Source organism: Rattus rattus, chromosome X (assembly GCF_011064425.1).
Source record: "Rattus rattus isolate New Zealand chromosome X, Rrattus_CSIRO_v1, whole genome shotgun sequence".
Lineage (NCBI taxonomy): Eukaryota > Metazoa > Chordata > Mammalia > Rodentia > Muridae > Rattus > Rattus rattus.
This window is the reverse complement of record NC_046172.1, coordinates 119077387-119138334: the sequence shown is the minus strand read 5'-3', so window position 1 is coordinate 119138334 and position 60948 is coordinate 119077387. Positions and strand designations below refer to the sequence as shown.

Here is a 60948-nt window from a genome sequence, read left to right as displayed (position 1 = left end):
AACAAAAATATTCATAGGAGGAGATATGGAGTCAAAGTTTGGACAGACTGAAGGAATGACTATTGAGAACTTAGGGGGATCCAGCTGATACAACCACCAAACCCAGGTAATATTGGCTATAAGCTGACAGGGCCTGATATAGCCTCCTAGGAGGCTCTGCCAAGAACAAAGTACAATAATGCACACAGCCAATCGATGAACTGAGAACAGGGTCCCCATTGGACTAGCCTGAAGGGGCTTTGCCAAGAACAACAATACCAACCAATGAGCTCCCATGGACCAGGAGTATACATGGACAGACCCATGGCTCCAGCTGCATATGTATCAGAGGGTGGCCTTGTTGGACACCAATGGGAGGAGAAGCCTTTGGTCCTGCCATGGCTGCCCCACCCCCCAGTGTAGGGGAATGTCAGGGTGGGGAGGTTCGGGAAGGGGTGGGTGGATGGGTAGGGGAGCAACCTCATAGAAGAAGGGGAGGCAGAGGGGATAGTGGGTTTATGGATGGGAAACTAGATAACATGGAATGTAAATTAAAATATCCAATAAAAAAAGGAAAAAAAATAAAAAAATGAGTCTCTTAAAAAATTTGTCAGGATTTTTAGCCTTAAACACATATAGACATGAACCATTAAATGGATCCAACAGGATATATATATATGTGTGTGTGTGTGTGTGTGTGTGTGTGTGTGTGTGTAAAACCATAATTAAAAAGAGATCATGAATCTGATTGGAAGTGTGTGGCTGGATATGGGAGGGGCTGAGGGGAAGAGACTGAGGTTTTAGAAATGTAAATGAAGTATTTGTGAATGAAATTTTCCAAACAAATATTTTAAAAAAATCTGACTTTTAGAAGCAAATTAGAACAACCAGTGCAAATAGCAATCTAATGAATTTGCTAGAAAATGCATATAGTATCATAATTCAAAAGGAAAATCTCAAAGTTTATCTGGTTTCTATTTACTGTTGACATTTGCATTCAACATTAAGAAGATTTAGTGTATTTTTATGAGTCTTACAGTCATCATTTTAAATATAGATGTCCTGTTACTTAATTCAGGAGAAAATTAATTACTTTATTTTTAGCTGACTAATGAAGGACATATACAATTAAATATTTGATTAGCTTTAATTGGAAAGGACTCCATTATGGTAGCCCCAGTGGACTCGGGACTTATTAAACCACTTTGACTACTAGACGGCAAAACAACTACCTCAACCTGCTCTGAGCCTGTGCTTATCTGGAAGTGTGTCGAGCTAACTCTCTGTATTCACATAGAAGGTGGGTTTTTTTTTTTTGTTGTTTTGTGGGGTGGGGGGAGCACATTACTTTCTAATTACTTTTCTTTGTCTTTTGTCATTTTTCTAAGAATAGCAGTGTTCTTTTTCACCACATCAGGTTTCGCATTGCTCTTGAGAGTTGAAGTAAGATTTACAATGTCATCAACTATCTAAGTGTTTATTTTATTTACCTCAGTGCTGCATGTATAGAGAAGGTGATAAGTTCTGCATTGCCCAGAATTTTTTTTTTTACTTTACATCTTAATGAAATATCCATTACTAAGGGGAGAACTCAGCTGTTTTGAAGTTTTCAAAATTTAATTACGTTGTAAATGTATTTACAAACTTGAAATGTAGTGCATTAATTTTACATTAGAATATCTAACCATAATTCCTTATATTTCAGGTTAGTATGAAATCGTTTGTACATCAGAATCTTCTCCCTAATGGGAACTGTCTTGCCCCAAAGCACTTGCTGCTCTTACACAGGACCAAGGTTAGTTCCCTGCACCCACAGGGGTTTCACAGCCATCTGTAGCTCCAGTCCCACAAGATCAGAGCGCTTTTAGCCGCCATGGGCAGCAGGCACCCACATGGTACATTTACATACATTTAGGTGAAACACTCAAACACATAAAATAAAAATAAATGTTTAAAATATTTAAATAATATGTCTGTATGCACAGAATGTTATAGAGTGGTATTACAGACTTTAATAATTTAAGACAATACCAAGTTGTGCAAATTCAAATGTACTTATGACCTTGAATGTTACAATCAATGTTCACAAAATGCTGTATTTGAGTTTGTTTATAAATGTAACAGCAATATATTAATTTTATTAGGCCATGAATGTATATTAGTATAAAACAAAGCAGCAATTTCCCTTGAAGTCTTCAAATTTTAATTGCATTGTAAATGTACTTACAATGCAAATGCAGTTGCATTAATTCTACATTAATATATCTAAATTTAATCATTAGCATATATTTTTCAGGTTAGGATGATATCATTTTTAGTTAAAAATCCCCTTTCTCTCTCTAAGTGGAACTGTCTATTTTATGTCATCTTGACAGAAGCTACAGTCATTTGGGAAAAGGAATGTCCAACTGAGAAAATGCCTCCATAAGAAGTCTGTGGGACATGTGGCCCATACATATACAGCCACCCAATTAGACAAGATGGATGAAGCAAAGAAGTGCAGGCTGATAGGAGCTGGATGTAGATCTCTCCTGAGACACACAGCCAGAATACAGCAAATACAGAGGTGAATGCCAGCAGCAAACCACTGAACTGAGAATAGGACCCCCATTGAAGGAATCAGAGAAAGAACTGGAAGAGCTTGAAGGGGCTCGAGACCCCATATGTACAACAATGCCAAGCAACCAGAGCTTCCAGGGACTAAGCCACTACCCAAAGAATATACATGAACTCACCCTGAGCTCCAACCTCATAGGTAGCAATGAATATCCTAGTAAGAGCACCGGTGGAAGGGGAAGCCCTTGGTCCTGCTAAGACTGAACCCCCTGTGAACGTGATTGTTGGGGGGAGGGGGGGAAGGGGGGGAGGATGGGGAGGGGAACACCCATAAAGAAGGGAAGGGGGAGGGGTTAGTGGGATGTTGGCCCAGAAACCGGGAAAGGGAATAACACTCAAAATGTAAATAAGAAATACTTAAGTTAATAAAAAAAAAGTAATAAAAAAAGAAAACACAATAAATAACATTTTAAAACATCTCATTCACAAAAAAAAAAAGAATAAGGAAAGGCAGGGAAGAGTAGGGAAGGGGCTTTGTAGCTTGAGAAGCAGAAAACTGCTTGTTACATAACTCATTTCCTCCTGTGTGAAATAAATGATGTAAATGACAACTTCAAATTATTTCTTTAATAAAATTAAATAGTATAAGAAAATAAAGAATACTATCATATCTGCAAAAAAAAAAAGAAGTCTGTGGGAGCATTTTCTTTTTTTTTTTTCTTTTTTTTTTTCAAGATTTTATTTATTTATTTTAGATGGGTACACTTTTGCTTTTTTCAGACGTGCCGGAAGGGGGCATCAGACCCCTTTACAGATGGTTGTGAGCTACCATGTGGTTGCTGGGAATTGAACTCAGGACCTCTCTGGAAGAGCAGTCAGTGCTCTTAACCGCTGAGCCATCTCTCCAGCCCCGGGAGCATTTTTTTAATTAAGGATTGATGGCTGTGGCCAAGCTCATTGTGAGTGATGCCATCCCTGGGTTGGTGGTCCTGGGTTCTATAATTAAGCAGTCTGAGCAAGAAATGGAGAACAAGCCAGTAAGCAATGTGCTTCCATGGCCTCTGTATGAGCTCCTACCTCCAGGTTCCGTCCCTGACTTCCTTCAGTGGTGGAATGTGACCTGGAAGTGTTAAAGATCCAAGAAAGTTTCTTCCCCAAGTTGATTTTTGTTATGGTGGTCAATCACAACAGTAAAATCCCCTAAGAGGTTCGGAAGTATTTTCACTTACATGTTTAGCTTCAGTTTTGCTTCATGATTGTATGTGTGAAACAGAGAGGGTGGGGTGGGTCTGATTAGAACCAAATGTAAAAAATGTTGGTTAAGTGTTGGAAAAGTCTTTGTTCAAATCTGACTGATTTGCAATTAAAGCAGTTTCTGGCCTTGGGTAGTCAAAGAAAAAGTCCATTTCCATAATAAGTCTGGAAAGCACCTAGCTACTTACATGTGTTAGATTTATCACTTGCTTTTGGGCCAGTTGGGAATGGCTGACTTGACAATCTCTTTGTATTTCACCTAACAGGTAGAATTTGCATCTTAAGGTACAGGGTGGAACAACGGCTGATAACATTGGCTTGATTAAAATTTCCATTTTGAAACATTTTGTTTGTGATCCATCACAATGTAAATACCTTTTTGTTGCCTTTATTTTGAGCTCCTGAGGAAGTACCATCAGTGAATTAGTAAATTCGTATTTAATTCATCTCCAGATATTATTTCCTAAGAAATAAAATGTGTATTCAAGTTATTTTGGGTTGGCTGAGGAGTAAATGTTATTGTTGAGATTTCCAAAACAATGCATTCTTCTTACAATATAGAATACATAAATGTTAGAGAGGGAACTAACTGGGTGGTAATATTCTACTAGAAGCAAAGACATTCAGAGTTAATTTTGAAAAAGGTGAGTGAGAAGAAATACTCCACTTGAAGAGAAATTAGGTCTGTGGTTTTTGTCAGGGTTTAGGAAGAAATCAATCCTGTATGTCATGAATCTCTGGGGAAAGTGCCTATTACTAGTAAGTACAAAAATACAGAAGCCTTCTTCCTTCAGGGCAGCGAACTCTACAGTCAAGTGAGCAACCACACAGCAAACAAGTCATTTTTATTATATGCCAGTGACTTCTTTCTCGAGAATGTTTTGGGACAGTCACCTTGGAAGGGGTCTTATGGGATAAAATATGTAGAAAACAAACAGTATTAAAGCCAAAATTTAACTTATTTATAGTGTCTAAAAGTAAATCGATAGAACTAGCAGACAACCAGATGTTTTACTTTTCTTTTAAAAATGTTAACACATTTTAGGTGTCAGAGTGTAGGTCAGCAGTACAAGAACCAAGGTTTAATCTCTAGCTCCAGTGTGGGAAAATAAAAAGAAAACAATTTGTTCCTTTCTAATTCAAAATTCATTTTGTTTGTTAAGTCACATAGATTACTCAAAGCTCCCATTTCCCTACCTGCTGCTGTTTGAGCCCTTGATTTCTCACATGTATAAATAAACACATTAAATGCTGAGGCAATATTTTTACCTTATTTCTACTGAATAGGACTCATGATGTACACCGAGCAGCCATGATGGACTTTGCAAAGATAAGCTCCTTAAGCTAACAGGAAGATGCCTGAAACCCAGAGCAGCTGGAAGCCTCAGAGCACAGTAGGAAGAGAACAATTCAGAGCCTGGAAGAACACAGGAGTCTGGGTTCCCGGGTTAGTAGCTTGTAGCACAGTCTGAATGCCATCTTTCAGATGGCAAGTTACGAGGTATCAAATTATAAGTAGGAAAGAAACTTACTAGGCTGTGCTTTTACAGACATAATAGACGTGACTTAGAAACAAAACAGAAAAGTCCCAATGATATCTAATAATGTCTTTCTTGAATATCGAAAAGATATGAATAGACCTGTATATATACAGCTACAGTGGTTTCAAAACACCTGGATCTGATACAAAATAGATGTTTTATCTATCAGTAGCCAAAAATATGTGTGTATTCTTTAAAATACCAAGTGTTGTGAAGGGCATGAAGACAGCTCTGTGTCATCCTGCCATTGGGAGCATGAGTTGGTATGAGTCTTTAGTGAGTTGTTTGCTCGTCTCAAGTGGCACTAAAGGGTGTGCACTAAGGCTTAGTGAGTTCTCTTGTGGACATGTACCCACACGGTTACCAGCATAGCTTTATTAACATTGCTTGGTAGATTTAAAAACCATTGGAAATAACAAAAAACAAGCTGGTAATCAGATAACTATATTATGGAATATGATACAATAAAATCTCTACAGAAATGAAAACAGACAACCTAGGGCCACACGTGGTATCACTGATTAATAACATCTTGCATGAAAAATGTAAAGTAGAAACAATATGATTGCATTTGTATAACATTATGAAATATAAACTATGCAAATGCTATTTGAATGCATAACTTCGAGTAAAAGGATGTGATTCAGGATAATGAACAGAAAATTAAAGAATTTTTAAGCAGAATGGTAAAGGGAAAGAGGCAGACACTAGTACCAGAGTTCGCATTCCTCTCTGTACAGTTTTATGTCACTAATACTTTCCTATGAGAAATCCTCTGCTCTCTTCTAGTACTAGCGAGGTGCAATAAAACATCTCCTCCCATGATGAATGAAATTGCATGTAGCTTACCTCCCATATGTCCCTGTGGGTTTTATTTATTTATTCATTTATTTATCTATTTTTTGTTGTTGATATCTTACCTACTCACTGAAAATTGGACAAGATCTTTGTCTCACAGTTTTATACTATAAACAAATATATTTGCATGGAGGAAAGTTAGCATAAAATAAATCTTTTTTTTTTCATGAAATTCTCAGGCAAATGGATGGAGCTTGAAAATAACATCCTGAGTGAGGTAACCCAGTCACAAAAGAACACACATGGTATGTACTCACTGATAAGTGGATATTAGGCAAAAAGCTTGGAATACCCATGATACAATCCACAGACCACAGGAAACCCAAGAAGAAAGATCACACCAAATGTAGATTCTATAGTCCTACTCAGACGTGGAAGAAAATAATCTCAGGAAGTAGAGGAGAGGGAGAACGGGAGGGAGAGAGGAGGGGGGAGGGTAAATGGGGGCAGTTTAGGTATAGGAAGATGTGGGAGAAGGCAGAGGGTCAAGAATTTGAAGGTAAGTGTAGCAATGGAGGAGAGGAAGTGGGTAGCCACTAGAAAGTCCCAGATGCCAGGGACCCAAGAGGTCCCAGGACCCAACAGGGAGGACATTACCAAAATATCAACAAAGGGGGAGATAGAACCTATAGAGACCATATATCCAGTGGATGGGCATGGCCCTGGGTTGACAGGTGGGGCTTTCCCACCCACCCACCCAAAAATAATAATTCAAAATCCTCCTGTGAAAAAGAAATGCAAGGACAAAGAGCAGAGACTGAAGGAAAGGTCATCCAGAGACTGCCCCACCTAAGGTTCCATCCCATCTGCAGACACCAAACCCAGACACTATTGCTGATGCCAAGAAGTGCTTGCTGACAGGAGTCTGGTATAACTGTCCTCTGAGAGGCTCTGCCAGAACCTAACCACTACAGATGTTGATGTACACAGTCAAACATTGGACTGACGTGGGAACCCTAATGGGGAAGTTAAGGCAAGGACTGTAGGAGCTAGGGTTTGCAAACCTCATAGGAAGAACAAATATATCAACCAAACTGGACCCCCCACCCCAAAAGCTCTCAGGGACTAAAACCACCAACCAAAGAGTACACATACACATGGGGTACCCATGACTCCAGCAGGATATGTAGCAGAGGATTGCCTCATCTGGCATCACTGGGAGTGGAGCCCCTTGGACCTGTGAAGGCTTTATGACCCAGGATAGGGGAATGCTAGGCCAGTGAGGCAGGATCAGTGAGTGGGGGGTGGGGGGAGCCACCTCAGAGGCAGGGAAGGGAGGGAGAAATAGGGGGCTTGTGGAGGGAAACTGGGAAGACTTGGAAGGGGTAACATTTGAATATAAATAAATAAAGTAACCAATAAAAATGTGAAAAAAGTGAGAGTCTAAACAAGAATGCAGTAGCCTATGAAACCAAGTGCACTTTTTGCTAGATAAAATAAACTAATGTTAGGCATGAAATGGAAGGAAAAGCAAAGATTATCAACCACACTCCTGTGTAAAATTCCCAAGTATCTAAAGTAGGAACGATATATTTATGTTAAACACAAAAGACAATAAATAAGCCAGGAACTGGAGAGAGGGTTATGAACACAGGCTGCAGGGACAGCCCCAGTGTTGAGAGGGGAAAATGGACACTGGCTCCCATCCACGACCCAGAAACTAGCACCAATTGCTAGCCACTCACAAAGGAGAGTTCCTTTGAGTATACAAATGAGATGTAAGGGCAGTCATGCCAGGCGGTAGATGGGCACACAATGAGCTAAATGGCTTTGTTTTCAACTCTACTCTTTTGTGTTTATTTGTACATTATGGCTTCTGCTCTTGTATTTTTTGTGTTTTTGTTTTGTTTTGTGTGTGTATGTGTGTGTGTGTGTGTGTGTTTCATTCATTTTCTTATGGTTTGTTTTTAAATTTTCATTTGACTGTATTACACAGAGAGAGGGGGAGGGCATGGAGTTGGGTGGGTGGAGAGGTGGAGAGGGTTTTGGAGGAGATGGGGGAGAGGAAGCCATGATCCGACTATACACTGGCTGCTCTTTCAGAGGACCTGAGCTTGGTCTCCAGCACCTACATGGCAGCTTATGATTGGGCATTACTCCACTTGTAGGGGATCTGAGTCCTCTTCTTGTCTCCACACACTAGGCAAATAAACAGTACACATACGGGAAGGCAAAACACTCGTATACATGAAATAAATAAGCAGATCTAAAGGAGACAATATATCTATATAGATGAGGCAAAACAATTACCTACATAAAATAAAATAAGTCTAAAAAAAATAAAGAACAACACCAACACCAACTCCACTGTGCTGTAGATAGGGAGACAGATACAGTAGCTGACTTTCTTCATCCATCTCTTGATGGACCTAAGGTGTTATCACTGGGCGCATAGGTAATGTGAAACAATTAGCAGAGAGGACTAGTTAGAGCCCTTGCCTCTTGTTTGCTGTTGCCATGGCTTACTTTCTGGACATTCAAGTTCCACAGCCCTCTCTCAGCAGTGCTTCCTCCCCTCAGTGGGTGGCTCTTCACTAGTCCAGCTTAGGCTTTTGGATCCAGGGCTTCAGAGCTTAGTTTTCTTCCCAACTTTGTCTTTCCTAGAATATGTACTCAAAAGACCGAATAATGAATTAACATTTTCAGACAAGCTGTTATTCTTCGACACAAGGATTTCATTTGAGCCGACAGGCCTCCTTTCTGTTTTCATGTCTGCGTTGTCTTCTTTATGCTCTGTTTTCAGACCTAGATGACTAAGCTTAAAATTAGAACCTCTGGGGCTGGGAAGGATGGCCCAGTGGCTATGTTCACCACCCTCACCTCACATGCCATATGTAGCTCATTCTAGAATATCTGATGCTTTCTTCTAGCCTCCAAAGAAACCAGTCATGCACTGCATGCACATGGTACATGAACATAGGTTAAAACACCTATATATATAAAATAAAAATAAATAAATCTTTGAACCTTTAATAAATTGTTAAATCTTGAACTCTTGATTATTTGATTCATAAAAATGTAAAAATTGAGGAACAGATATTGCTCTAGTATAGGGGATCTGGTGCCCTCTTCTGACCTCCACAGGTACCAGACATACATGCAGACATAATGTAGTCACACACACACACACACACACACACACACACACACACACACACAGAGAGAGAGAGAGAGAATAAAACAAATACAATAACTTTAAAAAACGGAACATTTTAGACAAAAATAAATTTAACACCATTTATTTGAGTGATGAACATCTGCAGAATGGGGTCTTGCTTAGACCCAGCATCATTTCTTTGAGAGCTATACAGCACTATGAGCAATGAGCCATGATAACTGAACAAATGGTCTATAAATAACTTTAAATGTACAGAAGTGGTGGCTCTGATTGCACCATCTCTAGTTTTCTTCCTGTTCACATTAGGCTTTAGGCACCAATGAGGAAACCTCAATCTTAGTAGCTTCCCAAGTATTTTAAAACAATTTTTAATTAATTTTTCGAGAGTTTCATCCAATGTATTTTGATCATATTTGTCCACCTTGCCTAACTCCTCCCAAAATCCATCCCTACCTCTCTCTCATCCAACCTCCTGTGTTTCTTTCTGGTGTTGGTGCTGCAGAAAATGTGTTGGGTTTTGAGTCTGCCCTTTGAGAAAGGGGGTCCAAGCTATCAGGTGGTCTTATCCCCAGAGAAACCTACTTTCTGTCTCCTAGAAAGTATCAGTTGCCAGTAGGTCCTTTGCCAGGGGTGGGTTTTGTGCCCTCCTCCCCCTCTCCATGCCACAGTTTTTGTCTGACTGGAGCTTGTATAGGTCTTGTGTGTGCTCATACACTCTTTGTGAGTTCTTATGTACAACACCTTGCTCTGTTGGGCCTGCTCACCAGGGAGCAGCACTGCTGGGCACATTGACTATTTCCCTTCATAGAAGAAAGGAGTGGGGAGGATCATGGGACCTTCAACTGAGTATCCAGTTAGTCTTTCCAACAAGCTGTGGGCAATTCTGCATGAACTGTGGTGGCCTCAGGGTCTTGGGGAATACACACACACACACACACACACACTCACACACACATACTTGGGGATGGCTGAGAGGAGGGGATTCATCTACACATCTCTGGGGAAGCCATTATCTCTGATGAGTGCACATGTTCCAAAGTGACTGTATTAAGATCACCTAATCTCTTGCCCATAGCTCCTCACTCATTGCTCTCTGTAAGCAAACCAAATAACCTCACTGGTTCCTCTGGGTGAACTTTTGTTTCAAAACTTACTTCTTGTCAGGACGTTAGGAGGTTTAACTGCCATTATTTCTCTCCTTTCAGGGAGGAATTTTCATAGTAAAATCAAGCCTCTGTCTTAGTCAGGTTCCTTCCTGCACAAACATCATGACCAAGAAGCAAGTTGGGAGGAAAAGGGTTTATTCAGCTTACCTTCCATTGCTGTTTCATCACAAATAGTCAGGACTGGAAACTAAAGCAGGTCAGGAAGCAGGAGCTGATGCAGAGGCCATGGAGGATGTTTCTTACCTTGCTTCCCCCTGGCTTTCAGCTTGCTTTCTTTAGAACCCAAGGCCACCAGCCCAGGGACAGAACCACCCACCATGGGCTGGGCTCCCTTAACCACTAGTTTAGAAAATGCCTTACAGCTGGATCTCACGGAGGCATTTCCTCAAGGGAGGCTCCTTTCTCTGTGATAGCTACAGCTTGTGTCAAGTAGACACACAGAACCAGCCAGTACAGCCTCATAAAAATGTGTGTTTAATTTTTTAATAGAGTTCAAGAAGAAAATACTTTTATATACAGAGGGATGTTTATTAAAATGTGTGCTAAGTGTGGGTCTTTTTTTTTTTTTAATCCTAATGAGTTCAGCAAGCAAATTATATCAAAGGGACAGATCTGCCATCACTCTAAAAGTTTAAGATTGACTATAAATTCACATGACTTTATAGATTGGGAAATTTAAGTTTCACATTGCACTGAAGCTCCTTTAATTTTTCAAAATTATGTTTATTTGGGAAGATTTGTGTTCATGCCATGGTGTGTGTGTAGAGGTTGAATTGTGGGAGTTGGCCCTCTCCTTCCGCCATGTTGGTTCTGGGGATGGAATTCTGGTGGTCAGGCTGGGCAGCAGTTGCCTTTATTCAGTGAGCCATCTTGCTGCCAGTGAAGCAACTTTTTGAATACAATTGTTTAGAAGCAGGAATGTCCTATTCTGTCACCCACCTCTCACCAAAAGGGTTGCTTTGAACTACAGTGAGCCAATTGGGCCAGATTTAAAGAGCTCTACCTTAGTCTGTGAGGTGTAGAGAAAGTATCTTGACCCCATTTCAGTTACTGTTGTTTCTTTGTAGATTTTAGAACGAATGAGTCTGCCCCCTTTACCTTTATTAGAAGTCATGATTAACTAAAACCTCCAAAGGACAGGATGAAAAAAGTCTGCTTGAAACTGTGGGAGGAAAGGAGGAGACAGATCTATGGATGTGGAATGGTTGGAAAGAATGTGTTCCCAGGGTTCCCACAGTCTTTTTTCCCCTGCTACAAATCCTTCAACAGCCTCTAAGGTTTACAGAGCACTTTAGATGTTTGTGGCTATAACTGAGATTTGTACATGGCATAAACCTCACATTGAAAAAGAGCGCACTCTCATTTCTGATTGCTTTCCCCAGACAGGCCTGTCAGCAGCCGTAATGTTTTCCTGGCGTGCAGACTTGTGCCACATGGTTAGACTCCTAGTTCCCGTGGGCCTTTGAAGACCTCCTTAAGCCCTACAACAGCTACTGCAGTAGCCTGCATTCTGCTGGTGGTGCACAGGTCTTCCCCAGCACGGTTGCAAAGAAGAAAATATGATGCTGCTGGAGTGGTTGAGTGCCAGATGACACCGAGCAGCATCCTTTACAAGTCAAATGTCACATCTGGAAGGCCTGGTGCTCACAGTTGGGATAAAGGCCAGACACTAGTACTGAGGGTTTATTATCCATGTGTTTACTGAGTGCCTGCTAGGAGCCACACACTCCTGCTCCAGTTTATTTGGCTGCCACTCTGCCTTCCAGGCTACCTGCAGCTCTTGATTTTATCATGTGTTTTCCACTCAAAGGACTATTCATCAGAATGCGGCAGCTTTCACTCCCAGACATTTGAATAGATTTCCGTCAATGCAGACAGCCCTGGCTGCTGTAAAAAGATGGACAGTGGCAAGGGCACACTCTAGTTGAAAGTGCTGTGCTCACAGTGTAGGGTTGGAGATCTCAACTTCCTTCTGAGTTCTGCCATTGTGTTACCTGGGCCAGGCTTCTCTTGACCTCTGCATCCTAATTTGTAAAAGGGCAGTGGACTGGATGGTGTTTAATGGGCCTTGCATCTTTGATAATCTTAGGCTAAAATTATGAAGAGTTTATAAGGAGGCTATTTGTAAATGGTTGTGTTCAGGAGAGTACCCTTTCTTTTCCCCTTGGCAGAGAAAATCAGACCACTCTCTGACACCATAAAGCGACTACTATTCCAAAGAACTAAAAGCACTCAGATTTCAACATCAAGGTATTATTACACTTTCCTTCACTCAGCAAGAATTCTATTTTAATCTGTCACTTCCAGTATTATACCAGCATATTTCAGCCCGTTTAGGTTAAGTAGCTACAACAATTTAGAATGTACTAATGGCTAATGCATTCAGTGACTGCAAGCGCAGTAGGCAAAATCCAGTGAGGCCTTGGCTCTGATACTACTGGCTCATAGGTGTGCTTAAAGGCCTCCATGTTTGCTAGTGGCAACATGTCACAGATGGCTCAGAATGGATTCAGTCATTTTTGAACTCATAGGAGAAAGGGTAATTATGGCTCAGAGGCTGAGAAGCTTAGAAGTTTCTCTCTGTGCCGCAGGGAAGGCTAATGGTTTGAGGGGTGAGGGCAGTTCGCCATTGCTGCTTTTGTAAGAGGTTGTCTCCATGACAACATGATCAGTGACTTTTTTTTTCCAACCGAGCACTGGGGTCATAGAGCTTTAGTTATTCAGATTTGAAGTAACAGGCTTCATGCATGAACTAGCATTCTCCTTAAATGCAGACTTGTCACTTAGAGTGGCTCATCTCTCTTCATCTCCTTTTGCCAAAGATAACAGAACTTATTGCTCTGGTTTGTTTCTGAGGCTTCAATTTCAGGAACATTTTTAAATGTAAGTATGGTCCCTTTTCAGGATGCTCAATTGCTATTCTGAAACAAACATGAACTCCAATTCACCTAACCTAAAAAATAAGTATTTTTATTCGTGTGTGTGTGTGTGTGTGTGTGTGTGTGTGTGTGTGTGTGTGTGTCCCTGCTTGACTGTATGTGCACCACCTCATGCGCAGAAATGGAGGTCAGATGGGAGCATCAAAACTCCTGCAGTTACAAATGGCTGTGAGCCTGTTGATATGGAGCTGGAAATTGGACCTGGGTCATTGACAAGAAGCAAGTGCTACAGCCAATGCTTTTAACTGCTGAGCCATCTTTCTAGTTCCAGCTAACATTTATTGAGCAATTGCTATTTCATAGTGTAGTAGGCTCTGATGATATACAGACATTTTTGTAAAATTTTCCAAATCAAAACATATGTACTCAGCATTTTTTGGTGGCATTACACAGGGGACCTCTCTGAGTATTTGTTGAAAGGGGGAATGAAGAATAAAAACCTCTGTATTCTTAACATCTCAAAGGTCTTCCAATAGTGTCTCCTTAGAATCTCTCATTATACAAATGGAGATGCTAATTCCTCAAATGGGTTGTGAGTTATCCAAGGCCATAAGCACAGTCAGAGCAGTGAAGATTTGGGGCATTGCTCCCTGCATGGCGTTTTGGGACATAAGAGTATAAATCCAGAGTTACAGCTCGTCAGACACATTCTTTTCAGGGCTTTGTTAATTGTCTTCTTCAGGATCCCCTCCAAATGATCTAACCAGAAACAGGTGGAGCAATCTGGACAGATGTTTATTGATACTTTTTGCAAGACAAAAGAGGCAGTAAGTAGTGGAATGCTAATAGAGTCAGCAGTAATAAAGTAGGATATTGTATGATGGGGACAGGGGACAGTGACAAGGGGTTCAAACCATTTATACATCATTAAGTGTGAGGTGACTGGGTCAATTCCAAACAAGTTCATACAAAGATCCAGAAAAGTATTAAAATGCCAGTTCATCAAATCACAGATGAAAAATGGGTCAGATGGTCAGCACCCCTCTAGAAAATTCAGCATAGCAATGTTAATTATGATAACACAGTTCACTGGGGAGCAGAAAACCAGAACTGGGCAATTCAGTTCGCCATTTACAATGACTCTTGCATCCTCGGGCCTGCTGTGAGAGACATGACTTAGGGTGGTTGGCACTGGAGAAGGCCGAAGATAAACCGTTGAAGTATTTCTAGAAAGCTCAGCTGGTTCGAGGTTCAAAACTGGCTGAAACAGTTTTAAAAGTATTTTTGCATATGTTTTCCCAACTCCTTTTCCAGTAACTTTATGTTAATAGCCTGAAATCTATCAAGGTAAAGGTATTTACTTCAGAGAAATAAGTGGTTGTTACAAGTAAGATTAGTGGGTATATATATATATATATATGTCTATATATATTGGTATATATATATATCTCAATATATTAAATTAATCATTCTTTCTCTCTTCCTTCCTTCTTCCTTCCTTCCTTCCTTCCTTCCTTCCTTCCTTCCTTCCTTCCTTCCTTCCGTCCTTCCTCCTTGCCCCTCTCTTTCTTTTTTCTTTCAAGACAAGATTTCTCTGTAGTCCTGACTGTCCTGGAACTCACACCTCTTCCTCTTTCAAAGCTGATGGAGAACTAGAGGGTGAGAATGATGAACGGGACAGTGATTTGTGGATTGGGAGTTGAAAAAGATACAGGATTCTGGAAAATCAAGAGAGGAAGTCATGCTTTTGATGAGTTTTAATGTATCAGTTGTTTCTGTTTTCTTCTGGCCTTAAATGAGCTAAAGATTCTGGACAGAAAACCAATAAATTTGAGAAAGGTGAGGAAGATCTAAAATATGAATTGATACCAAGGAAGGAGAATTGGGTACATCTCTACATCAAGAACCATCATGTCTTATGGGCAACATGGGGAGCTACAGTTTCTAATTTTAATAAGGACTGGGCTTGCAGAAATGGTTAATCTCTTACTAAAGTATTTCTTTAGTGATTATATTTGCTAACCTACTTAATCTAGTACAATATAGATCCTAGATGGGCTTGTCCCCTGCACAGAGAAAAATCAGTATTTATAGAGCATATGTATTTAAGTTTAACAAACAGTGGAAACACTAGTTAAAAGGAATCATCCATTTTCAATCCCAGCGAATTGCCATTGAAATTGGTTTTCATTAAGTTAGCTTTTTGTTTTTTCCTTAATCCAGTTGACATACCTGGAAACCTTAGTATATATTCCATATTTGCCTTTCATTGCACATTCTTCACCCCAGCTAATAATGCCAGTTAAGAAACTTGTCCCTTCTACTTCAGTAACGTGGGGTCCTCCACTATCTCCTTCACATGAATCTTTGCCTCCTTCACGGTAACCTGCACAGAACATGTTGTTATAGATGCTGAATTTTGTGGACCTAAGGCATGTGGCTCGGTCAACCAGTGGAACTCTAAGGTACTGAAGAATGGAAGCCTGTCTCCCTTTGTTGAAGACTTTCCCCCAGCCACTCACATAGCCAGAACCAAACTTGAGGAAGATATTTGTATATTCCTTATTGGCAACACAGATAGGTGTTACATAGCTGTTTAGTATTAAAGGTTTATCCAGTTCCAGCAAGGCAATGTCATGACTATACTTATTAATAGTTGCATTGTACTGGTGATGAGGGATAGTTCGAATCACATTTCTCCTTTGTTCTGTGTCTTCCTTCTCATCAATATTATGTTCACCTGTTGAAAACAAATCTTGTAGTTTATAGTCTGTTACATAAATGCATTTCACATGGTTCCCAGTCTGTTTGGCTTCGCTGATCATTAGCAACCAAGTCTCAATGATTTAATATAGTGGGTGGGGAAGTTGATACACAAAATAAATCATTTTACTATGCTTTATGTGTTCACAAGAAGAATTATGGGGCTTGGAAGGTGGAATAAGTTAGGATTTGGAATTATTTCCCCTCTCCCATTTGCCCACTTTTCTCAGTAACAATCCTGTTGGACATTTATACAATACGATATGTCCACCATTCATCAAATGTTGCCAATGATTATGTATTTTTTACTTACCAGCAACAACCTCAATTTTATCACCAGGTTTAAGACAGTGGGCAGCAGTTACAATCCATTTTTCATTAATGATGGCGCCTCCACAGAATGCCTCAATTTCACCATTTAGAATGACCTGTGGAAATCAAGTTAAGAAGATCACAGCATACAGTATTTGATCCAGAGAAAAATGGCTCTACATGCAATTTACAGGGGTGGGGAAAAGTTGACTTCTAGGTGCTGGACAGAAATAAAGGATTTCTGGACAGTGTCAGCACTGCAGATGAATTAGTGTTCCTGGAGCACAAACTGAATTGTTGTTTCTGTAATGATCTGGAAGTGAATACAGAATGAGAGGCGGCGTGGTGGAGATGGTGCTCCAGTCGAGGTGAAACTGAGGAGTGGGGTTTTTGGGTGTGTGATGCGGGACCCTTGCATTCCTTTCCCATGAGCTCTAGAGTCTGCTGACATAAGTTATTGAGGGAGATACCGTGGATGTGGGAGGAAATACTAACTACCAAGGATGAGTGATTACTATGAAGTCTCTGGCCCTGTATGAGGACATCTCTTTGCTACTTGCCACTTGAAAGAGAAAAATGACCATTTTTTCCCCACTGTTTCAAGCCCTATGCAAATTAGAATATTATGAAATGAGGCCTAAGGACTCCACAGGAGCTGGGTTTATTAGTACCTATGTGCCTATCACAGCAGGACCCACATATCCATCTCCCCTAACTATAGCCAGCTTCCTAAGGCTGGAAGTGTAAGATATCCTTGCTCTAAGAAGGCTGCTTTGCTGTACTTGATTTTTATACAATGTGGACAAGAGTATTTGGTGTGTGGCATTAAACATGAACATTATAGATAGGAGGATAATTTATTTTTTGTCTATATTTACATCATAATCAAAGAAGACTATCAGCATTTTTACTAAATCATCTCAGGAGAATTTCAGTTTTGATATAAACATAGATCTTCTTGATCCATATTTTCCGAGATAAAGCTGAGAAATGTGGACACTAGAGGGCACACTCAGCATTCAGTAAACTGCAATAGCCCACTAACCTCTGAGCTGATGCTGTTCGCCTGAGTTGTAAGTAACCCGCTCCTAAACGAGACAAAGGGGGCTGTTGGTCCCTTTGAGTATGGGGCAGAGATGGTCCTTTTGAAGGTTGCTCTGGGCCTGAATTCAACTTACTGAGCAGCTCCTCTGTCCTGGACACTGAAGCACAAGTTTTGTAAGTAGAGTCCTAAGGGACTCACCCAGTTGTTACAGGTCTTTTGCCTTCTTTCCCACACTTAGTCTCTCGCGTTCTTTTTAGATATTGTTTTATATTTCAAAAAATGGCAAACATACAGAAAAATTAAGGTTTAAAGAGACATACCCACTCATGCTACTGAGCTGGCACAGAGGGTTAAAGTGCTCACTACCAAGCCCCATGACCTTCTCTGGGACTCACAGAGAAGAAAGAGAGAACTGATTCCTGCATGTTGGCCTCTCCAAAGTACATGTGTGCTGTGACACATGGTGGGACACACACACACACACACACACACACACACACACACACACACACACACACACACACACACACACACACTGTCTTCCTGGCTCCAGTACTTATGCTCCTGAACATTCAGAATCTCTCACAGATGGCCTGACAACCAACTGTGGTAGAATGGTCTGAGTTTTTATAAAAACAGATTTGGGGGTTCATAGAGACTTGATGAGAATATTTTGTGGGTAGGACTAGCAAAAAATGGAACTTCAGAATATTTTTATTGTTTTCACAATTATGTTTGAGAAGTGTTACATGGCTAGTGAATCCAAATTCTCATGGCTGGGTAATCTTTATGTTTTAAAAATGTCTACTCCAGGTGGAAACATACTTTATAGGTTCAATGGGAAATAATATCTGAGGCCCCTTGCTCTAAAAGCCAGGATATAAGTGGTGTTGAAGATACTGAAAGAGAAAACATTCTGCTTTCTTCTAGGGCAGCTTTCAAGTTCCAACATTTTAAACTCCTCTGGTGCTATCTGCACTCTTTCTGGCATGGGGATGTTTGCTGGCTGACTGCAAGCCTTCACATGTGCCCAGGGGTTGTAGTCTGCAGCTCAGCAAGATAGTCTTGGTATCCCACTGCTGGCTCCAGACACACCTCCCCATACACTTTGCACCATCCCTAATTGGAGGGTGCATCACTCTTTCCTTGGTGGAGTACCACAGCCATCAAGGTGGAAAGGTGTTTCCAAAACCAATGCACTTCCATGTGAACATGTATGGGACCTGGAATCCCCTCCTTTTCTGCATGTGCAGAAGGAGCAATATTCTTGGTTCAGAGATGCTATGTGATTACGTTCCACCAACTGCTGCAGAGTACATGCACTTGATCTCAATCTTTCCTCTGCCTGTGCCAACCCCGGAAGAAGGGAGAGCAGTACTGGCATTTGCGTTGGAGTGATGAGAGGAAGTTTTCCTGCGTACCATGGATTGGGGGATGGCAGTGGTCACTGGGCAAGTGTGGGGAGAGGTAGGTATTACAAAGTACCATAGGTAAGGGAGTGGGAGGTGGTAAAAAATGTGACTACAATAATCTAAGGTTCCGTGTCCTCAGCATATGTTCTATTGTTTCATTAGACTTCCATTACAAGTACAAATACAAAATACTTCATCTTTGATATACTATCCTTTTCCTTCTCAGCATACAGCACTGTCCAAGTGTACTGATCGAAAGATGAGGTGGGTCATCCTGATGCCAAATGATTTTTACCATCAAGTGAATTTGGGCAATATGATTCTAATACCACATGGTCCAGAATCCCACAATCCAACACACCTGTCTCTGGAAGTAAAATTAACATCCCACAGTGCAATGTTATTTCTCTTTTGGCTACTGTTATGGGATTACTGAACAGCTCCCAGCTTAGTGAGGGAGTTAGGTCAAGCTGAATGGCATCTACAGCCCCTGGGCACATAGACTAAAATGTATTCTACATGACTCTGCCAAAGGTTTGCTGCCTGGAGATTCTGCCGCTTTCCAGTAGATGACTGTGTCTTTTTAAGCCTGAAGAACATTCTTTGCCAATCCCTAATTGATGTTAGAAATTTTATCAAACACCTTTGCCAAGAAACAAGGACTAAGATATATTTGCAATTAAAATATTACAAATGCGTGGTTTTGGAGTGTTTGCTTGGCCATCTCAGGATCATAGCTATTTAAATATTAGCTACTTGGAAGACGAGCCATCTGCCCGGTGAAGGACAAATTCTTGTAAGACTTCAGAGAATGATGGGGAAAATAGGAAAGCATATGTTCTGAGCAAGACATCCAAGTTCTCATCTGTCAAATATTTTCTTTGTCATAGTCTAGTAGGGGCTTGCTTCTGTCTAACACCCTAGTCTCAGACACACCTCTATACACTAATAAAATACATACAATCTGTACTTCTGCTCTTCATGGCAATGGCAGCCCACGACAATAGCTTTTGTCTCATTGTTCTTGCTTTATACTTTAAGCCCAGCCTAGCCTTTCCTGTGAGTTCTCTAAAACCACTGTTCTCCCTCACCATCTATTTCAGCTATCTAACAACACCATTCATTTCATATTTTCTATTATACAAATCAAGATACATGGTGTATTGTGGTGTACTGTGAAAGGTAGCCTGATCCTTGGTTGAGTTAAGGCTAGAAGCCCCAGAAATCTTGAAGGGATGGTAGGAGCTTCACTTGCTCCCAAGCACCAGGCCCCTGTTACTATCCACCACTCCCACCATAAAGTTGTGGCCATCAATCATGTAAAACTAATGCCCCAAACCCCCCACATGTAGATGAGGCATCCCTAACATCTCAGATGTAGGGACAAGACAGAGATCTCCATTCTAATGAGGTACCTAGAGGCCCAGAGAGCAGCCAATAAGCTTTCCTTCCCAGACATTTCTCCCTTAAAAGGTATTTAATCTCAGGCCCATCCTAAGAAGTGAGGTACGGTTTTACTTATCCACTTTCCACCAAGGCAGTAAATGATTTGGAACCACCGACTGTCTCTTTTCATCAGGATCTGCCTTGGGGAGCCATGGAGAAGACCTTTGCCTACAGAGCTGCTGGCTAATCTCCAGCCACGACCACCACCAAGCTGCTGCCTACTGAGCCAAGGACAATCACTGTGGGATCAGCAGAAACTCCTCACCCTCAACCCTCACCCCCAGGCTACACATAGCCCTCAGGCCCCCAACTCTGTTCTCAGCTTTCCATGGCTCTCAGCTATGCCTGGCTATACCAGAGCCTGAGAATCTGTGGACCCCTGACCAGCTCCTGCTGTCCTGTGCCTCAGACTGTACTTTCCCACCCCAAGTAGTGCTTAGGAGCTCTCCTACAGCCTAGCACCAGCCCAGCTCAGCATGGGACAAGCACAGTCAAACTCTCCCTTGTTCTGCCTTCCCTGTGGCATGCCCTGTGTTGGGGTGGATGTAGGGCCTACAACCTTACAGTGAACTATTTGCTAGACCCACAAATGTTGCTTGCCAAATTCCTGTCGGTATGTTATTTTGTTGAGCACAGGAATATTCCCTTTGCTCTGTAATAGTTAACTATAACCAATGATTACACTGGGCATTGAAATAAGCAACCCTGCAGGTTAATAGTCCAAATGTCATGTTCAAACTAGCTTTGTAGATGTAGGTGAGATTACACTTGCCATTTTTTTCTTCTAATTGGAATCTTATCATCTAAGCTAGGAAAAATACAAGCTTGTCTTATTTAAGTAAGACTTTTTTTTTTTTTTTGCTTTTGAGTCATGGTCTTACTATGTAGCCGAGCTGTCCTAGAAATCACTCCGTAGACCTCACTACCCTTGAACTCACAGATATCCACCTGCTTTTGCCACGTGAGTGGTGAGATTAAAGGTGTACATTACCACATGTGGATAAGTAACACAGTTCTGTAGAATTATGATTGTCATATAAAAGAAAATATCTCTGGCTCATTTGTACTTGAAGTTCGTTGTCTACTGTGGAGTAGATCTGTGCAGATGCAGCATAAACAAAGGGCTCAGGTCACCTTAATGATAGCTTGGGGACCAAGCCAAGAAAAGTGGGGAATGGGGAAAAGGAAGATGCTTAAGGAGGATATTTATGCCAAGACTACAAAAATGATGAAAGTGCCTCTTTGAAAATGATCAGGCATTTATATAGGTCTACACAGATCTTAGCAGAAAACAAAAAAATTGTTTACACATGGTCAAATGAGCTGTGTATTAGCTGTTTCTATGGCAGAAAAACTAAATTGATGCTAACACGTCTATGTTGTTTCTTCAAACGTCTACTTTGGAGCTGTTGAGGAAGTGATCTAGTAATATAGGCCATATAGTTTATGTTTCCCTCCCTCCAATATTCTAAAGCTTTTATTCTTTCCTACATAGCTGTTTAAGTTCTCAGTCAGCTAGATACAGTTTCTAAGAAAAACATATTTCTGTTAATATGTAGCATATTTAACTTTCTGATTTCCCATCTCACCCCCTGAAGAGCTCCTTCAGAATCCCCGCTTCTTTTCCAAAAAGCTCTGATCCCACTGCAGAGAACCTGAAGGAAACATTTCTGCTGCCTACCTTACACCTTTGGCCTGGGTGGAGGGGAGGAGTTTGAGACTGAACCAAGTAGCAGTGCAGCTCAGAACCCTTAGAGTTCCTGGGAAGTGATCCGGCCAGTCTGTCTAGACAGGCCACTTAGTCCCTGGCCACTAGCCAGGCAAATGAAGTGGAAGCTCTGGAATAAGTGAGAAAAGAGAGTGACAGTAGCCAGGCTCCTGAAATCCTCTAACCTGTGTCATTCAGTCTCTCACCTGATGCATGAACACTATGACTTTCACGCTAGTCCTGCTGCTCCAGGGGTCAGAAGAGCTCTGCCAGTTGATCATACCAAAACATTTGCTCAAACAAGGCTCCTGTAAAAGCTGACCAGCCTAGCAACTGAGTCAGAGATTTAAAAGGGGTTCTTAATAAAGACCCGACTACCTGGCTACAGGTTTTGCCTGTAAGTCCACAAAGAAACAGATAAATATCTTTATATTTTCCATCTCCCGGGCAAGATGTGGATAGCTCACTTAAATGTGTGTGTGTGTGTGTGTGTGTGTGTGTGTGTGTGTGTGTGTGTGAGTGTGTGCCCTCGCACGTGTGTGCATGTGCTGAGACGTACCCAAGGTCACACTCATGTTACACAAGCACTCTACTACTCAAATACCACCAGTGCCACCAAAACCCTTTAACAGATTAACCATGTCTAGTTCATCCAAACTTGGTGATTCCTGACAAAGTTCTTTGTGGGATTTCTTCACTCTTGAGTGCTCACTTTGTGCCTTACTCCAACCAACTTCTCCAACAAAAGAATAACGCCTAACGGAAAGGCCTTTAGGAAGTATCAGAACTTGAGACACTTTTCTAGGTGACAGTTGCAAATAGTATTTCCTATTTCAGAACCAGAGACTTAATATAAGGGCCATTGAAAGCATGAGCTCGGGCTGGGGATTTAGCTCAGTGGTAGAGCGCTTGCCTAGCAAGCGCAAGGCCCTGGGTTCGGTCCCCAGCTCCGAAAAAAAGAAAAAAAAAAAAAAAAAAAAAAAAAAAAAAAAGAAAGCATGAGCTCTCACTTTCTCGAAATGCCTTGGCTACAGCAGCTGGGTGCTGTCTTGTCTGTAATTAAATCTAGTAATCCTGGGGAGGCGGCTCTCTTACTCTTGGCCCACAACAATCTGCAGCTCCAGCTCTAGGCGATTTGGATGTCCCTGGAATCCAGATACAGCTGTAGTACACAGACATGCATTCGGGCAAAATATTTATGCACATAGAATAAATAAAATAATTAAAAATGTAGTACTCTCATGTGGCAGATTATCTATGTGGTAGAGTCGATCATTTCACAAGTGAGAAGAGGTTGTGGTTGCTTTCACTTCTGTTTTATAAACCTGCTTTTTTAATCTATTTTTAAAGGCCAGTAATCTTCCCTGAGGGACTGGACATAGGTTGGTGTGCAAAGACCTTTTTTGGGTAGGGAAAAAATTGTGGAACTGACAGCTTCTCTCTCCCCCTCTCCCTCCCTTCCTCCCCCCTTCTCTCTCTCCAAAAGATAGTTTAGTGCTTCACTCTTGCTCAGCATGAGTGGGGCTCAGTGTTCAAGTGCCAGCACCACACATGTGTGTGCACGCTTGTGAGCACATGTGAACACAAACACACACACCCACAAGCTTCAGATGAGTTGTTTGCATCTTGTGTGTTTGTGTGGATTTGGGGTAAGTGGTCAGGGGGAAGATACCTGTCTCCTTTGTGGACTTACAGGTAAAATCAGTCAGGTAGATTACTCATGCAAGATATCTTAATTCGTATGAATAAAATGGGGACTAAATGTGTGTGTGCACCTGCCTTTGTCAGTGAGCATTTTCACTGATCTTAGATTTGACAGAAAAAGGCAACAAGTCCAATAACAACAAGATTGCAGTGAGGAAGGACCTGAAATGAGTTGAAGTGAGTCATAGCATTGCCATCTTCTTCCTCACAGAGTTGCAGGCACCATCAAGCAGTCTCTTCTACTTGAAAAAGCAGGGGTCTTCTAGATCTACTAAAATTCCTTTAAGAAAACATCTCCATAAGTGTCTGCTAAGCATCTTTTCTAAGGGGAGTGGGTGGAAAACACAGATTGTGTGACTAAACTGAGACTATGTTCCCACCCCCCTTTTAGCTCTAGTTTTAACTGTTTTTCCCCTATTTCATTTAATAGGGGGACAATGCTAAGACCACAATATAAGCATCTTGAGATTAAAGCCGTTCTCCTCTATTTAAAGAGGAAATGATATTGTCAGTCAATAATTCTCTGGACAAAATTGTTTTGTGCCCCTCCAGTACATGGAGGAGCACAGCTATTGGAAATTTTTGGGAGGGTCTGTTAGGACCACTGTGGTGGTAGAAATGAAAGACATCTTCTCCATAGGCCCAGGCATTTCAACACTCGGTTCCCAACTTTTGGTGCTGTTTAGGAATCTGGGGCAGCCTTGCTGGAGGGTGTGCTATGAGATTCTGTAGCCTCACTCTACTTCCTGTTTGCTGGCTTGTCTCATGTTTGTGGTTCAAGATATGAACTCTCAGCTTCTGACTCCTGCTGCCATGCCTCCCCACTGTGATAGACTCTTGTCCCTTTGGAATCACAAGCCAAAGTAAGTTCCCACTTCCTTAAGTTGCCTTTGGTCATAGTGCTTTGTCACAGCAACAGAAAGGAAACTAATGTAAACCACCTTGTTCATGCATGTTAGGGATAGAAGGAACAAAAATACATGAGAATACAAAAAAGAAAAGAAAACAAGCAAAATTAGAATTAGCTACACTGATGTCAAATAGAATGAAATCATTATCGTGTCATTACCCAAGAGAGATTGTTTAAAGAAAGGTCACTGGAGAGGGTTTGTTTGACCAAGAAGAGTGAAGAACAATAAAGATGTTAGAATAAAGGAAAGGATGGGAGGGGATAAGGGAAGCAGCTAGAGGTTACATAAATGTATACAGTGTATTTCATCGTCTACATGTTTGGTGTCTATATGAGTTTCCTCAATCCCCAAATATATGTCTGATATCTGCTATCTACTATATTATAAAATGGAAATGTAGCAGACATTTTGAAGACTTCTCAATAGAACCACAGCTAGGATCCACAGCCAGTTTCAGAAATTTCTAGTGGAGTTAAATGGGAAACTTAGATACAAACATCTACCTGACCTCCTTAAATTGTAGCTAATTTGAAGATTGCAGTATCATCTAAGCTATCAGAAGTTCATACTTTATTAGAGAAAATATTTTAGTGTGAAGAATCATTGAAATCACTACTAAATTATAATTATAACCCAAGGAATTTTCAGGTAGATTAAACCAGAAATACATGTAATGATGGAAACACTTTTAAATACCTGCCTTGTCCAGTAAAATAGTAACCGACCACATGTAGCCATTATTCCATGGAAGTGTGGCAAAAGTGACAGAGGAACTGGATTTTTTGTAACTTTTTATCCAGTTAAGTAGCCACGTGTGCTGATTGCCTTATTGGACCTCCCAATTTTATGTAAGGTCTGGACTGGCTGCTTTCATTGAAGTAAGATGTGGTCTGTTTTTCCTCACAGATGGAATCATAGCTTTGGTTACATATATAGTTAAAGCCTGGGTTTTGCTCCTAATCTAACTCTTAGTTAAAACAATATGCACAAGTAATACTGTATATGCAGTTTCTGTGGCGAACACACTTGGACTCTGTAGATTGACTCCATTATTTAGCATTTTGGAGGCCGGTTTCTGTGTGCTTCCTTTAGCACAGTGGACTTTCAAACTATGGTGTCTATCAGAATGATCTCCAGGGCTTCCTGGAACCCAGATTGCAGGGCCTGTCTTTCTCTCTAGTGGGTCAAATCAGAGAGATTGAGGTAGAGTGTACGACTGTCTACCTAACAAATTCCTAGCGATCTGGACATACTGCCAGACTTGGCGAAATGTGGCAGTAGATACGTTTTTGCCTTAATCCTTTCCACATGAGTCCTTTTCTTTATCTCCATCAGTCTGTGCCTAAAAATCATCTGACTCACTGGTTTTCTTAGGGGCTGAGGGTGTACAGTGAGTCTCAGTGTGTGTGTGTGTGTGTGTGTGTGTGTGTGTGTGTGTGTGTGTGTGACCTCTTACTGGCATTCATATTGGTAACAAGATGTTTGTTTGTAATTCTACTGTGCTATTCGTTTAATATCGAATTCTTTTGAACATTGTCTGCTAGCTGTCGCTGGACTTGCCTTTCACCATATGCTTACCAGTAAAGGTTTTTATTTTGCTGAGTGATGAAATTTACCTAAACACTCCTCACAATGCCCACAGGTCTTTCTAATATCCCAGCCCTGTCCCACAGCCTTTCTTCTGCCATCTGAGTTCCAGTCTTTAGATGGACTATCAATATAGAGTACCTGCCAAGGGATTTGACCTGGTTTCGCATTTTCTCCACCAACAACTCGAGTGAAGTCATTAATTGGTTCACTATTTTCAGTGACGTTATCAAGAACGGTGCTGTTGGTGATGTCATCCAGGATTAATTCAGTAGAATTTCCATAGTCGGTATTAGAAAAAACAGTCTCAGCACGGGTGATCTTTTTAGAATTGTAGGCAACAGAAACTCTTCCACATGGGAATGGAACTACAAAAATAGAAAGAAAGGGAATATTCTGACATTTGACAGTGGCATATATAAATGCATTACAATAATTGAGAATGAACTTCATTCATTGCTGTCACTTTGGAGAAGACGGTCTGTTGATGTTAAAAGAAAAAAAAAGAATATAGTTTCAAACTAAAGGGCCAACTGCAGTATTTTCATGTAAAGTTTTCAAAGCTTCCATGGGAAACATTTGGCTCTGAAATCCATCATCTTCATAGAAATAAAATAGGTGTTCTGAATTCAAATTTATTATGTATATTTAAAAATAGAATTCCCTTCTATCTAGTTTTTTAATTAAAGTCTTACTTCAAAGTTCCCTTACCCTGGATGGAGATCAAGAAGGGATGCCATGGAACTTTCCTTTTAGGAGAAGGCAAAGAGCTGCAACTACTTGCTATCGACGGGGGCTTTTGTAGACTATTTACGCGCTAGAGAGTCCAACATGGAAGTTTTGAAGGGAAATCTTTGTGATTCAACTGTATATTTGTCAAAAATTTACCACATAGGTTACTAGTATGTTTACCAAATCCATATTTACTTGGATCCGGCCACGTTTCCCCACCATCCTGCCCCATTTGATTTATTTCCCAACAAATTATCTACTGATACACCGGGGACCACCAAAATGGAAATCTGTAGCCCAAGTCATCTCACACTTCATTTTCACATTTTACTCTCCTCTTAGATACGTTCCATGTACGAGACATTTCTATAGCAACCAGCTGTGGCTAAGTATCATGAAGGCAGCTTGTGGCCAAAAAAGTAGGAAATTAGTTCAAAATACTTCTGCATAAATATACACGATCAACAATGGCATAAAAAGGGACTGTTATCTTTCAAAAGGCAGGACAGTTTATTTTGGTTTGACCCAGTTCCTCTACTAAAGCTAAGGCTACATTCAAACAGAACTCCTTAATAGTTGGAGGTGCTTTTCAATTTTGTCTCTCTTAGAACATAGAAGAACTTTTAAGGACTAAGCTTCTGTGCCAGCTGCCTTCATGAGAAGTTAGCTTTTTAAATGTTAGGTGTGCATGTGTGTGCGCGCGCACACACACACACACACACACACACACACACACACACACACACACACACTTCTAAGGCAAGAAACAGGTAAGTCAGTGCATGTGAAGAAGCAGGCAGAAGGCGAAGCACCGGACACTCTTCATTTTGTTTATAGCAGATGTGCTTTTGTATTCTGGCCCTTTCTTTAATTTCCTCTGCCTGGTACATTGCTAAGATAGGTATCAAACCCACAGTTACAGGGGGAATGGTTCATAATTTAATGTACCAATCTAATAAAAGGTCTGCCTTTGGAAATATAAGAGAAACTATGTTTGGCTTGCTTTAAAAGTGTGCGTATATTTTATTTGGAAGTATGCTATATGGGTGTGGGCACACGTATGTGCTGATGTGAGTGTCCATGTTTGCATGAGTGAAAGCCGGGGCTTAACATCAAACATCTTCATTTATTTCTCTGTTCTCCAAATTCCTTTTTTGAGACTGGATCTCTCATTGAACCTGGAGCTCACCATTTCTGGCTGGTCCTGTCTTCCCCTTCCCCTCCCCTGCTGGGCTTTTAGATACTGTGTATCTGAACTCAGGTTCTCATGCTTGCGTACTAAGTGCTTCATTTCCCTTCTGTTATTCTTACAAAGCTTATCTCCCTCTCTCTGAATCAAAACTGATTCCAGAGGTAAGCAATGCGTGTGGAGACGCTCTAAATACCGTAATTAGGTGTCAACACGGTGGCATGCTCACACAGCTGTGAAACATTGCCTACCCCTTTAACATAAAGACTGTATAGATCAGTCTCGAAAAGTAGAAGCAGTGGCTGGATCCACTCTGACAGTAAGTACAGAGACTCAGTTTATGACGCAAGTCAGGAAGTAATTTTCATAGACTGAAGTAGCTAGGCTCCAACAGACCTATGCTTAACATTTAGTATCGTTTATTTTTACTAGTATTTATATGTCTCTTATAGTATGGCAATGTATTATTGACTTGATCTACTGAATGTCAAATATTGCACATAAAGATCACAGCAATCCATTTCTTTATAATATAGAAATATAATGCAGAAAAAAATCATGGACCCAGAAATGAATTCAGGCTGTATATAATTATTAAAGTGTGAAATGATGGTGACATTTGGAAAATTAATTTGTTTTTTCAAGATGCTAATCTTTTGTGCAATTTCAAAAGGGAGCTGATGCAAGCAAGTATTGAAATAAGGAATAAGGGGGCAGAGGGTCTGAACGTGGGTTATAACTGGAGTTATGGTGGGTTAGTGAGCACCTACACATTAGCTCACTAAACCTCTATCTCCAGTTTGAGGGGATCTGATATCGTCTTTTTACTTCCACAAGCATTGCACACCCATGGCATAAAAAATACATGCACGCAAGACACTCATAAAATGAAAATAAATAAATCATTTTGAAAAAGACTAAAATAATATAGTTTAAATACTAAAGATTCAAATGCAGATTTTCTTTAAAGAAATAATTTAGATTTTGACCTGCTGGTTCACAGGACTTCTGGTCTTCTGCAAGTTGGTATCCCTCAGTGCAGGAACAAATTATCTTGTTGTCAGGGCTGTTTTTACAAAACTGCTTACACCTGCCATTTTTAATGCTACATGTTGCATCTAAAAGAAAAGAAAAGGAAAGTAATCTAATGGCTCATTTGACATATAGTTCAAAAAATACGTGGAACTATGGTTCACGTATGGGTGAAACACAAGTTGAAGCAACGTGGGAGCCTAGAGCTAAGAGAAGAAAAATGAGGTAAAGTAAGTTTCTCAGTAAGGCATGGTGATGGCGTCAGCAATATTTTGATGTGTACAACAAAATATTTGGATATTTTACTTTAACTAAATCATGAGCTACGATAAGAAACCTATTTATTAAAGTAAAACACAAATCCAGGGACGTCAATGAGACTTTTGTGTGAGGTTTCACAAAGTAGGTGCACCTGTTTAAATGCTTCACAGGTTAACAAATAGGACATTACCAGCTGCCAAAAGTCCCATTATGTCCCACCCCCCAACCATTCTACCCTTCCTCCTTTACAAAAATCGTTACCTGTGCTTCAAACATAGGAAACACCATTGATAGTTCAGAGCTTTATGTAAACAGCACATATCTTCTTCTGTTTCAGGAATTTAGTTGGGAGACTCACCTATGTCGTTAGTAAAGCAATAGTTCCTTTCCCTGCCGTGTAGCAGTCTTTTGTATTCATACAGTGCAGCCAACTATTCTGTTGTTGAAAATACTCAGGTACGTGTGTGTATGTGTTTGTGTGATTCCAAAGAAGCACAGTATGTGTAGAGTACTTGCGCATCTTTTATTACTAAGCATTCAATTTCTACACTGTTCCAAAATATATTTTCTGTTTATTATGGTATAAATATAATTGGTATTTTATTGCTTTCATATACATTTTTTGTATGTTCATTTATTTAATTGCATAGTCCCATAAATCAGGGGAGGAAAATAAAGTATTATCAGGGGAAGGGAACAAAGGAACAGACCTGAGATTCCATTTTTGCTACCATTAATCCACTAAATTGATGACAAAAATGATGGCATCTGGTCTTGTGGAATTCCTTAGTTTTGAGGCCCTTTCACCTTGTGAGCGGTGATAACATCTCTGGCGCTTTTATATTTTATTTTTTGTTCTTGGCTATCACATTGTTGCTACAAAGCAATAGTAAAGTGTTCAGCCAAGTCAAATAGTACCTGTAGAAAATGTTCCATCAGTATGAGGTCGGATAAGTTAAGAGAGGTGGGTGGGGAGAACAGGCTAGTTGTGTCCACAGCCAATTACAAAGGGAATGAGTAAAGTTGGTATGATTTTGCTGTTCTGCTCTGTGTCCTTGGTTAGGCAACGAGACCTCTGGATCTTTTGCCTGTTTGCTATTGCCCTTTCTGGCCCAGCATGTTGCTGCTGATCTTGATCTTTGGCTTGTTTGGTGCATGTGGTAGGATGGATGGACTGCTGTAACATCAGGCTTTTGCCTGCAGTCACAAGCTTCAGGATTCTAGAAATAGAATTATAGCACAAGAACTTCCAACGGAGAGGTCAATAGAGCAGGCCCCGAGAAACAGAATTGAACTCAGTCAATTATCCAGCTCTTAGATGCCACACACTAGGTTGGAGACGGGTTTCCCTTAGTCCCAAGGCTGGCCTAGAATATCCACTGAGGAACCTTTAAAGCATGTGTTTTCTTTCTCTTCCTGATAACACAGGGTTAGCCACCAGAGCCATAAAATTTTTTTCTTTTGTTTAACAGGTTTGCCAGAAATCATCTTATCCAGCTAACCTCAACATTTTCCCAACCCCTAAATACATGGTAAATGAGAGAGCTGGATCTGGGGTGTGCTGGAACACCCAAAACGAACAACAACAACAAAAGGCCCTCAGAGAATAGTCTTTTGTTTGTAATCTTTTCTTTCCACTTTGTTTTTCTGCACTCTCCAGAAGGAAAGGATTCTTGCAGACCTTGACCTTGATCTGCCTGAAAGACATTTGGATTTCTTCCAAAGCAGAGGGAATGCAAAGATAATTATTGTAGCCAAAGGGACCCAGTAGCCAGTGAATTCTTTCTTTCCTAACTAGACAACATGTCCAAATGTTCACTCTTTACTCCCACAACTGAGAGCCTGCCTGGTGGAGAGGAGATAAAGAAAGCGTAGGGCTGCCACAATGCACATTTTTCCTTTTCCAGGACAAGGTAAGGCAGGGGCCCACACACCTCTACACTGTGATTCCTTGTGATTTTTCACATTTGTGTTTAGTTCAGCCGGAGGCAAGAAGCCTAAACTGGAGTTTGTGGATGCTTTGGTGTTGCTCTCTCCTCTACTGTCTGAGATAAAGAGTATTCTGACAGAATTCCCATCTTGTCTCTGAATCAGCTGAGCTGAATAGAGTTTTAAAAAACCCTTTCTCAAATTGGTTGGATCTGATCATTAGGCTAAGAGTGGTGGCAACTGCAATACAGCCACAGAGCCCTGACCAATCAGAAATGTGGGGACCAAGGACTATTAAGATGTTGCCAGTTGCAGATGTAGCACGTTTTTTCTGTGAATCATCACCTCCCCAACCACAGTGCACCCTATTATAGAACTCTGAGCTTATGTTCACATTCCTTGGTGCTGTTCTCTTCCTCCTTTTAAACTATCTTTTAAAACAAGATAGAGATGGAGAGCTGGCTCACTGGTTAAGAGTAGTTGCTGCTTTCTCAGAAAAAACAAGTTCAGTTCCCAAATCCCAGCTGGGGCTCAGAGCCACCTTTTATGCTAGTTCCAGAGGATCTCCTGCCCTCTTCTGGCCTTTATGGGTATTGCATGCACATGGCACCCAGATAAACAATGCATACAAAACATCCTTAAACATAAAATAAAACTAAATAAACCTTAAACTAGATAGAGACTAATGTTTTTAAAACTTTATAAATTAAAATGTATTTTATTATTATATTTTTACATGTATGTTTTATCTGCTTTTAAATTTGTGCACCATGTGTTTGGTGCCTGTGGATGCCAAAAGAGAGCTTTGGATCCTTGGAACTGGAGTTACAGAGAGTTTTGACCCACTACGTAGGTTCTAGGAGTTGAACCCAGGTCCTCTGGAAGAGCAGCCGATGCTCATAACTGCTGAGCCATCTCTCCAGCCCAACATTTATGTTTTCAATAACCATCTACTACATTGTGACCTTCGCTCAGAGCAAAGACTGAGTTATTCATTCCCTTTACTTCAGAGTAACTACTCGAAGCATTCCTGTATGTATCTGGAATATGAGGACTGAATTTCACTGATTTGCAATTTGAAATTATAATCTTGCAGCCCAAATGGCACTTAGCGATGTTGAAGCAATTAACACACCCTAGGAGTGGAACTCAAACAGCGGTTTATCTCCACACCAGGAATCCGAAACAAATGCAAGTCAAGCCTGAGTATGTTGCTCACCACTTCATTTTGTCTCTTTAGATTCCTTTGTCCTTTCAACTTTCCTTTTTATCCTGAGATCTTTCAGATCTCAAAGAAAGATGATCAATGAACTTCCCTTCGGTACGGAACAATATTACAGGGACTTTCATCCCCTTTTTCAATAGGACAAGTGCAGCTGCTGCCTTTCATTTTATGCCTTGTTCGTGTGTCAGAATGATGGCCATGCTGTCTTAATAGCGTCCTACTACTTCTCTACTCTATCCTCAGCCATGTAGCCTGTGCTGGGGGATTCTTTCCCTCACATTGTGCCTCTCTGCTCCCAGAATTTCAGAGTGCAACACATTTCCTTGGTACCAGTGCTTCTCTCAAGCACAATGTCATCCAGACTGCATCCAGAGGCAGTAAACAAGGAGGTAAAGGACTTCGGGGTTTACTACTCAAATGACCAAAGTATCAAAAAAGAAATATTCTAGGAAGGTAAACAAAATTCTTACATTCGCACTTACTTTTTTCTTCTGTTACCCTTGGATATAATCAATACATCTAGTGAAGAAACAACCTCTGATTTTTACAAATTTAACCTATAAAATGCTTTGTTCACCTGGAGGAGTTCTGATTTCTGGGGGCCTGTTGTGCCCAGCTCTATAGGCTATTTGCTTCCTTTATCTAAATCTGCAGTGACTCAGTCACAAGTTCAAATCTTTTTATGAGTGCAGTTTCCTCAGAGTTTTGAGTACAGTACAAGAAGTTCACTTCCTGACTCAACCATTTATGTTTGCTATTTGAGCTAGTCTTCTTGGTCATAAAATGGGAAAAATGATAGTCCTGAAGACATATTAAGGATGCATACATAAAGGAATGGAATATTATCCTGAAATACTAGCTTGAATTCATATCCTAGAAAGTGGCTACAGAGAAAGCAAATGTTTATAAGCATAGAAAATGTGTTTTAAAAGAATTGCGTGGTACAAAATATTTAAATTTCCTGTTTCATCTGGTTTAAAAAGGAAACTTTGAGCTATGAATAAATAAAGGGTTACTTACCTAATTCACAGTTCCTTCCTTCAAATCCAGCTTGGCACCAACATTCATAGGAATTAATATCATCCTTGCATATTCCACCATTTAAGCAAGGATTTGACTCACACTGATCTCCATCTTTAAGACAGGTAAAGAAATTGAGTTATCAGACGTGCTGCTTAAAATGCTCAGTCCTACCCTGAACTGATTTATGAAGGTAGGATTCAGATTTTCGGATGAGGGAACTACTGAGCTGCAAGCTACTGGCATATAGTTAAGCGATGTGACTATTTCTTCAAGTTTCTAAAAGCTACTGCAGCAAAGGTTTTCAGGCTAGTACCATCCTCAGAAATTTCACAGAAGGAGGCATGCACAGTTTATATAACCCAAGGAAAGAGGGGGAAATGTGTTTGTATGGAAATGCTATATCAGTGTACAATGAGAAGGACTGTCAGTATTTCTTCATGGAATGGAAACAAGTTATCCATAAATTAAATTAAATTGAACCACTTCAGCAAGTACTATTTATATTTCATATGAGGCCATCTTATTTCAGGTCTTGTACAACAAGCTGTGTTAGGCAATAGAAGTGTATCCACTCATAGACTGGTAGTCCAGGCACAGGCCAAATGTATCTACTTTCTTGAATTGCCTTTTAATGCTTCTCTATCACATGAAGTAAGGGGCTGTGGCAACAGCAAAGTTGCCAGAAGCTTTAAGATGATAGCTTTCTGCTTACTAGTTAGCTTCCAAGTCAGCAACTATGTTCAGTGCGTCATCAGAAGCTTAAAAGTACTCTTGGGTGAGCTTTAAAAATACATTTGCTGTTTCTATGCTGCGTTTTTAGAAGTTTCTACATTGACAGAGCCCTTGAAAACACTGATAGTAGGAAAAAGAAACAAACAAAAATAAAAACAGGGAGAAGGAACAGGAAAGTGGAGAAGAGTCAGGAACAGAAGGAAACCTTTAAGTGTGGTTTCTTAGTGTCCAGCCTCTACTCATACTACTAAGAAAGCATCAAGGGATAGGATGAACCCAACCAGAAGAAGAGGGGCATGTATTTTGAGCTACAGAAAAACTCTGTAAGACTCCACAAATGAGAAAGAAAACTCTGAGATGAAATGGTATGAAGGAGAGAAAAATGGGAAGAATCAAAGAGAAATTTCTAGTTATTAGTCATACTTTATAGCCAACCCCCCTGACATTTATTGCATAGATGACCACATCCCCTATTCCCTGATGGAAGCATGTGTCCATGGTCTGTTGACTATGGGACTAGTATCCTTTTTCAGAAATAAACTCTCTGGAAAATTGGATTGCTGTAAAAATTAGACCTTGCCCTCTCTGCCCCTTGATCCAATGTGCTTTTGCACAGATACTGCAATTTGTTCCAATTCTATGAAAACAAAATACATTATCTCTGGTTTATTATTATTGATGTTCAGAACCGGTCTAAAAACGAGCTACATTTGCACTTTATATTATAGACCAATGAATCTGAATTATTTAGGGTGTTTTAGTGAAAGGGTCTGGGCTTGCAGCCAGCCACACAGGAAACTCATTTGCTGAGACATATCTTCAAAATGAATGTCATTTTCTCTTGAATTTAGTGTTCCTTTGCTCTCTTGTCTGTGTGTACTATAGGCCAGGAGAAAGCCATAGATAGTAGGGGTCAAAAACAACAGGAGACAAGATCCTGCCATGTGAGATTCTCTTTCAAGATTGCTAGGCTCTGGAGATTTAGAGATGATTCAGTGGTTAAGAGTACTTGATACTTTTACAGAGGACCTGGGTTCAGTTCCCAGCCCCAACATGGTTGTTTATTGCAGTCCATAACTACAGTTTCAGGGAAACTGATACCCCGTTTCTTGTTTCCATAGTTAACAGGCACAAATGTGGTATCCAGATACTTATTCAGACAACATGCTCATACATATAAAATGAAAATAAATAAACCCTTATGATGATGATGATGATGATGATGGTGGTGGGGGTGGGGTGGTGGTGGTGGTGGTGGTGGTGGTGGTGGTGAAGAAGAAGAAGGAGGAGGAGGAGGAGGAGGAGGAGAAGAAGAAGGAGAAGGAGAAGGAGAAGGAGAAGGAGAAGGAGAAGGAGGAGAAGGAGGAGAAGGAGGAGAAGGAGAAGAAGAAGAAGAAGAAGAACAACAACAACAACAACAACAACAACAACAACAACAATAACAAACAAGACAACATTCAGATTTCAGGATAATACGATGTTATAGTGAAAGAAAGAGTTGGTTAGAAAAGAACTTGGGTTCCTTTCCTGGTCTTGTGGTTTTCCAACTGGGTGATCTAAGGCAAATCCCTTACCACCTCTAAGCCTGTTTCCTTCTCTATGAAACAAAATTCATAATGCTTTACCCATCTGACTGCTGTGAGGGTTGAATGGAATAGGCATTCTATAAACTGCTTCTGTGAACTGTATTCAACAATGCCAGACAGATGGTAGTTCAGTCAGGCTCTTTGTATGATGAAGTCATGGTAGAGACATACAGACATAGCAGTGAGGAGCCTGAGCCCAGGCAGATTTTCATTAGAACAGTCTAAGTTTGTGATAGGTAGGAATCCTAACTACATGTGAAAACAAGTATGGGTTTTGTGCCTCTTTTGTTCTTATTTGTGTTGCCTAACTTCAAAGTATGCTGCTTGGGCTGAGGCTGGGGCTGGGACTGGGGCTGGGGCTGGGGTTGGGGTGTGTTTTGGATGGGCAGTATGAAGGAATCATGACAGTCCAACCGTAGCAACGATTTCTTCTTCTTCTTCTTCTTCTTCTTCTTCTTCTTCTTCTTCTTCTTCTTCTTCTTCTTCTTCTTCTTCTTCTTCTTCTTCTTCTTCTTCTTCTTCTTCTTCTTCTCTTCTCCTTCTTCTACTCCTCCTTCTCCTCCTCCTCCTCCTCCTTCTCCTTTTCCTTCTCCTCCTCCTCCTCTTCCTCCTCCTCCTCTTCCTCCTCCTCCTCCCTTTCTCTTTCTCCCTCTCTCAGTGTGTGTGTGTGTGTGTGTGTGTGTGTGTGTGTGTGTGTGTGTGTGTGTGTGTATGTATGTATGTGTGTGTGTATGTGTGTGTATGTACAAGTCAACCTCAGTGTGTTTTTTCCTTATATAGTTTTCTGAATGGGAGAGAAAGCCATTAGATTGTTTTTCTCCCATGGAACTTAGAGAATATTGATTAGGTGAAGCTGGCTAGGCAATAAGCCTCAAAGAGTTTTCCATCACTCCCTTCTCAGTGCAGGGATTACAGGCAAGCACCACCCACATCTAGCTCTTATTCTTTTTTTTTTAGCATTTATTTTTATTTTAATTATTTTCACTACCTTTTAATTAAAATATAATTCCAGCACTCTCCTCCTTTCTTTTGTATCCTCCAAACCTTCTCAAATCCATTCCCCATACTTCTCAATGCTCCCCACACTCAAGTTGATAGTTCATTTTTGATTATTATTGTTACATGAACATGCATGCAAAAAATTAACTACAACCTGCTGGGCCACTTTTTGTTCTTTGTGTCTGTCTATATGGTTTCAGGGTTAGTGAGGTCATGGCTCTTAGAAGAGAACCTAAACTAGTTTGCATGGAGTTTGTGAGCCAACTCAAAAGTGGGCTTGGTAGCGTTCATCTTTAAAAATAAAGAAGGCCAAAGAGAACCTCTTTTCTTTTGCAAGTTCAAATGGAAAGTGGAGACACAAGAGTGAGTTATGAGGTTATGAGATTTTCTAGTAGTTTCTCCAGAAATGGAATCCTAGAAAATCAAATTGGACCTCAAGTAGATGGAGCTCAGTGAATAGAGTGCCCAAGTTTATTTGTTCTGTTAGTGCAAATACTCTGAAGGAAGTCAGCCTGTGAAACGTCACTCAACATCTGACTTCTGTACTTCAAATTTTTTGAAATTTGTATTTGTGCACAGATTTAAAAACTGTACAAAGATATAACGTAAATAACAAAATTGGTTGTTGTTGAAGTATTGCTTGTCTTCCTTTGCGTCAGTTCATGGGGCGGATGTTTCCTGAGTGCCTCCGTTGTAGGGAGCGTGTAGGTGTCAGGAACCTATCAATAAATGAAGCTACTGATTCCTGCCAATATGAAGCTCACATTCCAGGAGGATGGGAAAACGAACAAGACACCGATGTGGAAAGTGCTACAGGTTCACTATCCTCAATCTGAAAGCTCAAGTTTCAAATCACTCCAAAATCTAAAACTGTTTGTGTACCAGTGTGCTGTTGCAAATGGAAAGTACCAGGCTATGAAATTTTTTATAAACAAAATTATTAAAATTATTGTATGAGGGCTGGAGAGATGGCTCAGCGGTTAAGAGCACCCGACTGCTCTTCCAGAGGTCATGAGTTCAATTCCCAGCAACCACATGGTGGCTCATAACCATCTGTAAAGAGATCTGATGCCCTCTTCTGGTGTGTCTGAAGACAGACAGCTACAGTGTACTTATATATAATAAACGAATAAATCTTTAAAAAAATATTGTATGATAGGATCTTTAGGCAATATATATATATATATATATATATATATATATAACATATGTGTATATAACAAATGCATTTAGAGTCGGGTCTCATGCCAAAGATATTTCATTACAAATAATAGACAATGCCACAAATGTCTAAGATGTCAGCACTACCAGGGGAGCAGGTTGGAATATTAATACCTCATCAAAGGAGGACTCACTGAGTTGGTGGAATTTTGGACAAGTCCCTGAGCAAGGTAAGGGAGTTAGCCTAGAAGAAGCTGGAAAGAGTCAGCTAACAGAGATACCCAGATAACGCCTCTAACATGGGAGCAGTGCTAGGGTGTGCAAGGAGCCCCGTGTGGAATGAGGGCAGTAGTAGTGGAGTGCTCAGAAGGGTAACAAGAAGGCATGGTAGGTCAAGACATGGAGGGCATCAGAAAGCATCCCAATCAGGAGGATTTAACGTGGTAAACATTGCCAATCATCATCTCTGAATTCACTGCTGACAGCAAACCTTCATTTAACTCAAACATGCAATTGTTCTGTTTCTACCTGCATTTGAAGTAGATTTTTTTTAAAGCTGAGACTGTACAATCTCTATATATAGAAAATAGGCACAATCCTCAAGTGTTTCATATAGCAGCTAGGAAATAAAATGAATTGCTTACCAACATACTGCTTCCAAAATTCAGTCTGTAAAGAAAAAGGAGGACAGCTTAATGATAGTTTTTAAAGTATTTTGATGTGGACTCCTTTCCTTTTACAACATTTGTGATATATAATTTGATCTGAATAGATATTTTAAGATTTCAAATACAAGCTTCTTTCCTTTAATAATTGATCTTAAATACTTTTTAAATTTTGTTTTATGTGTATGAGTGTTCTATCTGCGTGCACACATGTACTACTGTATATGTACTACTCAAAGAGGTCAGAAGAGAGTGTGGGATTTTCTAGATGCTTGGATTTGAACCTGTGTCTTTTGGAATAGCAGCCAGTGCTCCAAAACACAGAGTCATCTCTTTAGTACCACACTCTCTTTTTAAAAATTGAGGTTTTCCATCTTTTGCTCTGGGACATATTATTCAGGTATGATGTGGGTATACTCACAGTTTTTTCAGTGTTTTCAAAAACTTCTCGTGCTTCTTCAAAACTGCATCTTTCTTCTATGCACTCTCTCTCAAGGTTTCCCTGAACAAACTCTTCCAGTTTCCCTGAGTTATATCTCTTTGGACGGGTAAGAATTTTGGTGGCATTTTTGCGATCAAGAAAAACTGAAATTTGAAAGTACAGTTCTTTAGTTTTAGAAAATAAAATCACCCTGAAAACTAAACATGTTTTTAAAGAAAAAGTTTGTTTGTAATTCCATAGCTAATTTCTCTTTGGGACATAGAGCTAAAAATTATGATCTTTTCACAGTACTGTATACACATGGAAATTTAGGAGTTAAAATTCAATTTCATTTTTAATCAGTAGAGTGCCAATAATAAAAGGTCACACCTCAGTTGTATTTGTATTTAACTTTGCATGAAAAGGAAACTTCTCAAATAAGCAGTTAAGTTCACACTTTGTCATCACTTGAAAATAACTCAGTGCAGAATCCTTCCAAGGTGATCGTCATTCCCCTGGCTGGGCTGCTTCGGGCATGTAGTCTCCCAATGACTTTGCAACAAATATCCCGTGAAGAACAGAAGCCTGTTTGTGTTTGTTTTGACTTTACTTTGTTTTTGTTTGGAGAGAGAGGGAGGGAAGGAGAGATAGAAAGACAGAGATTAAGGGCTGGGGCAGATCTGGGAGAAGTTGGGGGAGGAAAAAAGAATATGATCAAAATATTTTGTATGAAAATATATTAAACAACGACAGCAACAACAACAACAACAACATCCCAACTGTAGGCCAGCTGCAAAGGTGACCTCACTGCTTCTCATGGGATAGTGAGGGACAATCATGGCATATAATAGATTTTATCTTCGGGGCCCCGTGATGTCTTTAGCTGGCATGTAAAGGCCAGTGATGTATGCATTTTACTGATATTCATGGTGTAGTTTCTTTTAGCTATGACTGCCTACTCTGTAGGACACTTTTGCTTTTTTGAAAATTTTCAATTTTCTGCCTTCTTCCTTTTCCTTCTCCTTGTTGCTTCCTGGTTGTATGTATTTTTGTTGCTCTCTCTCTCTCCCTCAGCATGTATACATGTATGTATGCCTTGAAACTGACTGCATAGACATGGACAAACCATACAATGTCTGAACCTTAACTTTTTTTTTTCTTTTTTTCGGAGCTGGGGACCAAACCCAGGGCCTTGCGGTTGCTAGGCAAGCGCTCCACCACTGAGCTAAATCCCCAACCCGAACCTTAACTTTTTAAAATATCAAATGAATGTAACGGTGGTGTAAGGCACCTCATCGTCATGTTGACGAGATCTCTCAGAGAAATTATAGGCTTGTGTATCCTGGTTATTCACTTTCTTCCCATGTTGTGCATGCTATCTCCTCTCCCCATTCTTAGCTTTCTCCCTTCTCCAGCAATTCTATGCTCTTTAAAGTGTCTTTACATTCTCACTGCCCTCTGTGCAAGAAAATGACCATTGTCATCATTGGCAGTGACCATGTAAAGAATCTTTTTGATTGCATGCATTTTCTGACTGCTTGCCATCTAATAAAGCATCAGGCTGTACACACAGTCAGACTACAGAGCCTGTACTGTGTTGTTGATATTATCACGTTGTCCTCAACCCCCAGACACTCCATATATGTCTCCCAAACCTTTCATATGCATGTGGCTATTAAATCACATCAGCACTATTTTATAATTATCACTTCCATTGCAAATCCTCTCTCTATTCTTGTCCACATTACATTCTTTTGTTTCCATTGTATGATTGCAAGAGACTTAAACTTGGACTCCCTAGCCTGGAGCCTCATCAGTTCCTTATAGTGCTACCATTCTGAGTGTTATAACACAGTGAGGGCTGTGCTTCTTACCCTTACACCTCCACATTGCTGTCTATGTTCCCTCTCCTTAACTTAGGACCCTTTCTGGAGAATCTGACCCACCCCATTTTCTTGCCTTACTTCTAACAGTCAGTATTCAAACAAGATGAAGCATGTTAAGCATCTTGAATACTTAAATTATTGTGGAGGTGGCTTTTTCTGTGTGAGGGTTACTATCTATGTAAAGTGCTACACATTGCGCTCTCGCTCTCTCTCTCTCTCTCTCTCTCTCTCTCTCTATGTGTGTGTGTGTGTGTGTTCTGACTAGCTTTTATGACATTTTATGACAATTTGACACAAGCTAGAGTCATTTTGGAAGAGCAAACCTCAATTTGAATTATGCCATCACCAAACTGGCCTGTGAGAAAGACTGTGGAGTGTATTCTTGAGTGATGATTGATGTGGGAGGGCCAAGCTCACTTTTGGATGTGCTACCCCTGAGCTGGTGACCCTGGTCCTGAGCTGTATAAGAAAGCAGTCTGAGCAAGCCTTTAGGTGGAGACTGCAAGCAACATTTCTCCATGGCTTCCACATCAGCTCCTGCCTCCAGGTTCTTATCTGGTTTCCGTTCCCTCTTGGACTTCCTTCACCTGAAATAAACCCTTTCTTCCCAAGTTATTTATGCTCATGGTGTTTAACTCAACAACAGAAACCCTAAGAATATGCGTGTGTCTTTACATATATACATACATGAATATACAAGCATCTGTATGTATATATGTATGCATGCATTGTGTGCGTTCTCATACATGTGGATATTAAATGACAATCCTGGAAGTCAGGTGTCTTATTCACTGTATAGATCCTGGGGATCCAATTCAGGTTGTCAGGCTTGGTGAAAAGAACTTTTCCCCACTGAGCCATCTATCTAGCCCCTGGGTCAGACATTTAAGAACACTGAACAACTATTCATCTCTTAAGATCTTGCTCCAAACACTGTCTCTGCCAGGAGGTTTTACATCCATCATGTTCCTACTTTTGTACTTCCTAAGCATGTGGTACACACACTATCCCATCCTATTAAGGCCTGTTTTTGAGCCCATGGTGCTTTATGTGGAGGAGAACCCGTTTGTCTCTGCTTCCACTTCCTTGTCATAGCACCATGCGCCATAACAGTATGTACTAATATCCGAATGCACGAAAGACAATTTTGATTTGTATACATTATAAACCCAAATTTATTTCACAGACTAATTTTGATTTCTAAATTCTAAATTTGAACAATAAGGCAGTAGTTATGAACTTGTGGCCTCTCTGTTCTAAAGTCCAGGATAGTTTAACAGAAGACAGTGCTATATGAATACCTAGCCACTGCCACCCCCAGCCAAGGACATTTCCCTGGTTCACTGGCCAAATTGACTCTAAAATCTTGTTGCTTTTATCCTCAGTATTGTCTGCAGATGATATATTTAACACCCCTTGAAGATTATTTCTAGTCATTATTGCCCCAGGTCTGAAATCGAGATTTTTTTCTATCATTTTACATCTGAGATTCCCTCACCAGTAAGACGTGCTTGGATCTTTATAAGAGAGTGCTTGGATCTTTTGTTCTCACATAGGTCAATCCCGGGCAATGCGTTGAATGACCTGCCTTTATGGTCCACATAATGAGTTTTCCAACATGTATTTTTCATCTCTACCCACTTTGCTAGTGCAGTTTAACCTTTGCATTCTCATGTCCTCTTTGCGGCTTTTCAGTCTGATTCCACAGCTGACATCATGTCTGGAGTGGGAACCAGGAGACCAGCCTGTCTTCTGGGGATGCTCAGGGTTGGCACCTGATCCTGGCAGTGTCACTTGCTTGATTTTAGTAGGTTGACTAGTAAGTCTGATAAATGTATCCAGGGTGAGCAGGCTGTTTGTCTGAATGCAGTAAGTTCTTCCCGTGCGGCTTCCCCTGGGAAGTAATGCCACTCTTGTTGCAAAAAGAAACTAAACAAAAACCTGTTGTGCTGTACTTTGCATGAACTAAACTCCTCCTCTTTCTAGCCATTTGTATACTTACTTTTGTCCCCAAGGGAAGCCTCTGAGTATTATGGTTCTCCAAACATCAGCTCTGAGATGTATGACAGATGAGCTGATTTATTTCTGTCTATGTAAAAGCTTTTATGACAGATAGCAACTTAATAACAAAAGCTTAATCTTCCTCAGAGAAATTAAATTATGAATATATACACTTAAACATTATAGCTATGCCTTACCATCTAGTTCTAAAATATTGGAACACATGTAGATACAAGAAAGACTTTTCATGTAAATAAACCATTGTGGTTTTGGTGTTTCCCCTTTTGATTTCAAGGTGGTGAGTCTAAAATCCTAAAAAACGTTTCCCTGCTTATTCTGCAATTTCTTTCTTAAGATACTTACTTTCATTTTTTTGAAACCAAGGACACAGAAATTTTAAGAGGAATTATATTGTCAAATCATAAGAATAACTGTATCTATTAAATAAAAATGCACCACAAACACTGTAAATCTAGTTCATTTTTTCAAACGTTGAAACTGAAGTTACCACAGAGCCAGAGTTACTGGCTGACATGCTGCCTGCTACAATAGAGACTACAGCTGTCAAATCATAAAATCTTGCTCTACTTTATAAAGATAGTTCTAAATATTTCTGTTTCTAAAAGAGAAGCATATTCAGTGTAGCATTGAAAAAGAAACAAACCTGCACATTCAGTGCTGAGTAGATATCCCAGAAGGAAGATGGTGATGAGACCCGGAGAGTCTGCCATGATGGTGTTCAGGTGCCTCATGACCTTTGTTAGGAGATTGTGCAAGTGTCAGGGCTAATCAATTGTTCCAAAGTACAAGCTGAATGGGATTTACTTCTGGGAAATTGGTGTCCATCTCCCTCAGTGTATCTTTGGGCTATTTCCAGTTGTTTCTTGGGTCTAGTGAAGAGAATGGTCAGGACTCCTCATTAAAGTGCACACTGGTTTCATGGGCCACTGCCACTGGGACAGAGCTACATTTGTGCTGTCAGGAAAGTTTATGAGTGGAATTCAGCTTATCTTCATCACAGAGCAATAATACAGAGTTTAACGACATTAAGGGGATCCTTTTATCTAAAATATCTTAATATATGTTTATAAACTGAATTACTAAATCTGAAATACTCTTTATATATATTTCATTGTAATCAGGAACTTATAATCTTTCTTATACCATGTGCCAATACAGTGACATATGTAGAACCTGTCTCTGAACACATGTGTATATGTACATATGTATGTGTCTATACCCATGGATATATTGAAGTATACATGTTATATATGCTAGGCTCCTGTTTGCAAGCATAACAGAGTATCATTAATAGTATTAGGATTGGTGCTTGCCCATGGAATGGGACTCAGGTTAGGCCAGTCATTGGATGGCCATTCCCTCAGTCTCTGCTATATATCTTTGTCCCTGCACATTTTATAGATAGGACACATTTTGGGTTGAAGGTTTTGTGGGTGGGTTGGTGTCCTTATCCCTCCCCTGAGAGTCCTGCTTGGCTACAGGATGTGGATCGGCATGTTTTAATCTCAGTCCTCGAGAGGAGAGGCAGGTGTATCTCCCCAAATTCAAGATGGACATTTTCTAACTATCAAACTCCAGGCCAGCAAACGCTATCTATTGAAACCTTGTTTCACAAAATTTACCTCCACCAAAACAAAGAAACAAAAACCTATCTGGACTCCAGACAGAGAAGCAGGTGCAAATCCTTATCTCTCCCTCCTCTTCTTCAATTTCCTAGTCTCATCCCCAGCTCTGTAGCAAACCACCTGTAGTGGTTTCACCCCCCTTTCTCTCCCCACTTCCAATGGATCATACAGACATTCTCTTCCAATCTTCTCCCCACTCCCGGTATCCCAACTATACCTGCCAGAGAAGCAAGTTGGCCAGCAGCAGTGCAGGTAGGCAGCTTCAGATCTTCACTCTCACTACTTTCCTCCAAATCTACTCTCCAAGTTTCATCCCTAGCTCTATAGCAGACAACCTGTTGTCTTACTCTGTGCTCCCATTTCCAGGGCACTAAGCAGATCCCGATGGAATACCCAGCTTTCCTACTTCCTATGAACCCTTCAGTTCCTCCTAACTTATCTTCACTCTTAAGTGCCATCTCTCAATACCTAGCAACACATTTTTGCCCAGAACCCCCAGTTGCAACACCTAGCAAGATCCCAGAAACATTCCCTACCAGACATCTCACTCTCTCCACACCCACCTTCAGAGATTCCAGCTGAAACCAAGGAACAAAATACCATACCAACAAAGATAAGACAAAATATTAGCACCTAGAATTACAATCTCCCTGAACCTGGGTGACTACATATCAGTGTCAAAATCAGTAATAACCAGGACTGTGTCTTCAACAGAGCCCACCAACCCTACCACAGAAGGAATTGAGATTGCAGCATACCTAAAATACGAGACAAAGACCTTAAAATGGTCTTTATGAATATGATAGAAGTTCTTAAAGAGGACATGTAAATCCTGTAAAAAAATCTATAAACACAAATACTAGAAGGGAATTAGTAAACTAGCTTAAGACATGAAAGCATAAATTAAAATTTAGGAACTCGAAAAATCTAAGACAAACCTCATCAACAGAATAGAAGAGATACAAAAGAAAATCTAAAGTGTTGAAGACATGGTAGAAGAAATAGATACCTTGATCAAAGAAAATGCTAAATCTAAAAGAAATCTTGTCAAAAATATATCTGGGAAATTATGAAAAGACCAAGTCTATGAATAATAGGAGTAGAGGAAGGAGAAGAAACCCAGGTAAAGGCACTGAAAATATTTTCAATAAAATAATAGAAGAAAATGTCCTTAATTTGAAAAAGATGACTGTCAAGGTACAAGAAGCATACAGAACTCCAAATAGATTGGACCAGAAAAGAAAGTACCATCCACATACAACAATCAAAAGACTAAACATGCAGAACAAAGAAATAATATTAAAAGCAGCAAAGGAAAAAAAAGTAACATGTAAAGGCAGACTTATTAGAAACAAATTACTTCTGAATGTAGACTCTAAAAGCCAGAAGGAACTGGACATAAGTTCTATAGACTCTAAGAGGCCACAGATGCCACCCTAGACTTCTATACCCAGCAAAACTTTTAATCACAAAAGATGGAGAAAGTGAGGCATTCCATGATAAAGCCAAATTTACAAGGGCACAGTAATTTTGATGCCGAAATCATGTAAAGACCTGCCCCCTAAAAAGAGAATTGCAGAACAATTTCCCTTATGAACATAGATACATAAATTCTCAATGAAATACTTTCAAACTCTATCCAAGAACACATCACAAAGGTGATTCACCTGGATGAAATAGACATCATCCTGGAGGTAGAGGGATGGTTCAGCATACATAAATTGATAAAAACAACAAACAAACAAACAAACAAACCCAACCCAACCAAACCAACCAAACAAGAAACAAACTCACATTATCATCTCATTAGATACACAAAATGCCTTTGAAAAATCCATCACTCCTTTATGATAAAAGTCCTGGTGAAATAAGCCATACAAAGGACAGACCTCAACAATATACAGTTTGCAGCAAGTCCATAGTCAGCATCAACTAAACTGGGAACTCAAAGCAATTCCACTAAAAAAGAACAAGATTTTCCTGGCTGTAATTTTCTAAATCTTTTATAATAAAATAGGTAGACCCTAAAATAAAATAAATATGTTAGTGGTATAAAAAAAGAAGAACAAGATTTTCCACTCTCTCCATACCTATTCAATATAGCACTTGACGGCTTAGCTAGAGTAATAAGAGAGCTGAGGGAGATCAAGGAGATACAAATTGGAAAGAAAGAAGCTGAAGTGTCTTTATTTGCAGATGATATGATGCAGCATATATAAGTAACCTTGAAAATTGCACCAGAAAGCTCCTAAAATAGTGACAAACACTTTCAGTGATGTAGCTGGACTCAATATTAACAACAAAAAACCAGTAGCTTTCCTATATACAAATGCCAGGGGCTGGGGAGACAGATCAGAGGTTAAGAACACTTGTCACTCTTCCAGAGGTCCTGAGTTCAATTCCCAGCAACCATATGGTGGCTCACAACCATCTATAATAGGATCTGGCACCCTCTTCTGGTGTGTCTAAAGACAGCAACAGTGTACTCATATACATAAAATAAATAAATTAAAAACAAAACAAAACAAATGGGACCTCATAAAATTGCAAAGCTTCTGTAAGGCAAAGGACATTGTCCTTAGGCCAAAATGGCAACCAAGACATTGGGAAAAGATCTTTACCAATCCTACATCCAATACAGGGCTAATATTCAATATATACAAAGAATTCAAGAAGTTAGACTCAAGAGAATCAAATAACCCTATTAAAAATGGGGTACACTGGGCTCCAACCTCATAGGTAGCAATGAATAGCCTACTAAGATCACCAGTAGAAGGGGAAGCCCTTGGTCCTGCCAAGACTGAACCCCCAGAGAACTCGATTGTTGGGGGGAGGGTGGTAATGGGGGGAGGGTGGGGAGGGGAACACCCATATAGAAAGGGAGGTGGAGGGGTTGGGGGATGTTGGCCGGGAAACCGGGAAAGGGAATAACAATCGAAATGTAAAAAAGAAATAACCAAGTTAATAAAGATGAAAAAAAAAAGGGGTACAGAGCTAAACAGAGAATTCTTAACTAAGGAATATCAAATGGCTGAGAAGTACCTAAAGAAGTCCTTAGTCATCAGGGAAATGCAAATTCAAACAACCCTGAGTTTCCACCTCACATCAAAATGGCTAACATCAAAAACTCAGGTGACAACAGATGCTGGTGAGGAGGTGGATAAAGAGGAATACTCCTCCATTATTGGCGAGATTGCATGCTGGTACAACCACTCTGGAAATCAGTATGGAGGTTCCCTAGCTATACCACTCCTGGGCATATACCCAAAAGATGCTCCAACATATAATAAGGACACATGTTCTACTATGTTCATAGCAGCCTTATTTATAATAATCAGAAGCTGGAAAGAACCCAGATGTCCCTCAACAGAGGATTGGATACAGAAAATGTGGTACATCTATACAATGGAGTACTACTCAGCTATTAAAAACAATGACTTAATGAAATTTATAGGCATATGGATGGAACTAGAAAATATCATCCTGAGTGAGGTAACCCAATCACAAAAACCCACACATGGTATGTACTCACTGATAAGTGGATATAAGCCCAAAAGCTCAGATTACCCAAGATACAATCCACAGACCACATGAAGTTCAAGAAGAAGGATGACCAAAGTGTGGATGCTTTAGTCCTTCTCAGAAGGGGAAACAAAAATATTTGTAGAAGGAGATATGGAGACAAAGTTTGGAGCAGAGACTGAAGGAATGGCCATTCTGAGCCTACCCAACCTGGGGATCCAGCCCATATAAATACAGCTACCAAACCCAGACAATATTGTTGATACTAAGAAGTGAGTACTGACAGGAGCCTGATATAGCTGTCTCCTAAGAGGATCTTCCAGAACACGACAAATACAGAGGCAAATATTTGCAGCCAATCATTGAGCTAAGAACGGGGTCCCCATTAGAGAAATTAGAGAAAGGATTGAAAGAGCCGAAGGGGCTTGCAATTCCATAAGAACAACAATGCCAACCAACCAGAGCTCCCATGGCCTAAACCACCATCCAAAGACTACACATGGACAGACCCATGGCTCTAGCTGCATATGCAGCAGAGGATGGCCTTGTTGGGCACCAATGGGAGAAGAAGCCCTTGGTCATGCCAAGGCTCGACCCCCCCCCAGTGTAGGGGAATGTTAGGGCATGGAGGTGGGAAGGTGTGGGTGAGTGGGTGGGGGAAGACCCTTATAGAAGAAAGGGGATGAGAATGGGATAAGGGGTTTATGGATGGGAAACTGGGAAAGGGGATAACATTTGAAATGTAAATTAAAAAAATCCCCCAAAAACATGCAACAAAGTTACAAAATAGAACAAAACAAACGAAAAACAAATGCCAAGTGGACTAAGGAAGAAATAAGGGAAAGAAAACCTTTTACAATAGCCTCAAATAATATAAAATATGTGGGGGCAGCTCTAACCAAGCAAGTAAATGACTTGTATGATAAAAACTGTAAGTCATTGAACAAAGAAATTGGAGAAAATATCAGAAGATGAAAAAGATCTCTCATGCTCATGTGTCAGTAGGATTAATATAGTAAAAATGGCCATCATATCAAAAGCGACCTACAGATTCAATCAAATATACATCAAAATTCCAACACAAATTTTCACAGATCTTTATGACAAGTTTCAGCTTCATATAGAAAAACAAAAAAATTGTTAGCTAAAACAATCATAAATCATAAAAAAACTGTTGAAGTTATCCGTATCTCTGATCTCAAATTGTACTACAAACATATACTAAAAATGCACAAACAAGGCATATTAATCCATGTGGTAGAATTGAAGACCCAGATATAAGTCCACACACTCGTGGATGCCTAGTTTTTGATAAAAGAGGCTAGAAATACACACTGAAAAAAAGCATCTTTAACAAATATTGCTAGTCAAATTAGATGGCTGCATGAAGAAGAATTCAAATAGATTCATACTTAGAATCCTATACAACACCCAACTTCATATGGATCAAAGGCTTTAATATAAAACCAGACACAGTGAACCTGATAAAAGATAAAGTGAAAACCTTCTATAAGGCAAAGGACACCATCAGACAAAGTGGCAACCCACAGAATGAATATGATTTTTACCAACTCCACATTTAATAGAAGACTAATATCTAAAATAAACATAAAAACTTCAAGCAACAAACTAGATATCAAGAAAATAAGCAATCCAAATAAAAACAGGGTACAGATCTGAACAGATATGTCTTAAAATAGGAAACAAAAATGACTGAGGAACAGTTAAGAAATTGTTAAATGTCCTTAGTCATCAGGGACATGCAAATTAAAACTGCTTTGAGATTTCATCTTACACAGGTCAGAATAGATAAGATCAATAATCAGATGACAGCTCATGATGGCAAGAATCTGGAGTAAGAGGAACACTCATACATTTCCTTATGAGTGCCAACTTGTACATTCACCATGGAAATCAGTGTGGCGGTGCCTCAGGAAGATGGGAATTGAACTCCCTCAAGATCCAGTTACACCACTCTTGGGCATATACCCAAGGCTGATTCATCTTATCACTTACACTCTTGCTCAATTATATTCATTACTGCTCTATTCATAGTAGTCAGAAATTTAAAACAATCTAGCTGTACCCCAAGAGAAGACTGGATACTGAAAGTGTGGTACAGTTATACATGGAGTATTACTCATCCATCAGAAAAAATGAAATCATGAAATTCACAGGTAAATAAATGCATTAAACTAGAAAAACATTATCCTGAGTGAGATAACGCAGACCCAGAAAGATAGTATGATATACATTCACTTACATGTAGATATTGGCTGTTAACTCAATGATAACTAAGCTAATATTCATAGAACCACAGAAGTTAGTTATAGAGTAAGGGGATACGGGGGCAGATAGAATAGATAATTATAGATGGACTGAGGGGATGAAATGGAGAATAGAGTGGGATAGGAATGGGAGAGGGTTCTGGGGGAGAGAATAAGGGGGGTGTCTAAAATTAAGAGCTATTTGAGGAGCAGTATGGAAACCTAACAGTAGAAGCTTCCTAAAATACATACATATAGGAAGGCAATGCAAAGGGAATAGCCAAATAATGAGGGAGGCAGACCCCCAATTGTACATCTTTTTGTACAGGAATGTACAATTACCAGGAATGAGTTACTCTACAAGGACCAGGAATGAGTTACAGCTTGACTTGATGGCCAAAGGGATCCCATGGGAATTCCTGAATAACCAGAGCTGTTGCTAAGACTATAGGTTGCCCCCTACAAACTGATAGCATGACCATATTGCTGAAGACCATGCCTACACAATTCCTTGAATATGGAGAAGCTGAGTTGGTGCCTAACTAAAGCCTTTACACCTATGTGCTAGTGTCTCTGGTACAAGGTACTCTGCATGCTACCAAAGGACAAACATTAGCACAAACCCACTCACAAGCCCTTTGATCTACAATGGTGTACTGTCTACAAGAGTAACCAGCTAATATCTGATTCACCTTAAGGCCCACCCTATAAATGGAATGTATACCTGATACTGAACCTGACCAAGAACCTGAGACAAGAAAGCCCAGAGACCTAGGGTAAAACCAAATACTACTGTTCTACTACAAGAACATAGCCATAAAATGACCCCTAATGACATTCTGGTGTACTCATAGATCAGTGTCTTGCTTAGCCACCATCAGAGAACCTTCCTCCTGCAGCAGATGAGGACAAACACAATGTCCCACAGCCGACATCACACAGAGAATGAGAGATCTGGAAATACTCTGCCCTAAATAAGATGTCTCCATCAAATATCTTCCCTCAGGGCCAAGGGAACATTGTGAAATAAGAGTCAGAAAAAATTTAAGAACCAGAGAGAACGGAGCACAACAAAGGCACAAGGCCCTTTCAATGCAGGACTGATGCACATCTGAACTCACAGAGACTGAGGCAGCATGCACAGGCCCTGCACAGGTCTGCACCAGATAGGTATTAGAGCTGAAAGGAATGTACAATGCCCCATCCATAACCTAGAAGTGATCTCCCAGTCATAACTACTTGCAAATGAAAATTTACTTTTTCAAAGAGAGTCTCATTGGGGAAACAAATGACTCAGAAGGGTAGCGTGAACGCCCAATAGTAGATGGCCGCCAGAATATTAACTCAACAGCATATTCGAAAGTTCTTTGCTCATGTCAGAACTCTTTCAAAATTATCTTTAAAATTTTTTATTTTATTTGTATATTCTTTACTTGTTTATATTTTTAATCTGTCATTTTGCCCTATAGGTTCTTTGTGTATACATTATAGGTGAAAGCAATTTAGTGTTTTTATGGATTCCTGAGTGTGAGTGATTGGGTCTCTTCCCGTATATCTGGTTCTTGTGCTTTGTCTTGGACTCTCTTCTCTTTGTTAATCTCTTTATATATGTTAGTTTTTATTTATTTTATTTTACTTTAATCCCTTGGAAGCCTGTTTGTTGTCTAATAAGAGAAAAAAATGGAGTAGATCTGGATGGGAGGAAGGAAGGAAGGGTGGACGAACTGGGAGGAATAGAGAAAAGGAAAACTCTAATCAGGATATATGAGAAAAATACATTTTAAATAAAATTTTAAAATCTCATAAGACTATATTTCAATTTATCTGTATTTCTTCATGGCATTTTTAGAGACACTTCTATTTTATGTGCACGTCTGTTTGCATGAGTGTCTGTACACTAGGCACATGCAATGCCCATGGAAGGCAGAAGATGTAGGAGTTTTCCATACAACAAGAGTTATAGGCAGTTGCCATCTGGAGACTGGACCCGGGTTCTCTGCAGGAACATGCGCTCTTAAGTGTAGAGGCTTCTACAGCCCCATGTGGTATTGTTTGCATATATTTAACTTCTATGTATTTAAGAATTCTTTTTTTGCCATCTTTATTAAATTGGGTATTTCTTATTTACATTTCGATTGTTATTCCCTTTCCTGGTTTCCAGGCAAACATCCCCCTAACACCGCCCCTTCCCTTTCCATGTGGATGTTCCCCTCCCCATCCTCCCCCCATTACCACCCTCCCCCCAACAATCACGTTCACTAGGTGTTCAGTCTTGGCAGGACCAAGGGCTTCCCCTTCCACTGGTGCTCTTACTAGGCTTTTCATTGCTACCTGTGAGGTTGGAGCCCAGGGTCAGTCCATGTATAGTCTTTGGGTAGTGGCTTAGTCCCTGGAAGCTCTGTTGGTTGGCATTGTTGTTTATATGGGGTCTCAAGCCCCTTCAAACTCTTTCAGTCCTTTTTCTGATTCCTTCAACGGGGGTCCCGTTCTCAGTTCAGTGGTTTGCTGCTGGCATTCGCCTATGTATTTGCAATATTCTGGCAGTGTCTCTCAGAAGAGAAGACAAGCACACAAACAAAATCTCACCTCCAAATACGAAGATAACAGGAAGCAACGATCACTATTCCTTAATATCTCTCAACATCAATGGACTCAGTTCTCCAATCAAAAGATATAGACTAACAGACTAGATGCATAAAGAGGACCCAGCATATTGCTGCATGCAGGAAACACACCTTAGAGACAAAGACAGTCACTGCATCAGAGTAAATGGCTGAAAAACAACTTTCCAAGCAAATGGCCTGAAGAAGCAAGCTGGAGTAGCCATTCTAATATCAAATAAAATCAATTTTCAACTAAAAGTCATCAAAAAAGATAAGGAAGGACACTTCATATTCATCAAAGGAAAAATCCACAAAGATGAACTCTCAATCCTAAATATGTATGCTCCAAATACAAGGGCATCTACATACATAAAAGAAACCTTACTAAAGCTCAAAGCACACATTGCACCTCACACAATAATAGTAGGAGATTTCAACACCCCACTCTCATCAATGGACAGATCATGGAAACAGAAATTAAACAGAGACGTAGACAGACTAAGAGAAGTCATGAGCCAAATGGACTTAACAGATATTTATAGAACATTCTACCCTAAAGCAAAAGGATATACCTTCTTCTCAGCTCCTCATGGTACTTTCTCCAAAATTTACCATATAATTGGTCAAAAAATGGGCCTCAACAGGTACAGAAAGATAGAAATAATCCCATGCGTGCTATCGGACCACCACGGCCTAAAGCTGGTCTTCAATAACAATAAGGGAAGAATGCCCACATATACGTGGAAATTGAACAATGCTCTACTCAATGATAACCTGGTCAAGGAAGAAATAAAGAAAGAAATTAAAAACTTTTTAGAATTTAATGAAAATGAAGGTACAACATACCCAAACTTATGGGACACAAGGAAAGCTGTGCTAAGACGAAAACTCATAGCGCTGAGTGCCTGCAGAAAGAAACAGGAGAGAGCATATGTCAGCAGCTTGACAGCACACCTAAAAGCTCTAGAACAAAAGGAAGCAAATATACCCAGAAGGAGTAGAAGGCAGGAAATAATCAAACTCAGAGCTGAAATCAACCAAGTAGAATAAAAAAGGACTATTCCAAGAATCAACAGAACCAAAAGCTGTTTCTTTGAGAAAATCAACAAGATAGATAAACCCTTAGCCAGACTAACCAGAGGACACAGAGAGTGTGTTCAAATTAACAGACTCAGAAATGAAAGGGGAGACATAACAATAGAATCAGAGGAAATTCAAAAAAATCATCAGATCCTACTACAAAAGCCTATATTCAACGAAACTTGAAAATCTGGAGGAAATGGACAATTTCCTAGACAGATACCAGGTACTGAAGTTAAATCAGGAACAGATAAACCATTTAAACAACCCCATAACTCCTAAGGAAATAGAAGCAGTCATTACAAGTCTCCCAACCAAAAAGAGCCCAGGTCCAGATGAGTTCAGTGCAGGATTCTATCAGACCTTCATAGAAGACCTCATACCAATACTATCCAAACTATTCCACAAAATTGAAACAGATGGAGCACTACCGAATTCCTTCTATGAAGCCACAATTACTCTTATACCTAAACCACACAAAGACCCAACAAAGAAAGAGAACTTCAGACCAATTTCCCTTATGAATATCGATGCAAAAATACTCAATAAAATTCTGGCAAACCGAATCCAAGAGCACATCAAAACAATCATCCACCATGATCAAGTAGGCTTCATCCCAGGCATGCAGGGATGGTTCAATATACGGAAAACCACCAACGTGATCCATAATATAAACAACCTGAAAGAAAAAAACCACATGATCATTTCATTAGATGCTGAGAAAGCATTTGACAAAATTCAATACCCTTCATGATAAAAGTCCTGAAAGAACAGGAATTCAAGGCCCCATACCTAAACATAGTAAAAGCCATATACAGCAAACCAGTAGCTAATATTAAACTAAATGGCGAGAAACTTGAAGCAATCCCACTAAAATCAGGGACTAGACAAGGCTGCCCACTCTCTCACTACTTATTCAATCAACATAGTTCTCAAAGTCCTAGCCAGAGCAATCAGACAAAAAAGGATGTAAATGGGATATGAATTGGAAAGGAATAAGTCAAAATATCACTATTTGCAGATGATATGACAGTATACTTAAGTGATCCCAAAAGTTCCATCAGAGAACTTCTAAGCTTGGTAAACAACTTCAGCAAAGTGTCTGGGTATAAAATTAACTTAAACAAATCATAGCCTTTTTCTACTCAAAGGATAAACAGGCTGAGAAAGAAATTGGGGAAATGACACCCTTCACAATAACCAAGCAAAGGAAATATCTGTATGACAAGAACTTCAAGTCTCTGAAGAAAAAAAATTGAAGAAGATCTCAGAAGATAGGAAGATCTCCCATGCTCATGGATTGGCAGGACTAATATAGTAAAAATGGCCATTTTGCCAAAAGCAATCTACAGATTCAGTGCAATCCCCATAAAATTCCAACTCAATTCTTCATAGAGTTAGAAAGAGCAATTTGCAAATTCATTTGGAATAAAAAGCAAACAGGATAGCAAAAACTATCCTCAGCAGCAAAAGAACTTCTGGCAGAATCACCATCCCTGACCTCAAGCAGTATTACAGAGCAGTAGTGATGAAAACTTTATGGGATTGGCACAGACACAGGCAAGTAGATCAAAGGAATAGAATTGAAGACCCAGAAATGAACCCACAAACCTATGGTCACTTGATCTTTGACAAAGGAGCCAAAATCATCTAATGTATAAAAGATAGCATTTCAGCAAATGGTGCTGGTTTAACTGGAGGTCATTATGTAGAAGAATGCAGATCGATCCATGCTTATCATCCTGTACAAAGCTTAAGTCCAAGTGAATCAAAGACCTTCACTCAAACTAATAGAAGAAAAAGTGGGGAAGAGTCTCAAACACATAGGCATTGGAGAAAATTTCCTGAACAAAACACCAATGGCTTATGCTCTAAGATCAAGAATCTACAAATGGAACCTAAAAAAAACTACAAAGCTTCTTTAAGGCAAAGGACACTGTCATTAGGACAAAATGGTATTCAACAGATTGGGAAAAGATCTTTACCAATCATACATCTGGTAGAAGGCTAATATCTAAAATATACAAAGAACTCAAGAAGTTAGACTCCAGAGAGCCAAATAACCCTATCAAAAATGGGGTTCAGAGCTAAACAAAGAATTCTCAACTGAGGAATATCGAGTGGCTGAGAAGTACCTAAAGAAATGCTCAACATCTTTGTCATGAGGTAAATGCAAATCAAAACAACCCTGAGATTCCACCTCACACCAGTAAGAATGACTAAGAAAAAAATCTCGGGTGACAACAGATGCTGGTGAGGAGGTGGAGAAAGAGGAACACTCCTCTATTGTTGGTGTAATTACAGAGTGTTGGCAAAACACTCTGAAATCAGATCTGAGGTTCCTCAGAAAATTGGACATTGCATTACCTGAGTACCCAGCTATACCTCTCCTGGGCATATATCTAAACGATGATCCAACATACAACAAAGACACATGCTCCACTATTCTCATAGCAGCCTTAATAATAGCCAGAAGCTGGAAAGATCCCAGATGCCCTTCAACATAGGAATAGATACAGAAAATATGGTACATCTACCCAATCGAGTACTGATCAGCTATCAAAAACAATGACCTCATGAGTTAATAAACAAATGGATTGAACTGTACAATATCATCCCGGTGAGGTAACCCAATCACAGAAAATCATACATGGTATGCACTCATTGATAAATGAATATTAGCCCAAAAGCTCGAATTACCCATGATACAATCCACTGACCACATGAAGCTCAAGAAGAAGGATGACCAAAGTGCAGATGCTTCACTCCTTCTTAAAAGGGGGAACAAAAATATTCATAGGAGTGGATATGGTGGCAAAGTTTGGAGCAGAGACTGAAGGAATGGCAATTCAGAGCATGCTGACAAGAACCAGATATAGATGTCTCCTGAGAGCCAGAGCCAGAGCATGTCAAATGCAGAGGCGAACGCTAGCAGCAAAACATTGAACTGAGCAGGATTCCCATTGGAAAAATTAGAGAAAGGATTGAAAGAGCTGAAGGGGCTTGCAACCCCATAAGAACAACAATACCAACTAACCAGAGCTCCCAGGGACTAAATCACTACCCAAAGACTATACATGGACAGACCCATGGATCCAGCTGCATAAATAGCAGAGGATGGTCTTGTTGGGCACCAACGGAAGGAGAAACCCTTAGTCCTGCCAAGGTTGGACCCCCAATGTAAGAGAATGTCTGGGGATGTGAATGGGGGGTGGATGGGGAGGGTAACACCCTTACAAAAGAAGGGGAGTGGGAAGGGATAGGGAGCTTATGGACAGAAAACTGGGAAAAGGAATAACATTTGAAATGTACATAAAGAAATATCCAATAAAAGGGAAAAACAATAAAAAATAAAAAACTGCAAGAAAAAAACATTAAGCCACCTATGAAGCTTAAATAAATTAAAAACCAAAATGAAAGAACAGCACATGAAATCTATAAGACAAGTGATGTCTGTTCTCTCCACTCCAGTTCAATATAGTGCTTGAGGTCTTAGCTAAAGAAATAAGACAAAAGAAGGAAACAAAGAGAATAAAATAGGAAAGGAAGAAATCAAAATGTCCATGATTTACGATGTAATTCTATACACTAAAAACACTAAAGTCCACAAAAAAAATCTATGGCTGATAAACTCATTCAGCAAAGTAGAGAATAAAATTAATATAGAAAAATCAGTAGCTATCCTATATACCAATGACAAACATACTTAGAAAGAAATAAGGGAAATACTGCCACTCACAGTAGACTAAAAAATACTAAAATAAATCCTACCAAGAAAGTAAAACATTTGTACAATGAAAGAAACAAGTACAATTAAAAATAAGCCAAGAAGATTGAAAGACACCCATGCCCAGGGATTGGTAGAATTAACATTGTGAAAATTGTCATCCTACTAAAAACAAGGTATAGGTTTTGTGCAATCCTCATCAATATTCCAACACAATTAAAAATCTTAAATTTATATAATGACAAAAAAGACTCAGGATATCACAACAATTTTGAACAATAAATCACTAGTACCATTATCATCAAGCCTGAATTTCTAGAAATATTATAGAGCTATAGTAATATATGCCTCAGAAACACACACACACAGACACACACACACACACAGACACACACACACACACACACACACACACACACACATACTCAAACACACACTCATACACCTGACCATGGGGTAATTTTTCTCCAATACTGGTTTGATATTCAATAATCAACCAATGAGATGAAATCCACATTTTCAAGAATGAGAGAGAGAGAGAGAGAGAGAGAGAGAGAGAGAGGAGAGAAACAAACAAACTTGGTAGCACAGGCCTGTAATCCCAGCTACTCAAGAGGATAAGGAAGGGGGATCACAAATTCTAGATCTGCCTGGGCTACAGAGGGAGTTCAAGTCCTGCCTTAGTAACTTAGACCCCTTCTTAAAAAGAAAAGATAAAATAGGGTAGGAAAACTTGCCTGGTATATGTGATGCCCAAGGTTTATTCACAGTAACTCACCAAAAAAAAGTTTAAAACTATTATATGGATTGATACTGATAAGGCATGGTAAAAACCTATATCAATGCATGACGTAAAAAAAATACAAATCTACTGAAAGTCTATAACCAACATCATATTTATTATAGAAAGACTAAATAATTTCCCAATAAGACAAGGAAAAATTATGGGATTTTTGCTCTCACCATTAATTCAACATGGTAGTGGGCAAGCTTTAGTAATTGAACAAACAAAAACGTATATAAACTGAAAGTAAGTAAAAATATTCACAAATAATATGTTTTATCTATTTTGATAAGTCCAAACCACTTTCAAAAAGGGAAGAAATGTCTCTGGTAATTAATAATTGAGGTCTGCAAGGCCAGAACACAAAATCAATAAGCAAAAATCAATTAGGTTCTATTTCCTCACTGTTGATGCAATGTGCCCAGCTGAGTTCCTGCTGCCTGGCCTTCACCACCATGATAGAAATGTATCTATCCCCTCCCACTGTAAGCCAAAAGAAGTCCCTCTTTCCTTTAAAAATCAATTGGATTCTTACTTAGTAAAATTGAATATGTGAAAACAAATTAAAAGCACAGTAGCAAAAACTCCTAGAGTAAATTATGACCAAAACAAGGTTTGGGGACACAAGACTAGAATATAAAAGTCAATTGCTTTCTCACATTGTAGCAATGAACTTGTGGAATTTGGCATTTAAGACACAAAATGCCATTCACATTAAGACCATCAAAAATAAACGACTTAAATATAGCAAAATAGCTACAAAATTTATATGAAGAAGATTCTAAGCTCCAGTGGAAGAAATTTAAATACTAGAGATACTCTGCATTCATGGCTGATACTCAATATTGTCGAGATGTCAGTTCTTCCCAGCACAGTCTGTATTTTCACTGCAATTCATATTTAAAAATAACAGCAACCAATTTTTATGGCTATTAACAGGCTAATTTTCAAGATTATGTGGAGATATAATAGACCTAGAAAGAGGTCCATAAAGATTCCAGAACTTACTCACAGGAAAAAACCTGTCCTGCTGGATTTCCCACAGTCCAGTGGGTGATTCCAACTCCATACACATAAAGACATCAGTAATTAGACTTAGTTGGATTTTTTTTAAAGAAAAGAAGACAAAGTTGGATGAGGATGTAAAGTTGGGAAGGGAATGTGTTAGGGAGATACGCAAATAGTTAGGGTTGGCTGGGTAAATAGTTGGTAGATCATATTTTATTGTATATGTGTAGGAAAGTCTCAAAGAATAAAACAATAAAGACAGAAGCCAGGTATGTTGGCCTGCACCCATAATCACATTGTGATAGGTAGCGGCACACATAGGAGGATCCCCAGAGCTCACCAGCCAGCCACTCTAGCCAGAATCATTAACAGAGCTCTGTGAGAGGGGCCGTCTCAAAAAATAAAGTGAAGTGATAGATGACAATACCAGAATTCAATTCACTTCTGACCTCCACATGTACATAAGACTAAATGCACACGTACACACACACACACACACACACACACACACACACACACCACAAAACACAAAAGCAGTTTCTCATAAAAGAAATACTTTTATGTGATATGATTGCCATTCTTCATTATTTATCTAAAAATTTCCACACTTAAATAAAAATATCAAAACACAGATCCAAAACTCTCAGTGAACCCCAGAAACACCTTATTATAGTCAATTTCTGAAAAATGTGATAAGAATATGATCACCTTCTGATTATAAATAATGCATGATAGAATATAATAGCATATTTAATGTTCTGAAGAGAGAAAAACACTCAACCTTATTCTATAATGAGCCAAATTGTAGTTTTTCTTAATGAAGGCAAAATAGAGGTTTTTTCAGATAAACACAAGCTGAGAAAATGTATCATGACACCTACACTGTGAAAATTGTGAATGAAAATCATTCAGAGTGATGAAAATAACACAGCTGATTGGCTTTTAGTTCTGTACATTAAGAAGAGCTCCAGGATGAAAATATGTGCCTAAACACAGCAGATATTTCATCATCTTAAAATTTCTTTGAAAGATTGTTGGCTATTTACATACAGCAAAAGTAGAAATTATATCACATAAGAATTCTAAAATATACATCCGGTTCCTGTCAGCCTGCACCTCTTTGCTTCATCCATTTTATCTAGTTTGGTAGCTGTATATGTATGGGCCACATGTGGGGCAAGCTCTGAATGGGTGTTCCTTCTGCCTCTGTTCTAAACTTTGCCTCCCTAT

General features: G+C 39.7%; 1 protein-coding gene across 2 annotated transcripts; it reads right to left on the bottom strand.

Annotated features, from left to right (window-relative positions):
* Window positions 1-14932: 14932 nt before the first annotated feature.
* On the bottom strand, window positions 14933-43853 carry F9 (coagulation factor IX). 2 transcript variants are annotated; one of them, XM_032889882.1, is made up of 8 exons: window positions 43746-43853; window positions 39195-39358; window positions 38753-38777; window positions 33628-33741; window positions 29150-29278; window positions 26381-26607; window positions 16428-16542; window positions 14933-16091 (listed from the first exon to the last, which is right to left on the bottom strand). In XM_032889882.1, exons 1-8 carry the CDS (start codon window positions 43831-43833, stop codon window positions 15547-15549), a joined length of 1407 nt encoding a protein of 468 aa, XP_032745773.1. In that variant the 5' UTR covers window positions 43834-43853; the 3' UTR covers window positions 14933-15546. The 2 variants fall into 2 exon arrangements, with proteins under 2 accessions (XP_032745773.1, XP_032745774.1); XM_032889883.1 differs by lacking the exon at window positions 33628-33741 and having other exon boundaries at window positions 43746-43833.
* Between the last annotated feature and the right edge of the window lie 17095 nt (window positions 43854-60948).

Bases quoted from the DNA above. Each gene is read 5' to 3' on its own strand.
- F9 (XM_032889882.1), bottom strand. From the start codon at position 43,833: ATGAGGCACCTGAACACCATCATGGCAGACTCTCCGGGTCTCATCACC. The intron at 29,279-33,627 runs GTAAGTAACCCT...CTTTTCTTTTAG, and splicing joins AGGAAGGAACTGTGAATTAG to ATGCAACATGTAGCATTAAA. The intron at 16,543-26,380 runs GTACTCTATATT...TGATTTCCACAG, and splicing joins CAGGTCAAATCCCTTGGCAG to GTCATTCTAAATGGTGAAAT.